Genomic DNA, 63,326 nt, shown 5'->3' with positions numbered 1-63,326 from the left:
TAAACTTCTGTAAAAGACTTCTGGGACAATGTAATCTTAAATTTCAAAATAAAAACTGGGGTTCCTTGACCTTGAATTTTCGTTAGAATACATTGAAATTAACGAAATTACCGTTATATTTTATATGGATTATATAGGGGAAACTTTTTTTTATATTGGAAACATTAAATGATAAAATCGGTTAAAATTTAATGAGAGAATTGCTTTTTCATAAATACTTTCGAAATATTAGATAAAAATAGGGGGTCACGGGCCTTATTTTCTTGCAAAAATCCAAAAACATAAATTGTCCTATCAAATTCAATATAATTGGTACTCTTGTAACATGAATGGTATTTTTGCTTTGATCTTTGAGTGAGTTAACTTCTATTTTTTTAGAGGAGTGCATTAACTGAATGATTATTTAGTCATTTAACTTTCGATTCCCGTTGACCGCTTATCATAGGAAAAGCAAAGAATGGGAGAAGCTTTGCCCAGTGCTCCAACTTTAATCTCAGATGTTGTTATTGCACAGTCTGGCTCCGCCTCCTTGGCCTAGTAAACAATGAAATCAATTATCATAAAATTTCCGAATAAATCTAACTAAAATGCATACGCAACTTATTAACTCAATTTATCTGAACATTATTCCGAGAAGGAGGGAGGGGGTGGCTTACCCTTATACTTGTTATACTTTTAAACCTAACCCTCAATAAATGATTCCATAAACTTAAAGAAAATGAATGCCTGAGGAGAGCTACAAAAAGGAGTATTGTGTTCTATAAACGAAGAGGCGATGTTGATAAATTGGTGGATTCTTGTTTTTATCGTGTCAAAAGAAATATTCCAAAAATATGTCATTGAATGTTTCGTTTCATTTCCTCTAATCTCGAAGGTATATCTCCGTGAATTGAACATGCTTAGAATATGTGTCCCTGAACATTACACAATCAACAAACAATCAATTAGTCGATCTTTTTCTTGTTGTTGGGAAACGAGGAATACCTACACAATAAGTTTTAAAAAACGTTTCCTTCTTATCACAACTTTTAACTCTTCTAAAACTACACGTCTTATTGGTTTTAAAAGCAGGCAACGTGGTATAAATCAAATCAATTAAGATAAAAATCAAATGTCTTTATTCCTAATTAAAGGACCCATATAGAGCATATAAATTAATACAAACCACAAAGTTCATACAATATCCACACAAACAACACATACAATCTCATATACATACTGATGGTTAATAATTAAAAATGATTAAGAACAAATATGGAAACATGATTAAAAACATATATACATGATGGGAGAGAGCCAGTACAAAGAGGGATAACTCCATTTGTTTAACTTAACTTATGTCTCTTTTTTTTCTTGTCTGATCTGGAAAATTTTATTTAGATACAGACTAAAAACTGTATTAAAATCCAAATCGTCATTTGTCATGATACAGATAAAGAGATTTTCTAAATTTATGTTTCTCAGATTAGGAAACTTTTGAAATAAATTTTCTATGAATTCAAATCTTGGTGATCTATATAGAGGGCACTCTAAAACAAATTGCAGTTCATTTTTCTATAAAGTTAAGTGAACAGTGTTGACATAGTCGGTATACATCGAACAGGATTTCGTGTATTAAATACACTAATTCGTAAAAGGCGTGCTATGTATAACTTGATTTTAAAAGGAATTTTATGAAAAATCTAAATACACTTAACGACATTATTTTTTTTATAGTTTACTCCTTAAATTTCAAGTTTTAGGTATTTCTGATGTATATTAAATGATACTTGGTAAACTATTTTTAACCAAAAACGTATTTTTGCAACATGACCAGAAGGGATGCTCAGAAAAAGACATCCGATCCACTTTAAAAGATTTAGGGCAAATGCTAAATGTCTTATTTTTTTCTTATTTCATTGTTTGTAAAAAAATAAAGCAAAATGTTCCTAAGTGCGATGTGTTTGTAAACATAGTCCGCAAATAATTAACGTTAACAAGACAAACATTACAAAGAATCATCAAAATCGGATTTCATCAACTGATGTGTCGTAAAAGTATGTAAGATGATAAAACTGTGGTTTATTAGTTTTCGCTTGATATAATTTTGAAAGAGTTTGTTTGGAGGTAAAGCTATTAGTTTTAGTATCAGGAAGAAAGGATTTGACAAAATTGCATTATGACAGGTATAGCGTCGATAACGTTAGAATCCAACAGTTAAGCCACGTAACGGAATCTTATATCGTAGGAACATTACAAATTTGGATGTGCAATAACCGAATTATGTTTAATTTTTTGTTCATAAGGATACTGGGCTTATCAACGACCGGGTAAAATTAAGGATAGAAAGGCAGATGTTCCGTCTTTCCTCTCTGGTGTCGATCTTAACAACATGTATGAATGTCTGCTAACCGGGAAACAGAAGATAAACTATAAAAAGTAAATGAAAGAGATAATTACCCCGGTGTACACTACTGGACAACTGTTTGTATTCCTGTCTACCAACTGTCCATGGTGGTATTCCTGTGTCTACTGCGGGTCAGAGGTTCAATTTAGGTGTCTACTGCTAGCTATAGATAGTCAATGGATGTGCCCCGGGTGTACACCACTCTTGAATGGTTCGCTCAATTGAATGTTACCAGTCATTTACCTGGTTGATTTCTAATTATCTCGACTTCTCGATCCGCAATAATAAATCTACATGTCATTATTTTGAAAGATTTAACATTACATTTAACCGGTTCACATTTAAGGTATACGTCCACCTATAAAACTGTTTGCTTCATCAATATGGGTGTTATCTTTCCTTGCAAATTGTGCACATATGGTATTTGCAGTAATGAAAAATAGCATGGAGTTCTTCAGTTGTTGCAAACATTTAAGGCCTTTTATGCCATTAATATCATTGAGAATATGTAGATTAAAAAATGGATAACTATTACCAGAAATTACATCAACATTGAATAACATTAAAAAGAAGAGCATCATACTAGTAAATATTACGTATTTCATTTTGGTCTTTTATCGTCTGCATCACGTTAGTTTATTTGACATATATCACGTCGGGCAAGGTCAATTATTGTGATAATTAGAGCAGGTAGATATAGATTTAAATTGTCAATATGGATCAACTGACACGGAACTTAAAATTACCAAAGGATATATAGTCTAATATACTGAATTATTTGTTCGACGCATGATTTCATAAACACTTTTAATCGGTTGTAATGATTATGATGAAATAAGATTTTATGATTATTGATACATGTACGAGTTAAAGGTACTTTACAGACAAGGACTCGCATATCGCTTGGTGCTGATCAGCTGTTTTAACTATCGTTTCTAAAGGTATATGTTAAAGTGAATAAATATGTCAGCTGCACTGAGTAATTCTGAAATTGAAAAGTATGCAAGGATTATACACAAATGTATTGATGAAAATAAACCTTACAAAATCATCACAACATTATGTATGTTGACAATCAATAGTAACTTTTGAAATCGACGGAAAGCCTGCATTATATTTTGCATGTTTAAAGGGTAGCACAGATATTGTGAAATATTTCTTGGACGAATGCGACCCTGACGTTGAACAGAAAGGGTTATTTAAAATCCATAGTTTGAAAAACGATATTGAAGCTCCACCTTTATGGTGCGCTACGGGTCCTGAAAATGGGCTTGATATAATAAAACTTCTGATTGAACATGGTGCAGACATTAACTGGCCTACCAGTGCACAGTCGACGCCATTAATATCGGCCTGTGAATTACTAAATATACCTATAGTCGAATTTCTCGTAGAGCATGGTGCAGACATCAGGAAGATTACAAAAAAGGGATATTCGTGTTTAATGGCAACCATAGCTAGCACGGAACTATGCGCATATCTTATTTCTAAAGGAGCAAGTGTTAACACTTCAAGTATTGATGGATATACGGCCTTACATTACGCTGCACATGCTATTAAGTTAGAAACCGTTATGTTATTATGTCGGAATGGAGGTTCGATGACCGCCAAAACAAACTACCAAGAAACACCCCTTAAAATTGCTGCTATTAGAGGCAGTTCGTCTGTTATGAAGTACTTTCTAGATACTTATAAATTTCCAGTGGAAGAAAAATGCGATGCATTTGATTTATTAGATTGTTCTGTTGGTAGACGATGACGTCACACGATGTGTTTTAATGAAACAGCATTAAAGCTGCGTTTTGAAGTGACTAATAGCATGACCGATCCGGTAATGAACGTGACACCGATATCTTACTTCAGTATGCAGTTGCAATTACTTCTATAGATTCTTTACGTCAACTCACTGACCCAAATGACCTTTACATGCAGGCACTGTTAAAATATTTCCGAATTTATGGCGGGAATCATCCTGTAACAATTGCACAAATCGTTTTCCGTGGTACTTTGTATGGCGATAATGGATACTTTCAGCGATGTGTGGCACTTTGGAAATACGCATACACGCTGAGATATAAAGAAGACGATCCTTTAAACGACGACAGTATCAAATGTGCAATAAGTTTAGTTGATATTTTTTGTAAAATGCAAACTAAATGGATACACAAGAAAATTAAGGAACAGGTAAATTATTTCGTCATTTCAAAGATCAAAGTACCAGGTACAGAATGGGAATGGGAATGAAGCTAATAGAAATGGCATGATACATGTAGATGTGAGTGAAGGTTCGTCGATGGTATAACATATTTGTTAGGATGTTTCCTGCAGAAATTTGAAAACAACCAGTATCTATATGAGGTCTTTTTATCTATATAGACAATATATTACAAATCAAAATTGAGGAAAAAGTAAAGATTATTGAGAGGAATGTCTCAATTCATTTCTGTATTCTTTAATTCATTAGGCAATTGTCTAATAAAAAAAACCCAAATAATCTGGTATCAAAATATGCACACAGTCGCAAGCTTTTATAGCGTAAAAAGAATGCTAGTGATCTTGAAAATGAAGACAATGATTCTACAAAACAGTTTGTAATGGTGTAGTTGATGATATCGATGACTACCTTATAACCACGAGAGAATCCTTTTTTAATGAAAACCCCGACTCATAATTTTTATAGAAAGCTTAAATTTTCATATCTTATCAAATAAGATAGTTATGTAAACGAAATAGGATTCGGAAGAGGGAGATTTTAAGAAAGTATACAACAGGAAAAATAAAATCATACAATTTGTCATACGTATGTAGAAGCAATTTATGAGTCGTTCATATGTGTCTTTATTCTAAAAAGGAATCTAAATATAAAGAAGATCTTGTTAATTATGTTTTTTAGTTTTATATTTTGTTAGATTGCTGTCGTCTTTGCATTCCCTACATACACAACTATCCTATTTTTCTTGTTCACTGTTATGAATGTAAGTTCTCATTGAAATTCGGATTATTTAGTTAAAGAACATCATCGATATATATATATCTGAAAAAGTCTACAAGGGATTTTTATTTTTATTTTTTAACAATAAGGATTTGTGGTATGGTTGTCAACGAGACAACAATCAACCAAAGAAAATTTCAAGTCGCAGAACGGCTATTAACAATGAGTAGAACAAAAACAAAATGCTAGCTATAGTTGTCTTTCATGGTTTTTGTAGTTTGTCTTGCGTCTTTTTTTGTTATTGCCATGACATTGTCAGTCTGTTTTCAACTTATGAGTTTGAATATCTCTTTAGTATCTTTCGTATCTCTTTTATAACAGACCCTTTGATGCCAGATGTGAAACAACAATTATGGCAGACAGTAACCAACAACAAAAACTGGATTATAGGATCATAGCTTGGAACATGCACACAAAGACAGTTACTTTGTTTAACATGTTTGGGGTGCTGAACTTAGGACTATTGTGTAACAGTACAGCAATACAATTTATTAACTGTAGAAATGTGAAAGTCTATATTCTATTTTTTTTTTAAATTTTATAAATAGTTTTTTAATATTCCAGGTGAAGATGACCGATGTTTTTGATGTATTCAATTTGATTGTTAGCCAGATTGATGGTGGTAAAAGTATTCGCACCATAAGCCCAATTGGTATAATTTAACAAGCGAATATTCAGTATCTAATGAAGTTAACATTGCATTTAATCCGACTTTTCCAGTTTCTAGGCGGAAGCGTGAATGATCGATTAGACTTTCTAGAACAAGTTAAATACTTGGTTCAACTTGATCCAAGGGGAATAACTAATCAGACATTATTACACTTAGCAGTAGATCCCAATATATCTAAAGTAGGAGATGTTTCTCTGATGAAATTTCCATCAGTTTATGTTGTTGATATACTGTTGGTTTGTGGAGCAAATACTAATACCCGAAACGATGATGGTTACGACACACTTAGAAATAGCATTTCATTTTCTGACCTTCCTCCTGAAAAGGTTTAAATATAGAGGGAAGTAGCTAATTTAAAACAATGATAAAAGTTGAAAAACATTTATACGAATGCGATTTTTTATTATTTTGTAAAGTATTTCTTTGTTGTTTTATAAGATAAAATCGTGTAAGCGAATTTAAGAATAAGAAATTGGTAGGTTTACTTTTGTCATTTGGAGACGTTTTATTAATTACAACATGGTATGAGTTTTACTCATTGTCGAATGCTGTACTGAGACCTATACCTCAATAGGTGTTTACATACACACCCTAACGTCTCTGGTAGATAGCTTTCTCATTGGTAATCATATCATATCTCCTCACTTTTATATGTTTCTTGTTGTTTTCCTTTCATCAATTTTGAATTTGAATCATCCTTCGTTAATAAAAGTTAGTATTAAAATTCGCATGTAAATTGTTTTGCTTAAACTTGGCATGACCGAGTAGAAACTAGTTTTCGAAATGCGAATTTGGTTCAGGTTCATCAATTTGGCTTTGGTATCTTATAATTTCTAAAATTATTTGTCCACTTTATCAAGACATGGAATTGCTTTTATACGAATGTTGAAGTGTTTTAATTATTCTCTCTTGACGCCTAGATTGACTTGGACATTACAAATTACTAGGATAAAAACTTGGAAATAGGGCAGTTGCAGAACAGTATGTACTGACTCTTCTAGAGCACATGGAATAAATCATAATTTTGTCAGAGTTCGTTTTGTGACATTGGAATGTGGTTTAAACAGACTTATTCGGAAGGGATATAGTTACGATACTGTTGTCAAGTCATTAAGGATTGCATATTTTGGTATTAATATTGATTCACTTATAGGGTCTTTGCATCGGAAATAAACAAATTTATTCTAAAACCAGTTGTTGGCATGATACGGATTATGTTCTTCTCATATATTGTATGATGGTATGATACTAAACCCCTAACGGGAGGGATTGTGTTTGATTTTCATATGATGAAGACATAATCTTTTAATCAGTTTAATTGAGGTCTGGAGCTGGCATGTCAGTAACTGCTAGTAGTCCTTTGTTAATTTATGTATCATTGTCATTTTGCTTAGTTTCTTTTGTTACCTATTCTGACATCGGACTCGGACTTCTTTTAAACTGAGTTTTAATGTGCATATCGCTGTGTGTTTCTTTATTCTACATTGGCTATTGGTATAGGGTTGAGATCTCACAAAACATGTTTAACCCCGCCGCATTTTTGCGCCTGTCCCAAGTCAGGAGCCTCTGGCCTTTGTTAGTCTTGTATGATTTTTTAATTTTAGTTCATTTATATGTTTTGGAGTTTAGTATGACATCCATTTTCTCTGAACTAGTACACATTTTTATTTAGAGGCCAGCTGAGGACCCCCTCCGGGTGCGGGATTTGCTCGCAGCGTTGTAGACCAATTGGTGGCTTTCGGCTGTTATCTGCTCTTTGGCCGGGTTGTTGTCTCTTTGACATATTCCCCATTTCCATTCTCAATTTTAATGTTTTCCAAAACTAAAATGAACATGTTTTAAACAAACATATGTTAGTTCCACGCAAACCAAATGACCTACGTGTATTGTCTAACAAGAATAACAGTTATTGTGGTAGCCATAATAGTAAATATAATTGTATGTGTGCAGGTACAACACACACACATCATACTACCTGCACTTGTGATACTGGTTTCTCAAAGAAAGAAAAAAAAAAGAAACATAACAAAAGAAAATTTTAGAAATAAATTATTTACAAAACAGCTTCTCGAGTGTTCCCTTTTCATCTACAATTCTAGTCGTTTTACCGACATAGATTTTATATACTTGACATCTTCTTACAAAAGTCGTCATATATTTTAATACAAAAGTCAATTGTTTGAAAAGACTTGTTCAAGCATTTAGTTGTTTAAACCACCTACATGATGTTTAACTAGTTAAGTACTTCCTTGTTGACATTGACAGTAAAATGCTTCTCTTGGTGATAAAATGGATTCTGCTTATCGTAAAAGGTATGAAATAAATTAAATTTGTATTCTGCTATAAACACAGATATATATATATCTATATATACAAGTCTAAATTGAAAACAACGTTCAAACCTATGATCGCTTTGGAGGAATCCCATTTTTGTTTTTTAATGGTGCTATTCCTGTCCATTCCAGACCTTTGCTTTTGATATAGGACCAGAATTTCTTGGAGTTTTTCTTGTAGTTGGAGCTGACTTCTTCCATGTATTTCTTATTGGCTTGTCTTACTTCCCATTGTACTTCTTGTCTTAGTCTCTTGTATCTGTCCTGGTCTCTTTTCTTTTTGATTTTCCTAGCGTTCTTGTGCGCTTTTGTTTTTGGTTGATCTTACTTCTTATTGCTGTGTTCATCCATGGGTGAGTGTGTCTACCTTGAGTCATTTTTGTTGGTACTCGCTTCTCAATGGTCTGGCTCAAATGATCTCTTGATTGGATGTATTCAAGAATTTGTTTCATTGTCAGTGCAATGTTTATAATTGATGCATAACTTTCTTTTCTGTGTGATAAATCCTTTCAAGCTGATAAATGTGGTTCGGAGCAGTTGTAACTCATTTATAGAAACTCTTTGTTTTGAACTGTAAATAGACCCATATAATAGGATAATCCCTTACTAAGAACATGATTTACATTCATTCATCATAATTAGGAGACATCAAATCCTACAATTTCATTGGTCGAGAACACTTTGTTATATTCTAATTATACTCTAGGACTACAAATCAAGCAGCATAGGTATATATATTTATACAAGTCTAAATTTAAAACAACGTTCAAACCTATGATTGTGTTGAACAAGAGTGCATACGCTGAAATGTCTCGCCTTCTTTACTAATCATTGATATTATGTTGATAGTCCTAAATATAAAGCTTTATTACAACTGTCACATAAACTTAACATTAACCAAGTAAACTAAACATTGACCAATGAACCATGAAAATAAGGTCAAGGTCAGATGAACCATGCTAGGCAGGCATGTACAGCTAACAATTCTTCCATACAACAAATATAGTTGACCTATTGCTTATAGTTTAAGAAAAACAGACAAAAACACAAAAACTTAACACTGAGCAATGAACCTTGAAAATGAGGTCAAGGTCAAATAAAACCTGCGTGACTGACATATAGATCATAAAATATTTCCATACACCAAATATAGTTGAACTATTGCATATAGTATTAGAAAAAAAGACCAAAACTCAAAAACTTAACTTTGACCACTGAACCATGAAAATGAGGTCAAGGTAAGATGACACCTGCCAGCTAGACATGTACACCTTACAATCATTCCATACACCAAATATAGCTGACCTATTGCATGCAGTATTAGAAAGAAAGACCAAAACTCAAAAACTTAACTTTGACCACTGAACCATGAAAATGAGGTCAAGGTCAGATGACACCTGCCAGCTAGACATGTACACCTTACAATCATTCCATACACCAAATATAGTAGACCTATTGCATACAGTATAAGAAAAACAGACCAAAACACAAAAACTTAACTATAACCACTGAACCATGAAAATGAGGTCAAGGTCAGATGACACCTGCCAGTTGGACATGTACACCTTACAGTCCTTCCATACACCGAATATACTAGACCTATTGCTTATAGTATCTGAGATATGGACTTGACCACGAAAACTTAACCTTGTTCACTGATCCATGAAATGAGGTCGAGGTCAAGTGAAAACTGTCTGACGGGCATGAGGACCTTGCAAGGTACGCACATACCAAATATAGTTATCCTATTACTTATAATAAGAGAGAATTTAACATTACAAAAAATCTGAACTTTTTTTTCAAGTAGTCACTGAACCATGAAAATGAGGTCAAGGACATTGGACATGTAACTGACGGAAACTTCGTAACATGAGGCATCCATATACAAAGTATGAAGCATCCAGGTCTTCCATCTTCTAAAATATAAAGCTTTTAAGAAGTTAGCTTAAGCCGCCGCCGCCGCCGCCGGATCGCTATCCCTATGTCGAGCTTTCTGCGACAAAAGTCGCAGGCTCGAAAAAAAAAAACCGCAATTTTTATACGTGTGCATGCAAAACAAATTTCTTGGTAGAGGGGTCTAAATACAGCACAAACAACATTTTCCAAAAGACCAAAAAAGTGAAAAAAGTCTATTTTAACAAAACGCATGTGACTAGCAGGTCGAACAACGGATGTTCTTAAATCCTGCTGACTGCCATTGGCGATTGCCAAATAAACGGATCACCAGATGTAACAAAATAGATCTTAACTATTAATCTAGTATCAAACAGAAAACAATAAACTTGCGGAAAAGATGGTAAACCGCAAAAAAAAGGTGCAAAAATTAGTACACCATATCCGGATTTCGACAATTAATGTCTCTTCAGTAATGTTAGAAATCGAAACGGTATTTGGAAGACCATATAATTTACCTCAATTTAGGATAGACTCTTGAATTTTGAAGAGTCGAAATAGGGTGAATGAATCATACAAACCCGAAGGCAAATAAAATACAAGCTCAAACCAAAAAATATAAACAAGTCTAAATTAAAAACAACGTTCAAACCTATGATTGCGTTGGACAAAAACCGCATTTTTTATACGTGTACATGCAAAAAAAATTTCTTGGTAGAGGGGTCTAAATACAGCACAAACAACATTTTCCAAAAGACCAAAAAAGTGAAAAAGTATATTTTAACAAAACGCATTTGACTAGCAGGTCGGACAACGGATGTTCTTAAATCCTGCTGACTGCCTTTGGCGATTGCCATATATATATATATATATATATATATATTTTGATTTAGAAGTATTTATATCAAACATTTTATTTTATGCTATTTCTGCAATGACTGCAAATTTCCAGTAACATGTATTTTTAGATACTATAAAGTGTATACATCGAGCAGCTAAAACCCGTTTACACACTGTAATTTACATTATAAAGTATATCATTAAATAAGAACCATTCGCAATTTAAAACGTTTAAACCCGCTGCATTTTTCTGCACCTGTCCTTAGTCAGAGGCCTGTTGTTCAGTGGTTGTGTTCATAAGTGTTTCTCGTTTCTCGTTTTTTATATAGATTAGACCGTTGGTTTTCCTGTTTGAATTGTTTTACACTAGTCATTTTGGGTCCCTTTATGGCATGCTGTTCGGTGTGAGCCAATGCTCTGTGTTGAAGGCCGTACTTTGACCTATAATTGTTAACTTTTTATACATTGTGACTTACATGGAGAGTTGTTTCATCTTCTTATTTATAATTACCTGAACACAACTCCTGCATAGTAAGGATTCTTTTAAAATAGTGGTTATATTACCCGGACCTTGCCATCCAACAGTTAACACCCTCACCGAAAAGGCGTCAGTTTATTTCTCTTGGGATTTGAAAATACGAACCAAAAATTGTCAAAGGCAGAAACCATGATTTTACGATGTGTATTGCAAATGTCCTGCATTTTTCATGTTCATTCTGGGAAAATACGGGTATTAATGTTATGTTATCTAACAGTCTACAAGGTTTATCGTCAAATTGCGCTCAGGTATATTGACAAAGGTGATGCATATTTCAACGTAAAAATATTGTTGAGGTGACTGTTGAATTGTAATGCACTGTCTGTCTATTTATTATAATATACTTTGCATCAATGGCTTTTTTTATGATTTGGTTTTCAACATCAATGATGAAGGTAAACTAAAAAAGCACTTCGGACAAACCAAATTTATAAAATATTATTGATTATGTTTTTCAACTCTTTTTTTTTTGCCTGATTTTTATATGGACATATGCTTAAAAAAATAAGGTAACACTGGGAAAAATAAGTATGCAGCTTGACATTCAAATACATGCTAATGATGGTCGCTAATTAAGTCGTGTTCAAAGGTTTACACACAATACTACACTTATTCGATGTAATATTTCGTTGTGTGTTTGAGAATCGTAAAAGCGTTAATCTTGGTAAAAAAAAGTTCAAAAGTTTAGTACATACGCAAGCATTACTTAGTAAACAGTTGTAATTAAAACATTCGTTTATCATCCTATAGAAAAATAAAAAAACAAAACAAAACAAAAAGAACGATACTTTTACCAGAAAAAATAAAAGATGGAAAATCGAAGTTATATCCTTATACGGAATCAACAATTTTTCCTTTTCCACCAAACAAAAAAAAAAAAAGGGTTTTGAATATAACTTAAACGTTTTTGAAACTGTTTTTAGGACGTGTTTAAATTGAAATCCTATAAATATTTATTCAGTATATTTTAAAATTTAGGTACGCTCCCTCTATTTCTCTAAGTCAGCGTAGGGTATGGGTGTCAGTCTAAGTCATATTTGTTTTTCGTAAATTGTTTTGTTATAAATTAGGCCGTTAGTTTTCTCTATTAAATTGTTTCATATTTTTCATGTCGGAGACTTTTATAGCCGACTATACGGTACACGTTTTTCTCATTGTCAAAGGCCGTACGGTTGCCTATAACTGCTTACATCGACTTCATTTTGGACTTTGGTGGCTAATTGTCTCATTTGCAATCATAACACGTCTTCTTATTTTTATATAAGTGTCCATAACTTTCCGACCATATCTATTAACATTAGCATTAGCGAATACGTGAATTAACAGATAATTACATATACATGTATTAGAAATATAAAGAACTTTGTGGCATTCATCTGTGAGTTATTTACCCTAAACGCAATAAAGCAAAATAGAAGATAAAAAAATGGAAAAAGATACCTTCTCGGCAACAATTGTTTAACTGCTAACAAGTGTTTTGCCATCTATATAAGCTGTGAATTATTTCAGACGAAGTTCCTGACTTTGAGAAAAGACACAAGCTTTTTTTTAGGAACACACCCTTTCGTTTCTATAGCTCACTTAGTCCAATATGTAATGTGAGCTATTGCCATTAATTGTGTTTTTGTCCCACAAACCCACCAGCATGCCCTGCATAGCTAAAGAAAATAAGGTAAATTACAAGAAATCGTCTGATATCCCGAACACTCCAAAAGAGAAAATCTAAAAGAGATAAAACATGCACAGAATGATAATTTACAAAACAGCTATATGAAAATTTCAGATTACTTTTGTATTGACCAACTACTGAAAAGCAAGATATACAAATAAATTGTACGTACCAACTGTTATTGGCTGTTTGACGAAGTTTTTCCCTTAATTGTGATTTTATCTTAAAAACTATATAGATAGAGTAGAAGTGATTGTGGGAGCTGTACAAATTATTTCACTGGTCATTAATATTGTAATGACGTTTTAGTGAAGGCCATTTGATGTAAGGAGGGGTGTGAACAAGGGGATGCTATGGAAACTTTCTTTAAAAATATTCTTTTATCCTAATTCTTTATATTAGGTTAATAACAATGAGATCCTGGTACTGGAGAAAATCACCCACTGACCTTTGATTTAACTTGGATGCACTCAAAAAGTGTATTTTCCTAGGAATAAGTAATTTGTTTCGAAATAGAGGATTTGGATTAAGATAAATAAAAAAATAATATCAATTTGGAATACTTTTGTCAGGCGAGTGATTCAGAAGCCTCTTGTTTATGTCGACATGAAAATAATGGGAAATACTGTTGAAATGAATATTTTCAATAAGAATCGAATTATATAATTAAATGAAATCATGAGTTACATAAAGCTTGGAAGCTAATGAAACTATGGTATTTATTGGTACAGTTTTAGTTATTTATTTGACAGTATAAGGACGATTTGAATGAATATTAAATAATATCTGTATCATAGACAGCCTTTGATGTGTTTATAATCCCATTTTATTTCTTCTAATAAGTTTTGTTTGGTGCACTGTTGTTTGTCTATTCGACTTTCTTCATTTGGCAATGGTGTTTTCATTTTCTTCGACTTATGTTTTTGACCCCCCCCCCCTTTTGGTATTTTTCTCCCCTTTAATTAAATGGAAATAACTCCTTCAAGCAAGGTCGAACCGTGACGAATTTGGCATTTAAATATTTTTTGGCAATGCCAGCATATTCAAACAATGTAAATGACATCTTTGTCAATAGATAAACCATTAAACTTAATTCTGACACTTGTCTTAACCTCAGACTTTACCAAATTTAGAAATAAATGGTTTATGTAAATTTCCAATCCTCATTTACCACATAAGGTGAAATATTGGAACGAAAATAGTTTTCTTGATTTGTATACCTTAATCGTTTTTAGAATATAGCAAAGTGCTCTCGACCAATGAAATTGTAGGATTGGATGCCTCTTAATTGTGAAGAATGAATGTAAATCATGTTCTTAGTAAGGGATTATCCTATTATTTGGGTCTATTTACAGTTCAATACAAAGAGTTTCTATAAATGAGTTACAACTGCCCTGAAGCACATTTATCAGATTGGAAGGATTTATCACACAGTGATTGAAACTGACTAAAAGTTGAATTGTGAAACAAACACAAATCTCAAAATAAGTTGGAAGTTTACTGGTGCAGTAAAATTGGTACCGTGAATGTTATTATGAAAATATTAATAACTTCAAATTACTAGAAAATTAAACAATACCAAAGCAAAGAAAAAAAAAAAGAAAAAAAAACCTTCAGATAAAAAAATAACCTAAATCTATAGCTTTCCAAAACTTTGATTACTTGATCAGTGGTTGGGAAGAATAGTTATTTCCAATATTCTGATAAAAAAAAAACAGGAATTTAATTTTGAACATATTAAAAACTTTTAAAGGCATTATTTTTGAACATTTCCCTGAAATAATGAAATATTATTTGATGTAAAAAGCCGGACCAAAATATTGGCTGTGAAATAAAATTTAGTTGTAACTCAAATGTATTAAATTGATTTAAACTGTAAATAAAAAAAAAGGATAATTCCTCACTAAAATATTACATGATTTACATTCATACTCAAAATCAAGAAACATATCCAATTCCTACCTTCTCTTTCTACTGTTGTGTCACCTAATATCTATAACGCTTTTAAAAAAAAAAATATTTCCCAAATGATATGAAAGTCCTTACATCACTAAAACTAATCCATAAATGACATGCCCAAAAAGGAAGTCATGCATCAAATTATAAACATTGCACTGACAATGAAACTAATTTTTGAATAGATCATTTGAGCCTTGAGCACTTTACAATATTCTAAGTTTGTAAGAGAATGATAATCCCTTACTTCATGATAAGTACTCGCTAACGCTCGTACTTAATCATGAAGAAAGGGATTATCATTCTCTTACATATACGAAGAGTTACGTTTCTGTTGATCACGACTCACTAGTAAGCCACTTAATAAAGTATTATAATAGCGATGTCAATATCCTGAATTTCTGGAACTGACAAGGAGACTACAAAATTAATAATCAGAAAAAATGTAAAGTGAAAAATTAACAACACACACTAATTCATATCCAGGGCTGGTGTTAGGTGCTTCAGATGGATATTAAGGCCGAAACCTTCAACTGATATTAAAATTCTGAGTTCTGAAATATGTCACAGTTTTTTTGTTTAATAAGTAAGCGTCAGGCAAACAGAAAAGGTGAAAAAACACCTTCATTTAAACCTCAAATAATGGCACTAGATATATATTATGTTTTACAAAAAATGCATGCGCTGAACCGCTTTTATATGGGTATTGTGTCCTCTTGCGAAAATTTGGTCAATTCTAAAAATCACGGATTTTAAACTAATCCACTTGAAAGTCTATTGCAATGAGATATCCTTTACAATTTCCATATTCAAAAGAAACTTAATCTACATTGAAAATGAATTTAGTACATAGGAAAGTGAATTTTAGAAGAATTGTATTCTTTTGTTGATGTAGGATCATAATAGTTTTATGTTTTTCTAAGTTTCAGAATGTGTGATTGATACTTGCAACAATAATGACAAAACAACACCTACGAGAGGTAAACTACATGTATATAGAAACAAACAAAAAAACAATTATTGAAACTTGCAGTGAGGTGAGAGTTTTTTTTCTCCGTGATGAAGTCCTCACTGTGACTTTGAGATGAAGAAAAGCAATAAAAGCGCTGTTCCTTCGCTTTTTGTGTGTTTTTTTGTTGTGCATGTACTGATTTTGTATCATAAATGGATACCCCATATCCTTTGATTTTCTATTAAACAAACATATATATATATATATATAGTGAATTAAAGGACTTTTAGAGTTTAGCAGATCAACCTTGGCATGAACAATTTTGATAACGAATAAGCTCCAAAAAACACTTTTTGAAAAGTTTGATTTATTTGTTTGGTTCAAAAGCTGGTGTGGACTATAAACAAAAATATGAATAAGCACGTTACTTCTACAACACAAGGCACATTTTATATTATCATAATGTTTTGATGTTTCTGGCGGTGTTGTTTTAATTGCTTTATCAACTGTAGTTCAATATTAACAACTATAACAACTATAAGATAAAGAAAAATACTTAAAGCAAGATATATATGAAATGTAGCTATTTAATTTTCTGTCATAATTACCTTTCCGCCATCTTGTGGAACACTGTAATCTTAGTTTCATTTAAAAAAAATCTGAAGGTAAAAGAAAATACAAGATAAAAATGGCAGATTTATAAGTGTAGATTTAAATTTTTCTTTATACATACTAGTATGTATATCTAATTGCAGTGGCGAAAATGTGCCAATCAACATCAGTGGTGGAGGAAGATGAAGATGGCAATGCTACCTTTGACGGTGTATTTCTTTCTTTAATAGAGCATGAAAATAATTGTTCTTGTTCTGTCTCGGTAAAGAATACAAACAGCTTTGTAAACCTGTTTATCAAACGACTAAACAACTTCACCGAGCAGTCTTTGTGTGGGGTGGTAATAGATATTTATCACATTAGACCAAACGATAGTATACTACCTGAAAACTTCCCTATTAATTGTAGCAGTACAGAGCAAACACAAGTGTTTTCATTATTAAGAAATGAATATATACAGTTCACATCCAGAGTAGTAGACGTACAATTATCAGTCGGATACTGCATACAGATAACCAGAGGTTCGTTACTTTAGTGATCATTCTGATGCAAGTAATTACAATAATAATCAGAATCAGAATCAGAATAATTTATTATAGTGTCACATACCAATATAAAACACAATAAATACATAATTACATGATATGCAATTACAAATTAAATATAACAATTAAAATATTGGTACCCATCCAAAAATAACATAACTATAAAACAATTTAAACTTATGCATTAAACACATCATAACACAAAATACCTTCTTCGATAAAAAATGTGATGTTTTTGCTACAAATGGTTGAATTGCATCATTTGACATTAAGACAACAAATTTGTCTTGTAAATTTATGAAGATCTTTAAAAGTCTCATAAATATCAATAATAACTGTTACATTGATCAGTTTTTAAACAAAGTGTATAAGCATTGACTACACTAATTTTTTTAAAAGATGCCGAATTCTTGATTTTTCGAAAGATCACGATCTATGTTTAACAATATTGACATATACCGTATAACTTTCCATTTATCAGTAGTGATTAAATAACATTTAGATTACCAAACACTTCATTTATTAAAATTAATTTTCCCAAAACGTACGTATGGCAAATTTCCACTGCATTCCTTTCTCTCACATATTTATTATAGTGAGCAAGTTTTCACCAAACGACAACAGAAGCAGAAATGAATTTAATCAATTCTTTAAAACTGATATTTCACTATATGTATTCACTGGTTGTAGGGTATGAACTTCTTAAAATCTTATTTTTTGACGGATAAAATATAAAATTGGCCAAAACCTATCTCATTTGTCATTTTATATCAAATTAAAAATCTTAACCTGTAATGCCGTATAATATCAGTACAAAAACGGTTATTTGACATTGTGTTATTACAATTTGCTGTTACATTATTTGGGAAATTATTTTGAATTGAGGAATAAATCAGCCCATGCAAAGCTCTGATTCCTTGGTCGGATTTAGTTATACTTGTTGTCCTTTTTGGTTTAAAGTTCTGTGTTTTTTTAATAAGTTTTGCTTTTTCTACGGAAGCCTTTTAGGGCCATGCCAATTTACTTTTTCCAATTTGATATAACAAATTTTTAATTTGATAAAACAGATTATCAATTTGATATAACAAATTATTGATTTGATGAAACCAATTATTAATTTGATATAACAGATTTTCAAATTGATATAACGAATTGTGAATTGATCTACCAATAATATGATTTTTTAATCATAATAGTGATTGATTAAAAGTTTGCGTAACCCAAAAAGGCGCATTTATTGATAGTTTATCTTACGTCAAGTGACAAATATCTAATGCATATTCAAAATTCTGTTAACAGGTTTAATGTTTCTGCAATATCCCCTTTTATCCTTTATTTGAAGCAGTTTTGGGGACTAGATTCTCTATGTTGTACATGCAAGGGACCAGGTGTATTAGAACGAACGAATATAAGTGAGGAAAAGGGGGCATCTTTGATAAATTGATATTAAACATTTTCAGGTCAGACAGAAATGAATAGTTATATTGATATATATATTGGTGTTTCTAGGAACATAGGAACTTGCAACGATAAAAGAAATGCTTCCCTTTCTTAAAATACCCTGGCATGTTCCTTTATAAATTTCAATAAGAAAATGCAAGGATTTATTAAACATCCTTAAATTCATCTATTTTTGATTGGAAATTTTTTATTCTAAATAAAGACTCACGCGCGAGATCTAGTACGATTGTGTCGTCACGTGATGCTCGGATAGATACATCTGGAGTTTTAATTTCTGTTGAACAGATCATACTTGTAAAATCTGAGCAGCTAAATAACTGTTTATTTATAGGTTAAAGATCGCGGAACATAGGAACTTGCAACGATAAAAGAAATGCTTCCCCTTCTTAAAATACCCTGGCATGTTCCTTTATAAATTTCAATAAGAAAATGCAAGGATTTATTAAACATCCTTAAATTCATCCTTGCATTTTTCTTTACCAATTTGTTTCAATATCTATTTTTGATTGGAAAATGTTTATTCAAAATAAAGACCCACGCGCGAGACCAAGAACGATTGTGTCGTCACGTGATGCTCGGATATATACATCTGGAGTTTTAATTTCTGTCATCTGAGCAGCTTAATAGGTTAAAGATCGCGGATCATGAGCGACGCAAAAAAAAAAAATAAAAAAATATTAAGCAGTTTTAGCATTTCACTTATTATATATCCTTTATGTCAAATAGAGAAGGATGAAACCGAATCCATGCAAAGATCTCCTAAATAAAAATAATATAAAATTTATATTTTGTTATATCAAATTAATAAATGCAAAACAATTCAAACGAGAAAACTAACGGCCTAATTTATGTATAAAATGATGAACGGAAAACAAATATGTTACACAGCAGCTAACGGCAACCACTGAAACAGAGGCTCCTGACTTTGGACAGGCACATACATAATGTGGCGGGGTTAAATAGGTTAAAGCATTACCTTGGTGATAATTTGATTTCAACGCGTTGTTTGGAGGAGTTCGTGTGGCTAGGTCCTAAATTTCATATTTATTGTTTAATGAAAATCTTATGAAAGGGAGGCGAAAGATACCAAAGGGATATTCAAAGTCATACCGGTAGTCGAAAGCAGACTGACAAAAAACGAAAAACGACGAAAAGACTAACAACAGTACACAAAGCACAACATGCAAAACTAAAACCTGTAACACTCCGTATATATTTTCGTTAGGACTAGCTTATCCAACCTTAAGCAGGGTCTTCGAAATAGACTGATGCTTTCATTTCAATTTTTTTTTCTATTTATATTTTATGGCAAAAATTTAAAAATTTGAGACACAGGTCATAGTGTCCAGCTGTTTGTTTGTATACAGGGACTATACTGATGATTTTGTCGTCTTATTTGTGATGAAGTTCCTTGTCCTTCATTGATATAGGAATTTTTGCAACCTCTTTATATTTGTTCATTTTTCTTTGCACATCTTAGTTCATAATTAATGTCCAACCTACAGATCACAACGCAGGCCAAGAAGTTAGTTCTCTAGAAATATCGTGCGGTAATCAGGCACTTGCGACTACAATAGATACACCAATACACGCTCAGACAACTTTCAGCGATACATCAACAAACCCTCAGACAACTTTCAGCGATATAACAACTCACCCTCAGGCTAGTCTCAGCGATATACCAACCCAGACTCAGACAACTCACAACGATTTCAAAACTTCGGAACAAATAACATCATTTATGTCATCTCCTACGCCTATGATTAATACATCCAACATAAATGACAAGACTAATTCTGATGGTAAGTAATGACTTAGAGAATATTTCTCAATGTTCGGTTCTTCGTTAAATTCGACGTTACTTCTTTATGATGTTTTAAAAATATGTTTGATTATCTGGCAATATTCTTGTCACAGTTCGACGTCAAACTGTTTAAGCTGGTTTAAGAAACAAAAATATGAATATCATAAAGGAAATAATTTAGAAATAGGGTCAAACGAAAACAAAAAACAATAAAACTAACAATTTCACAATGCCACACATAAAAAAAAATTGATCACACTAACCCCATATAAATCAAGGGTTTGGGTTAAACGATTCATCATAGTTAAAGCATAGTGCCAGTTCCCTTTCTATCGACGTTCTACTGAAGAACGTCTGAATCCATTTTGCTTCATACGAATCAAGAAATAGTTGACAAGAAAGAAGAGGAGAACTGTTCATAATAAATTAAAAAAGATTTCATTTCTGATAAGTTAGGAAGACATACGAAACATATAGCTGTAATCACGATAACCGCGCCGGCATAAACAGATAAATCAATTATCAGTTTTCTTAATTTAATTTGAAATTATTAAGTATCGTTTGCTTGATATGGTATTAAATCAATAGACTGATCAAAGACAAAGTAATACACATAACCATAAAAGTTTGGTAGCATAGCCAATAAGAGAGAAAGACGTGCGTGATAGCTACATTCATCTCAGTTAAACCTTTTGGACTTGCAAACAGATACACTTATATCTAAACTAACGTTTCAAAACGTCATGCATGCAATTAGCAAAAACTCTGGTATTGTAGTACAAAGGGAAAAATTGTACTACTTGCAACCGTATAAACATTTGTGATCTATAAGCAACATTATACATAGGATCTTATAAAGAGTAACCACTTAAAATAAAGAAATACACACATTTTCACCAAATATTGTCAAATTAAATGTGTCCTCAGAACAAAACGTTATGTCGGTGACAATTGGTTGTTTTATATCAATTTTTGTTTGGGGGATGGTGTTTCATTGGAATTACACTTAGCATACTGTATCTTGTATAAACAATTTTCAGCCAGTCTTTTGATATCTTTTATAGGTGACAGTACACTTTATATAGCTATTGGAGCAGGTGGTGGGTTTGTTCTATTTGTAACATTACTAGTTCTGATTGTGTTATGCAAAAGGTACATGTATTAATTGTACTGAATAAGGAAAACATGTTTATTTTATACAATCAAGATATTAAAGTAGAAACTTATATTCTGTGCCGAAATTCATACTTGAGCAAGAGTTGGAATGTGGCCTATACATTCTGTACTTCAACACAAATATCTAAATGGTGAGAAAATTGCTTTTATGATAAAAGTGGCTCTTCCGTTTGTATTTAAGGGCAATATACTCCAGTCCATAATTTGCCCGATAATGCTAGGATTTTTCGTTTTTACATTTCTAAAGACAGATATATTCTTGAAGCATGAAAAGGATTTCTTTCGCTATTCTGCAAATATTTTGTTTTCTTCCCGAATAGGCTTATTTCTTAATGTGATAGTATATTGCAAAAAAAAAAAACAACGTTAATTAGGATTTAAATTGTTCCCAATTTACAATTAGAGGTCCATGCTAACTCCTCCTTTTCACATTATTATAGTTCAAAGGTACATTCTTCATTTCGTTGTTAATATTAGCTCTGTATAGATCAATAGTTTTTTAATTTCAATATGTGTAAACTGTCACAGGCCAGGCTTTTTAAAATTTTCCTGGTTTGTCAGAAATCTGTAACTTGTATTTAGCTTTCCAGTGACTAGGAATATATACAATTCTGATGTTTTCAGTATTTATCAAAAAGTACATTTCTAAGTGAATCTTAGTCTACTTAAGTGCACTGGAAATTAGTTTGATTTTTGCATATTATTTTAGTGTTAGCAGCAAATATTTGATATTGAAATTTAATGACTTTAGGTTGCTTAAGTCCTTTACATATTGTAAAGACACCTATATGTTTTAGGCTACGGGTTTGACAACTCATTGCACGTTTTCCTAGATTACTGTGCTTATACTTGAGAAATAAGACTCAAAAAGAAACTTTAAACTTTCGATTTAATTCTATAAATTTTATTTTCTAGAATTGTAATTTTTAGCAATAAAATAACCAAATTAGTTTTAAAAAACAAAATCTGAAAAATGTTTATTAGAGAAAACTTAGTGATAAAAAAAAAGGAGGCGAAAGAAACTAAAGGGACATTCAAACTCATTAGTAGAAAACAAACTTACAATGTCATGGCAAAAAACTAAAAACGACAAAAAGACAAAAAACAGTATACAAAACACAACATAAAAAAACTAAAGACTGAACAATAAAGTTATATGTCAGTAGTATTATATCACAAAGTTAATGTATTTCATTTTGCTATTGATTTTACATTTAACTAATACTATTGTTTTCTAATTTTATACGAGTTGTGCAAACATTTTCAAAATTAGTTCGTAAAAGGTATGTGTAACCATACTTAACGCGAACTCATGCTATAGATGCGCCAACGACAACACCGCCTGCATTGTATCGCCTCCGACAACTCATTACATTTTTACATTGCTGATGGATTATATTCAAGTCAAAGCAAAAATGATAGCTCTGTTTGATATACAATTGAATTGTTTCATCAAATTAGAAGTATAAAAACCATGTGCGGATCCAGGATTTTAAAAGGGGGCGTAATTCCATAGAACGTAATAGAAACGGCCGAGCGGAGTTAGGTTAAAAATCTTTTGAACGATATTTGCAAAAAAAAAGTATTTGCTATAATCGTGAGAAACATTATTTTTTTTAATTTTAAGCGATCAAAATAAAGGGGGGGGGGGGGCGTATCCTGGATCCGCCACTGAAAACCATTTGACATTGAGAACAAAAATATGAAATAATTGTGATTTCGACTCTGTTATTCAAACGTACACAATATATTATACACTTACAGGAGAAAGTCGCATCATTCTGATAAAGGGGAAAACAGTGCAAACCCCAGAGCTTCCTCTGCCGCCGACAGCGATGACGACGATGGTCTGAAATACAATGTGCTGTATGTCTCGTCCGAACGGCATGCCGATATCGATGTTAATTATTCTACTGCAGATGGAGATATACCTAGACATATAAGTGGTGAAGACGATGGTGATTATAGTACAGTTGACGACAACAAAAACATTCAAGATTCAAGTCTATATACACATCAAGTCACCAATACTGCTGTAGAAGTCAATGAAGATAATGGCGTTGAACATATAAATGCCCCTACAGAAAGTGGTTGTGTGTATGCAGTTGTTGATAAAAGTCATAAAACAAATAGCTCTGTCAAAAATATAGAAACAGCTTCTACAAGTGCAACGTATGCCGTCGTGAACAAAAGGAGAGTGACACCTCCTGATGAAGGGAATAAATAATAAAAACAGAATATAAAGACGCTCTACTTTTAGATTGTTAGTTAAACTTATTATGCTTAACTTTGAATTCCCGAAAATAGACAAAATATGATGTAAAACTATAATATTTAAGGAATGACTGTAATATTGAAAATGTGGTGCACACTGAATAACCCGCGTAGCGGGTTATTTTAAAGTTTGCACCACATTTTTTATGTTATTTCGAATAGACAGAAAAAATATTACAGTCATTTCTTATAATTTAATTCTAAATTCCATTTTAAATCGGAGTAAACCATGAAAAAACGTTGATGACGTCACGGTCACATGACAAAATTATGTTTATGAGCTGATAAACAAAACAACGTCAGCCAATCAGAAGACGCGTTACACCCAAAATTAAATTATTGCTATATGGTAAACAATTACTTAACATCAAAGCAGTAACATTGTTTGCATTGTAGTTATTTCGATATACATGAGTTTATATAATACAGCTTAAACGATTATTATATTTTATTTCATCGTTCGTCCCTCTGTCTGTATCACTCTGCTTAGCTCTTAATAAATATAGATTGTAACATGGCATTGTTCATATCAGACCCCTTATCAGCCCTAGGTCATAATATCAGCCCGAGAGCCGACAGGCTCGAGGGATGATTTTGACCATAGGCTGATAAGGGGTCTGATATGAAAAATGACATGTTATGTTCTTTTTATCATATACTTCAGCAGAAGCCATACAGACAAGAAAAACTTTTTTAAAACTTTATAAAATTCATTTATTGTATAATATTTGTTTTGCATTGTTTAATAATACATTTTCCTGTTTTCTAATATTCGGTCTTTTATTCTACTTAGTTATTTTTTTCACTAAAATGTACCACTGAGGTTTATTTTCCGCAATTTGCAGAATGACGTCGAAATACTTTTTTGCGATAACGTTAAAGAAAGGCATGCGATAATTACCGGAAGCAGTTGATATAAACCGGAAGCAGTTGATATATACCGGAAGCAGTTGATAACGAAAGTCATATCACACGGCTAAGACAATTCTTCAAATTTAATGAATAAATATATGTACAAATAAATTTTATCAAGGGATACAATTATACTATTATTTTCTACAAGTATATGATAAAATTGCATATCACGACTTTTTGACGTCAAATACGTTTACCCGGCCTTAATAACTTAGACCCGGACATATCACCGACGTCATAATGAATGAACCGACGTTGATAAGTTTGACCAGAAATTATCAAGTCATCTTCCGGTTTGCTGGTGAAACAAAAAAAAAAAAAAAACCGACTTGTTTCTATCATGAAAAATACGCAAATACAACCCGATAAAGCGATTATCTGGTTGTCTGCATATTTATATTGTAAAATATCAGCTGCTCGACACAATATGAAGATTTTTAGAACTCAATCGCTGCGCTCAATCGACAAATATTTTACAATTTCAATCTGCAGACAACCTGATAATCGGTACGTATCGCGTTTAAATTGCTCACAAATTTACCCGAAAACACAAGTATATCATAAAATGTTATTCTTAACAATGCATATGTTCATCATTCTTTATACTTGTTTAAACTTTTTTTTTCAGTCTTTTTATAAAACTGCCTTTAGGGGCGCCAAATTTGGCAATACAAAATTGGTTTGTTTTTTCGTTTGATTTATGTACATCTGTTCACATAAAAGATTATGAGGTGCTCTTGTATACAAGATATGCAGGAAAAAAACATCACGTGTACAAGTTTATATAATTTATATGTCCTTTCAATTTTCATTGGTATAATACATTGAAACCGATAAATCTTAGATATTGTGTACTGAAAAGTTAGCTATCTTCTATATTTTATTAAAAAATATTTCAAATTTGTAAAAATTCTGGCGCAATAATCTGCAACCCACCATTTTCTTCGGAAAATGTCTGTACCCAGTCAGGAATATGGCAGTTGTTTTCAATTGTTCCGTTGATTGATAGCGTTTAATTTTATCAGTTTTAATGGAATTCCCCGTTTTAAATTTCCTTGGATTTCGGTATTTTTGTTATACTTTTCTTCAACCTCAAAACTACAGAGAGTTTGTCTGCATGCGAACATGGATCTTAAATATTGTTTCTTTGCCAATCGACAGTAAACTAATATGTGAAGGTAAGTACCAATCGTTGAAGGAAAAGTCTGAATATTTAACTTCTACTACCAACTGATTGAGCGGTTTTCGCGAAATTAATTTCTACACTTTTCCCAATATTGGTCAGATAATTTTACGTAACGAAATAACAATCGACTAGAACTTTGTACCACATAAGAAAACTTTCTGTAATTGTGGTCTTCATCCGGTTGAGTATTTTTGAGATGATTTTGGTTTTCAAATTTATTACATATGAAGCCTAGAAACTCACCAATTTTTGAATCCGCAGTAAACGCACAGAGCTAGTAACTCCTTTCTTTAGATTTATCATCTAACCATCTATGACAAGAACAAATGTGTGGTAAGAAAAATGCAGATTTTCAAATAGTTTCATTTCGCCATTTTGTCTCTCAGTTGATGTATGACTTTAATGCATATATATTTGTGTAAGATCGCTATAAACAATTGGGTATAAAAATATTCCAGAAAGGATTTGAAACAGCTTGATCAAATTAGCGTTTCATTTATAGTTCCGTAAAACATTACAGACAGACAAATAAATGCAGTATTTCTCTCTCAAGTCATTTGGTCTGGGAGAACATGATTTATTCATTAGTTGTTATTGGATGTGAACAAGCTTTCAAAAACTGAGAGTAGTATTAGATCGGTACTTTGTGCCTTTTGTCTTTATAAAAACCTCATCAAAGATATCAGGCAGTCCTAAGTCAGGAGCCTGTTATTTAGTGGTTGACCTTGGTTACTGTCTGTCATATATATGTGCATCATTTTGTCATAAATCACGCCGTCGGTTTTTTGGTTTGAATTGTTTCACATTTTTTCATGTCAAACATTTTGAATTTAAAGGAGAAAGCGATTTTCAACATGCAAATTGTGTACATCAAAATGGCCTCAGTATCTTGTATTTATACAGTCACGTCTTTATCAGCTATGGAATTGGTTTCAGACAAATTATGATGGATCGTAATAAGTTACGTTTTAAATCCACATTTGACTAGGCTTTAACAATCGGAAATAGAACAGTTACAGAGCAGTATATCCCGACTCTTCTAGAACAACATGGCATCAATAATAATTTAGCAGAGTTCGTTTTGTGGTGTTTGTTGATTACGCATGCATGTCTGAATAAAAAATAATTAGTTGGTTTGGTGTAAATAAGGTTGTTTTTTCGTTTAAGAAAATGCACAAAATGAAAAGCGTTAGTTCTAATTGATGCCAAAGGTGAAAGAGTCTTATATAGTAATAGTTTTCAACAAATAATTATATAAGGTATAAATTCTTATGAAGCAAGAATCTTGCAATCATATTGGTTAATATGCGCAGCAATATGAAAAATGAATTTGCATTCTCCATGATTATAAACAATAATATGTGTATATTATTCATTTTAAAATATAACAAGAGGCTCTCAAGAGTCTGAATCGCTCACCTGTAATTTTTTGCTTAAATCTTTCATCAATGATTATTTTTTGCTTTTCAATATATATTAATGAGTGGCTTAAAAATGCCATTTAAATGTTCTTATTTTACCCCTATGTTCCATTTTAGCCATAGTGGCTATGTTTCTTGACGTGCAAGGAAATGAAATACAAATTTATACTAGATACTCTAAAACTCATTCAGCCCAAGTTTGGCTGAAATTGATTCAGCAGTTTCAAAGGAGAAGATTTTTTAAAGTAAGCAAACTAGATGAACAAATTGTGAAAAATTGTCTTTAAAGGGCAATAACTCCTTAAGGGGTCAATTGACAATTTTGGTCCTATAAAACTGATTTTGTAGATCTTACTTTGCTGAACATTTTTGCTGTTTACAGTTTATCTTTATCTATAATAATATTCAAGATAATAACCAAAAACTGCAAAATTTCCTTAAAATTAGCAATTTAGTGGCAGCAAAACAACAATGGATTGTTAGATTCATCTGAAAATTTCAGGGCTGATAGAACTTGACCTAATGAACATTTTAACCCTGTCAGATTTGCTCTAAATGCTTTAGTTTTTGAGATATAAGCCAAGGACAACCACTGTTTATGGTTTGTAGACTGGCACACAAATAATGTGGCTGGGTTAAACATGTTTGTGAGCGTTCCACTATTCCCTAATCTGGGACACCGTAAGAACAAACTGAAAAAATAGTTTGAAAGGGGTTATCCCATCAGATCGGTACTACAACAATATAATAATACCAATAACATACAGTCAGGCTCTTGGAAACAACAATTGTGAAACATTCAAAATAGAAAACTAAGGGTCTAACTTAAACGAAAGACAATTATAGAAGACGACAACCAACGACAACGACTGGACTAAAGGGGCAACCTCTTCTAACTTTGGTCCGCTTCGATGATTTCTTGGTTGCGTGCTCTCATCGAGTGCTCGATGTCGTAGGTTCGAACCCCGCCGGGTCAAACCAATACTTTAAAATGGGCATTTGTTTCTTCTCCGCTAAGCAGGCTGTATTAAGAAGTCAGATAAAAAACTGGTCAACTCGGAGTCAGAATAATGTATAGGGTCGGGTGATATACCTTCCTGTGGACTGTTACCTTGTGAACTCGCACGTTAAAAATCCGACATAGCATTCTTTCTAGTACAGAGTATGGTAAATACTCATATCGAATAAATCCTCCTCCTCCTCCTCCTCCTTCTCCTCCTCCTCCTCCTCCTCCTCCTCCTCCTCCCCCTCCTCCCTTAACTTGGACAGTAGTGTAAAAGAACAATAATAGAATAAACTTTAAAAATGAGTTGAACCATCAGGTTGGTTTTATCCACAACTAAAATAACTTACAAATTGATAAAGAGATTCATAGTACTTTCTAAGACTACACGAAATAACTGGAAGTTCGTTGAACCAAAACATTCGGAAAGAAACTATCTTTAATAAAAAGCGTCACGAGTGTCCCCGTCTCATTTATATTAATATTAATAATATGACTTTTACCTACTTCGAAATTTTTTCAACATGATTGTAATGTTTGATATGCGTAAAGTCATATGTTTAAAACCCATTCAAGCATTTAGTATTTTAAAACACTTAGATTCTGATTTACTAGATCAGGACTTCCTTGTTTACTTTGACAATATTATGAAACGTAATATATATCTTATGGTGATTAAATGGGCTCTGCTTATTATACAAGGTAAGACATAAGTTTACATTAAATCTCATATGAAGGAAGTTATATTTACAGTTAAGTCTGCCTCATATCTTGACTTACATCTAGAAATTGACAATGAGGGTTGGTTGAAAGCAAAACTTCACGACAAAAGAGATGATTTCAGCTTCCCAATTGTGAACTTTCCATTTCTATGTAGTAACATTCCAGCAGCGCCTGCATACGGAGTATATCTCCCAATTGATACGATATTCCCGGGCTTGTATTTCCTATCATGATTTCCTTGATAGAGGATTGCTGTTCACAAGGAAGCTATTAAACCAAGAGTTCCAAATGGTGAAGTTGAAATCATCACTTGGTAAATTTTACAGACGCCATCACAAGTTGGTTGACCGTTATGGAATAACCGTTTCACAGATGATAACGGATATGTTTCTTATGTCGTAACTACAATACCCTTCCCTTTTCTCGAATGTGACCTACCGAATTAGACTATTTACCGGATTAATAATAACATAAGCAACACGACGGGTGTCACATGTGGAGCAGGATCTGCTTACCCTTCCGGAGCATCTCAGATCACCCCCAGTTTTTGGTGGGGTTCTTGTTGCCTAGTATTTAGTTTTCTATGTTGTGTCATCTGTACTATTATTTGTCTGTTTGTCTTTTTATTTTTGGCCATGGCGTTGTCAGTTTGTTTTCGATCTATGAGTTTGACTGTCCCTCTGGTATCTTTCGTCCCTCTTTTATATACAGATGTATTTATACCAAAAATAATTATTCCATTTCACAACTGATTCAGAATCTTTAATGTGAACTTAGCTTTCAGACATAAAGATATCCGTTTTGAGGTACATTTACATCTCTAAACATCATATTTATTTCAACATCTTTCCTTAAAAATATGTAACGTTGTGTAAACAACTTCAATTATTAACAGGATATCATCAAATAACAACAATTTGCAATTGAAAATTGTGCTGAATCTAAACACAACCCAGGGGAACAATAGATGTACCGAAATACAGATACTTTTAGTTTTCACTTGTTCCGTTGATTGATAGCGTTTAATTTTGTCAGTTTTAATGGAATTCCCCGTTTGAAATTTCCTTGGATTTCGGTATTTTTGTTATACTTTTATAATTTAATTTTGGATGTAAGCGTTTTCTGATTGGCTGACGTTGTTTTGTTTATCAGCTCATGGACATAATTTTGGCATGTGACCGTGACGTCATCAACGTCTTTTCATGGTTCACTCCGGTTTAAAATGGAATTTGGAATTAAATTATAAGAAATGACTGTAATATTTTTTCTGTCTATTCGAAATAACATAAAAAATGTGGTGCACACTTTAAAATAACCTGCTACGCGGGTTATTCAGTGTGCACCACATTTTTGATGTTATTTCTTCATAGACAGAAAAAAAATATTACAGTCATTCCTTAACTACAACCTCAAAACTACAGAGAGTTTGTCTGCATGCGAACATGGATCTTAAATATTGTTTCTTTGCCAATCGACAGTAAACTAATATGTGAAGGTAAGTACCAATCGTTGAAGGAAAAGATAGTCTGAATATTTAACTTCTACTACCAACTGATTGAGCGGTTTTCGCGAAATTGGTTTCTACACTTTTCCCAATATTGGTCAGATAATTTTACGTAACGAAATAACAATCGACTAGAACTTTGTACCACATAAGAAAACTTTCTGTAACGTTTGTCTTCATCCGGTTGAGTATTTTTGAGATGATTTTGGTTTTCAAATTTATTACATATGAAGCCTAGAAACTCACCAATTTTTGAATCCGCAGTAAAAGCACAGAGTTAGTAACTCCTTTCTTTAGATTTATCATCTAACCATCTATGACTAGAACAAATGTGTGGTAAGAAAAATGCAGATTTTTAAATAGTTTCATTTCGCCATTCCGTCTCTCAGTTGATGTATGACTTTAATGCATATATATTTGTGAAAGATCGCTATAAAAAATTGGGTATAAAAATATTCCAGAAAGGATTTGAAACAGCTTGATCAAATTAGTGTTTCATTTATAGTTCCGTTAAACATTACAGACAGACAAATAAATGCAGTACTTTTCTCTCAAGCCATTTGGTCTGGGAGATCATGATTTATTCATTAGTAGTTATTGGATTTGAACAAGCTTTCAGAAAGTGAGAGTAGTCTTAGATCGGTACTTTGTGCCTTTTGTCTTTATAAAACCTCATCAAAGATATCAGGCAGTCCTAAGTCAGGAGCCTGTTATTTAGTGGTTGACCTTGGTTACTGTCTGTCATATATATGTGCATCATTTTGTCATAAATCACGCCGTCGGTTTTTTGATTTGAATTGTTTCACATTTTGTCATGTCAAACATTTTGAATTTAAAGGAGAAAGCGATTTTCAACATGCAAATTGTGTACATCAAAATGGCCTCAGTATCTTGTATTTATACAGTCACGTCTTTATCAGCTATGGAATCGGTTTCAGACAAATTATGAAGGGTCGTAATAAGTTTCGTTTTAAAGCCACATTTGACTAGGCTTTTATAAAAGACCAGCAATGACTAATCGGAAATAGTTACAGAGCAGTATTTCCCGACTCTTCTAGAACAACATGGCATCAATAATAATTTAGCAGAGTTCGTTTTGTGGTGTTTGTTGATTACGCATGCATGTCTGAATTGAAAATTGTGCTGAATCTTAACACAACCCAGGGGAACAATAGATGTACCGAAATACAGATACTTTTAGTAGTGGGGTATAAGAATATGTAAATTTACCAATAAATGTGTTCAAGTTTAAATAATCATTGTAAATAATGTCCTAATGATAATTTTCTTAATTCTTATCAATATTCCATAAATGTGGCAGATGTTAACTTGAATCCTTTTTCGGTTTAATGGACCTTTAGTGTATTGCCTTGTTCAAATTACTCATGTAAGCACTGTTCATTCTCCATTTTTGTATCATTCGTTAGTGAGTTAGTGAGTGGCCTGCTGTATGGAATATATCTCTGATCCGTCAATGTTTTGCAATTGTAATCAAATCAAGACTACCACACGAACTTCCAAATCACTAAACTATCAAAATTTACCAAATCAGATTGTTAATTAATCGGTTTGAGTTATAGATATGCCTCATGTATTATCCAGTGGACAATGGAAACCAAATTGTTCTTTTTTTTGTCGCCGTGTTCCTTTACAGATACGCGATCGTAAAATGTGTACTATGAAATAAATTCTTTTACTGCTATTTATACGTGACTTGCCACAATGTATGATGTGTTGCAAAATTCCATAACCTAAAATCAGGGATTTTAAAAATTAGATTCTTTCGTAATAACTCTATATGATTCAGGAGGTTAGTACTAAATTGACTTTTTGGGATGCAGGAATATAATTCTATTTTTTCTTTTAGCTTCAGAATGTATAATGGATACGTGTCCCAGTACTGAAATAACAGCATCAACGAGAGGTAAAAAGTAAAATCACAAAAATACTGAACTCCGAGGAAAATTCAAAACGGAAAGTCATCGTATATAAATCATATATATAAATATAACAAAGCATGTGTAAAGTAAGTGATTTTATGAAATCCTTGACATTTCAGAAGTTTTGTATAATCACTGGATTGATTAGTGGATTTATAAAATACCTGATTTTGACTAGGAATTTGACAAAATAACTGAAATAATGAGAAGATTCGCTTATTTAGTTAGAAGAAAAAAATTAACTAATGGCGATTCATTTATAAATATCTTTTTATCAAACTGTTAAATATTTTTCCATTATTACATGTACCCACACCTAGTAACTGTTTGTAGTTGTTTATATCCAAAACAATAGGATTAAAAAAAATGTTTTTCCATCTAAAATGAAAAAAAAAACATTTAACAGTTTGACAAAAAGATATTAATAAAATGAATCACAATGCTCCCATTAAACTCCTTACTGTTGTTTTTTTCTTTGTTTGCTGAACGACAATGCTTTTACTAGTATCACTTCTTTCAAGTTCAACTGAAAAAGACCGGATCGGATAAATTTATTCATCACCTAAAATCCCTACACTCACTTTTTTTGTGACTTTTATCACAAATTCACTTGCAAGTTCAAGATGGCCCTTAGCACTAGTTTGAGCGGAGGCCTGCCTCAGTGGCCTTATTTACTTAATTTATGAGTCATTCAAATGTTTATAAAATATATGATGTCTTCATCTGATGAATTCCGTTTTGTTTTGTTTTTTATAGTTGCTTTTCACATCACCAAGTTGCGCAAAATCATACTTTCATTATGCGAAAACAAATCCGGGTTACAAACTAAAACCGAGGGAAACACATCAACTATAAGAGGAAAACAACGGAACAACAGAAACACTGAAATACAACAAAAACAAACGCCAACATACATAGAAATGGACTATTTGATAACAACTGCCATATTCCTGACTTGGTACAGGACATTTTAAGAAAAAGATTGGTGTGTTGAACCTGGATTAATGGCTAGCCAAACCCCCCGCTTATATGGCAATGATAAAATGACAACAATACATGACAGGAATACAGTAAAAATAAACGCAAGAACACCCAGAACAGAGAAATACATAAATAAATAATATAATGGTACATTACAACATGTAAACCACAGAATAACCTTCCATGAATTTACGACATTACACCACAAACGAAGTATAAACTGCGCGTCACACGACTGTATCAACGCCACAAAAAGTGGCGTTTATTCCTGTTTTTAACACAAAATTATTACAAGTGTATAACAAATTGAAAGGGAATTAATATCATTTCATTTATGTGTGAAAAATTCGTTATAATACTGGTTCGTTAATATGCACAGAAAGAAAAACAGCGAATATTTGCATATTTGTATTTTGCATTATATTCTTCAGTGGCAAAAATGTGCCAAACAACAACATCGGTGGAGGATGATAAAGATGGCAATGCTAACTTTGACAGTGTATTTCTCTCTCTAACAGAGCGAAGTCATAACTGTTCATGTTTTCTATCAGTAAAGAACCTCAAAACATTTGTAAATCTGTATATCAGGCGACTTAACAACCTTACAGGTCAGTCACTGTGTGGGATGGAAATAGAGATCTATCAACGTAGACGACAAGAATTTATTTTACTTAACCGAACACCTACTAGATGTGACAGTAAAGAGACGACGATAAGTCTTTCACTTATAAGAAATGAATATATACAGTTCACATCCAGAGTAGTAGACGGGAATTTCTCTAGTGGATACTGCATACAGATATCCAGAGGTTCGTTAGAAATGTACACAATTTTTTTCGAGACATAGCTTGATAATTGCATACTGAATAAAGATAAAAAAAATCTATATCTGCATCCAATTGTAAATCACAACAGTGCACGTTTTTTGTTGTTGCCTAGAACGGGAATTTGAAAAAGTTCAAAATGCTTCATAGTGCACTCACTGTCTTAAGGGAAGAAAAGGGTAAATGCTAAATATTTTTAGACACGTATACAAATGGTGTGTTTATAAGGCATGCAATTACAATTTCTACAAAAGACCCATCATTGACGCTCGAATAAAAGATTAAAAAGGATAAATACAGTACAAAGATGATGAGTATTTAGGACCCAAAATTCAAAAAGGTTTTTTTTCAAATACAGCTAAAGTTGTCTATTATTGGGGTAGAAAAACCTTTTAAGGTATAAACAATGAATTTATCATCTTGCTATTATTTACGTCAAAAGATCCAACAAACAAACGTAAAGATGTAATTTGAATGCATACTCTTATGAATGCCTGCATTACAAATACTTTTACAGTCACACTGTCCACATGATAGTGCATTCCCAAAGCATTATATGTAATCAAATTGAATGTTTTATTCGTTGTTTATAAAGATCAAAGAAGAAAATTTTTAATCACCAAAAGTACTAATAAAATTCTTTTTTTTTTTCTGATTACGCCTGTGGTTGGCCAAGTCATCCTTTACCCGTATGCATGATGATAACAGAAATAAATAATTTAAGACAGTCCGATATGTAGTCATTATAATTAAAATGCATCTTAGTATAAGTAAATGTTTATCCCTTAAGGTTAAAAAACATGTTGACCCAGCTAAGAAGCAATTGAATTGTAAACTTCATGCAACATCTGGCTTCTGTTTTTATTGCAGTTGTCATTCTATATATAATTGATCATAATTATAAGGTTAAGAAGAAGCAAAACTTTCAAAATTTGAAAAGTAGGTTGACTTAAGGTTAGAATTACAGTTTGATTTAAGGGAGTTCAAAACACCTAAGGGGGTAAACTAAAAAAAACCAGCTGAATGTTTCTATCATATCCTGTTAGGGAAGAGAAATCAAGCTTCTCAAAGATCACAATTAATAAACTGGAAATTTTGTCAAACTGCTGTGTATCCAATTATAACTGTAAATTGTGTGGTTACATATTCTGAAATTTCTATATTTTTGTCAACAGTTCAAAGTTAATATTTTGTTAAAAATTAAACAAGCCAAATCTATTTTAGCCAAAGTGTTGGGTACCCCCCTAAAGTTTGAAGTACAATTGATAATATATTTCCTGTTCGATATGATATTTCAGACTTTGAGATGAATTACCGGTTAAATTACAATTCGAGTTCCATTTCGAGTTAATTTTCATGTTTGCGTTGAAATCTGAGTAATGAAAAAATGCCTAACCTGTTATCCAAAATAAAATAACCCTAAAATAATGTTTTCATTTTAACAAATATCACAATGAAAAAGTTTTGAGTAATTCTAAATCCTTATGCTTGCATGAAAATATACGTCAATACAACCACGAACAAAAGCAAGGTCAAAGCATCTAAATACAATCAAAGTAGTTTAGCTTGTACAAGATATCGACGCATCGTTCATAATTCAGTTCGAATAGAGCATAGAGTTTTTTTTTTATTGATGTAAATACAAATAATTTAATTTTGGGTGTAACACGTCTTCTGATTGGTTGAAAGTGTTTTGTCTATCAGCTCATAGACATAATTTTGTCATGTGACCGTGACATCATCAACGTTTTTATCAATATTTACTCCTTTATAGAATAAAATGATAAGGAATGACTGTACTATTTTTTCTGTCTATTCGAAATAACCTAGAAAATGTGGTGCACACTTTTAAATAACCCGCTACGCATATGGCAAAATCAAAGGTACTTTATTCAAATGATTTGGACCACGTGACTTTGTCCCTTTTGATCAAATTACCTCCCTTAGCTTAAGATTGAACATATAATTTATTTAAGATTTGCGGATAATCACGTCCTTTTCCGTCATATATCTAAAACTAATGTATCTTTAAAAACTTCCTTTGGCGGATATTTACAAAAAATGCTGTGTAATTCTAAGGGAAAATGCTTAAAATTTGACTTTTTACGAAATGGGAAGGTTGAAATCATCATTTTTTAAAAGAATTTGGCCGAAAACTTTAGAAAGCAGGTAAGTTAAAAGTTATTTAACTTTAAAATTCAACCTACAAGGTGTTTCCCTATATGCGAACAAATCATGAGCAATATCTTCTTGCATATGTATTTCTGTTTTGAATCTTGCTATTTTACGATTTTCCGTCATTTATATGATCTTATATAGCAATTATACTATGACTACGCTTCCGATTTTTAAACTAAAAAGGCCGAAAGATTTCAGAGTAGACAATGTCCATTTGTACACGGACAGAAGCCTAAAAACATGTACAATTCACCTATATGCGAACAAATTGTTCATTCGAGATAGGTATTGGCATATTGGCATTTTTATTTAAGGGGCTTATATAATCCTATTGCAATGGCTGCCGTCATGATAAGGCAAAATGGCCGCTATGCAAATTAGCAAATTACCCCAAATTTTGCCATATGGCGGGTTATTCAGTGTGCACCACATTTTTGATGTTATTTCTTCATAGACAGACAAAAATATTACAGTCATTCCTTAAGTTATGGACGAATATGATTTGTCGGGTTTTAACATAAAATGTACATGCATGGATTACACTTTCCTAAAAATGCTCCCCCTTTTTTTTTAAAATATCCATTGATCTATATAATTAAGGATGTTCGCTACTCTGTTTCAAAATAACAAGCTTTTTGAAAGACTGTTATAAATTGATAGTATATAAATAAAGGAAGTAAAAAAATCAGAAAAAATAAAGGGTCCGTGTGCTTGTTTTGAAGATATAAGCCTTTGAAAATTTTGCGGGAAATGATTCTCTCTAGATTTTTCATACATTTTACGTTAGCAATTTTTTTCTTTCAAAGACTATGAAAAAATAACAAGGATTTTATAAGATTGTAAGATGGCAATTTAAAATATGTAATCATATTATGGAAAGAAAAGTAGGGAATAGCGTGCAAAATTGTTAATGGCTCTACATGGATAAAACCAGAGGATTCCAAATATCTGGCAAAAATTCAAAAGAAAAGGGAGCGAACATCCTTAAACTTTTTAACACATTGTAACTACAATTTTACTTAGAGTATTGCAACACTTCCTGGTATTTGTTTCATTCACAAACCTAGCAAACGAAATTTTGATAATAAAGAGGCTTGATAATATACATCAACATATTTTATAAAAATTAGTACAAATATCAATAATATAAATAAAACGATATTTTGCAATACACAATATTTTGAAAAATGGGATATCGACAATACTGTGAACAGATTAATCCGGTACAAACAAGGCGTTTGAAATAATTCGCGTAAATGTCCTTCGCCCTGAGTTCGACTAGTTTGTTTTGTCTACTTTGTTTTTTTGCCAAGGTGTCTTTATTTCTAATATATGGCTTTTTATTGCAAATTTGGTATATCTTAACTGTGATTTACAGACTACGATTGCCATATCAAATTGAAACTAAGTACACATGTGTTTTATATGTGAACCTTTTAGATTTAACCCAGATTAAACGGTTCACATGAGATTGTGGCAGTGTGTCCTATGGAGACATATTCTTATTTTGATAATGTATAAGGAGACTTGTGAAAATGCCTGTTTAAAAAGAAAGTCATTGAGTGTTTGAAATGTAATGACTTAAAGCATAAATTTTCATAAGAACAAAATGCTTACTCTTCAATCGTGACCGGTTCCCTACTTTTTGTCTCCCCTAGATTCCTTTTCTTTGCAATGAAAAAGATGTATCTATTGTGGCAAAACTAACGAAAATGAAAATAAAGAAAACACTCTTTTTTAGTGTTTATAGAAAGTAAATCTTATTTTTATTTAACTTGCAGAACACAGGGAAGGCGACGAGGACGACAGTTTTCTTGAGATATCATGTGATGGTCCGGCAGTTACGACACCACTAGATACATTGACACAACATCGTACAACTCTTAACGATGTTACAACAACAGTACATGTAACACCGATGTTGTCATCTACTACGACAATGACTGATGAACTACCAATACACGACAAGACAGATTCTGAAGGTAAATAATCTGCTTTTTCGATGCCTGCTTTTTCTATAATATACAATTTCATTGCTTTATGACGACGGTGGACCATAAAAAATTTGACACTTCATTACCATTGACGTCATATCGTTTGAACTTGTTATTAAAAAACAGATAAAAGATAACAAAGGGCAATACAAAATTAACAGAAAACATACTCAAAACGCTGCACACAATTGGAAATTACCATTTAAATTGGGGATGAACTCTTTTGATCCCATTCTTCGTAAAGTTAAGTTCAAAGCAATATCGTTATAAAATAAGGAGATATGGTATGATTGCCAATAAGACAACTTACCACCAAAGTCCAAATGAAGTGGATTCTAGCAACTGTATGTCCTCACATGGACTTCAACAATAAGCCACCATACCGTATAGTCAGCTGTAAAAGGCTCTGACATGACAAAATGTGAAACAATTTAAACGAAAAAAACCGGCTTGATTTATGATAAAAGAATAAACGAAAAACAACCATTGAATTACAGGCTCCTGACTTGGGACAGACTCACATAGAATGTGGCGGGGTTAATCACGATTGTAAGCGCACAACCCCCTCACATGGGAAAGAAGTGTAACAGCACAACATAAGAGCTTTAAAAAACAGTTCAAAATGGTTTGACTCATTAGATCGGCAAATGGCTAAAAAAAAAAAGAAAAACACCAACTGTCATATTTGTTTATCGTTTATTGTTTTTAGCAGAAATCAGGCCGTTGGTTTCCTCTTTGAAGTGTTTCACATTTTGTCATTTCGGAGTTTTCTATGGCATATTATACGGTATGGTTTTTCCCTCAATGTTACAGGCCGTATTGTGACATTTAATGTTTTAAATCTTCGTCCTGTGATCGACACCGCTGGAAAATTGTCTCATTAACAATTATATTACATCTCCTTATTTTTATAATATGTTCAATTCATATTTTGTTTGTATCCAGTGCAAAAACACATATTATATTCATAATTACTAAATATATATATAAGTGTGAAAATTACTTAGACTTGTTTGTATTATATTTGCCTTCGGGTTTATATGATCCGTTTATCCTTTTTCGACTCTTCAAAATTCAAGAGTCTACCCTAAATTGAGGTAAATTTTATGGCCTTCCAAATACCGTTTCGATCCCTAACATCACTGAAGAGACATTAATTGTCGAAATCCGGATATGGTGAACAAGTTTTTGCACCTCATGTTTGCGGTATACCATCTTCTTCGCAAGTTTATTGTTTTCTGTTTGGTATTAAATTAATAATTAAGATCCATGTTACATCTCGTGATCAATTTATTTGGCAATCGTCAATGGCAGTCAGCAGGGTTTAAGAACATCAGTTGTTCGACCTGTTAGTCAAATGCGATTTGTTAAAATATACTTTTCACTTTTTTGGTCTTTTGGAAAATGTTGTTTGTGCTGTATTTAGACCCCTCTACCATTTGTTTTACATGCACACGTATAAAAATTGCGGTTATACACGGATCACAAGGTGTAGTAAATGGATCTTAATTATAAATTTAAAGGACCGACCAGCAAATTTAATATGTACCGGATCGACTAGAATAGACGATGCTGCGCAGAAAAGGAAAAAATTATTTAAGTCTAAAGATTTGCACAACGGTACTAATAAAAGATAGTAATATACGCAGATGATGTTATAAAATCGTATTGACAAATATTTCGGCTTAACAAATAGCCTTCGTTAGTGTCACTAATTTATACAATACCAATAGTTTATACAATAATATCATCTTCGTATATTATCATCGTATATTAGTACCGTTGTACAAATCTTTAGACTTATATATATATATATATATATATATATGAATCCCGGCCTGGGAAGAACAAAAGATTTGCTTCCGCAAATTTACAGATCTAACATTGTTGGGCTGTTATTTAGACGAATTATGTATAAAGAATGTGTTTCAGCCTTGTATCACCATCACTGGTGATCCGATGGATAAAATCTGTCGTAGAGTTTTCACTTGTTCAGACGTACTTATGATATAATTATTTCTGTGACTGCATCCTACATTAATTTGTAAGATCCTCTACGATAGATAATTCAGCAGATCTGTAATATTCCATCTTCATGCCTTATATATCATGTACTTTGTTACGACGCTAGATAAAAACTGACGAGGAAAGGTAACACCCGGCCACCGAAAGCTTGATTTTTGTCGAGCCTAGGTGGTCGAGTGGTCTAGCGCGTCGGGCATAGTGCAAGGCGATTTGGTGCCACGATATCTCAGTAGCATGAGTTCGAATCTCAGCCAGGGAAAAACAAAAAATTTGCTTTCGCAAATTTACAGATCTAACATTGTTGGGCTGTTATTTAGACCAAGGATTTGTAAAGTAAGAAGGATTGGAATCTCGTGGTTTATCGTTTTCTCTAACGCGGCGAGACTTCGCTACTCGCCACTGCTACTTGTCACTTACGATATCGGAACAATTATTCGGTAATTTTTTTGTACACATGTATCGAATTATTTTCTTATTTTTGTAACGTATAGACATTGTTGTGATGGTAAGGGACTTTAATCATTTTTAAATGTAATTATTAATGATTCCCGCTCAAGTTACTTTTGATGACAAATCGTAATTAAAGTGTTTACTTTTGATGAAAAAGCGTAATTCAATGTGTAAGAACAATGTGTTTATTTGTTAACTTCTGTAAATTTTTTATTTCATTCATTTGCCAAAACTTTGAAAACAAATATGTCATTCTTGTAAATGATGACATTATTGCTATATGCAACTCTGCTTCTTCCCGATCTATCAATTTCGGGAAATAGGTGCAAAACCATTTTTGTGGCAAGCTCAACTAATCTTACCACAACAAGTGATTGTGAGCTGCTATTTCGCCAATTACGTAGTTTGAGAACTGACCACACATTTCAAGAAGAATTACTGCATTGTGTATTATATACAAGTAGCCGGTATCATTATAAAGGCAATGAAGAAACGTTACTCAGTGTGTTATAAATTATCTACTGCAAGCAAATGTTTTGAACTGTACTAATAACATTTCATTTGTAAATGCATATGGGAAATGGTTTAACAAACAGGACAGAAGGGGTCTTCGGAAACCAAGTGATACATTTTTCTTTCTTATCAGAGAACTTGAAACAATTGTGCATAAATTAATAGGTCAACCTTATAGGTCAGGTCTCTGTCGAATATAGGACAGAAAGTCACAGACAAAAAGTCACAGGACAAAAAGTCACAATTCAGTTTTGAGATTATTTTTCTTTGAACAAAAAAACACTTATTTAAAAAAAAAAAAAAAATTCTTGAGCTCTTAAATATAAAGCAATTTTGTCATTAAAATTTATTCAATAAATTATCAATAATGATCAAATAATTGTTATGAAAAGAAAATGTCATTTGGGCTTGTATTATATTTGCCTTCGGTTTTATATGATTGGCAAATAAAATGATCACCAGATGTAACAAAATGGATATATATATATTAATGCCTAAGAGTGTAACTTTAACACACGAATGAGTGTATATAAAATAGTTGTTATATATATCGCCAATGGCAGTCAGCAGGGTTTAAGAACATTAGTTGTTCGTATTGCTAGTCAAATTTGTTTTGTTAATATATACTTTGTCACTTTTTTGGTCTTTTGGAAAATGTTGTTTGTGCTGTATTTAGACCCCTCTACCAAGAAATATGTTTTGCATGCACACGTATAAAAATTGCGGTTTTTATCCAACGCAATCATAGGGTTGAACGTTGTTTTCAATTTAGACTTCTATATATTATTTCGTTTGGGCTTGTATTATATTTGCCTTCGGGTTCATATGATCCGTTCATCCTATTTCGACTCTTTCAAAATTCAAGAGTCTATCCTAAATTGAGGTAAATCATATGGCCTTCCAAATACTGTTTCGATTCCTAACATCACTGAAGAGACATTAATAGTCGAAATCCGGATATGGTGTACAGATTTTTGCATCTCATGTTTGCGGTATACCATCTTTTCCGCAAGTTTATTGTTTTCTGTTTGGTAATAGATTAATTATAAGATCCATTTTGTTACATCTCGTGATCCGTTTATTTGACAATCGCCAATGGCAGTCAGCAGGGTTTAAGGTAGCACTACAGTCAGAATTTTCTGACTCCAACCAACAGTCTTTAAAGATTAATTTCTCCAAAACTATTCAATGGATTTTTAAAATCTTTAACTCATTTTAAAGCTGAAATACTACTCTTTCTTAATTTATAGATAAATTTATTTTTGGTATGATAAATCTCAAAATATAGCTCATTAATTGCCAAAAAAGTGGTCTTCCAAATTGGATGGAAATAGCACATTCAGGTCAAATGGTAGTAAAATTTTGTTTTCATCCCTTTAATCAACCATATACAAACTGAAAAACCGTGTCTCAGATTTTTGATATATGCCTCCAGTAAGAAGATACATGTATATTGATTTAACTGCTGGGTGCCAAACCTCATTTCACCTTTCATCTTTGGAGACCTATAAATTCATTTAGAAACAAATTATCCAAAAACTGGGACACGGTATTGTAGAAAATACTCTCTTTAATCACATATATCAAAGTCAAGCCAAAGGGGGTTCCCATAAAGTTTATATTTTCATTTTTTCCTAACAAATCTCATGAAAAATTGTTCTGAGAAATGACCTAAAAACGGAATTTCCCCCTTAGAACCCCTATAAATGCAACATAAATACAAAAATTCCACTGCGAACACCCCAGGAGTATTCTGACACCATTACTTTATCAATAGAACCACACACTTTGTCTCTTTGATGCTCTTATGCTGTAAATTTTGCATTATGTGTGGCACTGTGCAACACTAACTTGGCATTTGGCGGGAGTTTGACGTCACAGATTTGACTAATATCTGTGATGTAGTAATTAAATATAGACAAATCTCCGCCTCTGTCCAGACAGTCTAAGATAAGAGAATAACAGGATTGACCAGCTGCATATAATCAATATTTAACATCATTATTCTCACTATAAAGAATAAATTTCATTTATATTTTAAAAAGAAATATACTATTACTGAAATTTAAGCTAGAACATTAAAATTGTGCATCAAAAGACATGTTAATAAAAAGATCCAAGACCATCCACTTCTTTAAAAAAAGACACTCCCACATGATTTTTGAGTTTTCACATAAACTTAAAATTGGTTAAAATGCCTAAAACTGTATTTAAATGTAGAAGACCAAATAGAAGAAATTTATACAGGCAGTCAGAGGCTTTCAAAGATACTTTCACACTCTTTTCCATATTTTTTTTTTCATTTTTGTAAATTTCTTCCCATTAGATTTTTTCCTTCATATCTTTTTCTTTTTCTCATAAATTACTTTTGTCGCAATACAATGAGATAAGACCACAATATTTATCTTGTGGTCAGGGATTAACAGCTGGACACTGGTATCAACAGATGATTGACATATTAGCCCCTCCCAAATGCCTATATATTTAGATTAATTACCATGTGCTTTTATTTACATAAGTTCATTATCAATTTACTCCCTGTTGTGATATGATAATGACTTTGGGATTTTTACAAACTGTGCAGAATAATACTTAATTCAAAATTATGTGATAAAAAAAATATCTTCAAAAAATCATTGTTAGACTGTAGTGCTACCTTAAGAACATCAGTTGTTCGACCTGCTAGTCAAATGCGTTTTGTTAAAATATACTTTTTCACTTTTTTGGTCTTTTGGAAAATGTTGTTTGTGCGTATTTAGACCCCTCTACCAAGAAATTTATTTTGCATGCACACGTATAAAAATTGCGGTTTTTATCCAACGCAATCATAGGTTTGAACGTTGTTTTCAATTTAGACTTGTTTATATTTTTTCGTTTGGGCTTGTATTATATTTGCCTTCGGGTTTATATGATCCGTTCATCCTATTTCGACTCTTCAAAATTCAAGAGTCTATCCTAAATTGAGGTAAATTATATGGCCTTCCAAATACCGTTTCGATTCCTAACATCACTGAAGAGACATTAATTGTCGAAATCCGGATATGGTGTACTAAAAAAATTTGCACCTTTTGTTTGCGGTATACCATCTTTTCCGCAAGTTTATTGTTTTCTGTTTGGTATTAAATTATTATAAAGATCCATTTGTTACATCTTGTGATCCGTTTATTTGGCAATCGCCAATGGCAGTCAGCAGGGTCTAAGAACATTTGTTTTCCGACCTGTTAGTCAAATGCGTTTTGTTAAAATATACTTTTTCACTTTTTTGGTCTTTTGGAAAATGTTGTTTGTGCTGTATTTAGACCCCTCTACCAAGAAATTTATTTAGCATGTACACGTATAAAAACTGCGGTTTTTATCCAACGCAGTCATAGGTTTGAACGTTGTTTTCAATTTAGACTTGTTTATATATATATATATTCGATTTTCAACGAATGTTGAATGTTGAAAACGAATGTTGAATGTTGAAAACGAATGTTGAATATTGAAAATCGAATGTTGAAAACGAATGTTGAATGTTGAAAACGAATGTTGAATGTTGAAAACGAATGTTGAATGTTGAAAACGAATGTTGAAAGTTGAAAATCGAATGTTGAAAACGAATGTTGAATGTTGAAAATGAATAAAACAACCCCCCCCCCCTAAAAAAAAAAAAAAAAAAAAATTTGAATGTTGAATGTTGAATATTGAACCAACTTGACATCCGTTCTCATTATCTACATTTCGTTTTTCTTAAATGATATATCGAACTAAAAAGATATACCCGCAGAGCATTTTATTCTTTTTTTTTGTATGTAAAAATTCTGTGGGTTCTTTGATATGCTGAATCTAACTGTGCATTTAGATTTTGGATATTGGACCATAATAGGTAAAAGTCCAATTTCAAATTTTTCGGTTATTTGACCATATTCATTCTGTTTCAGAAACCTATGATATATCAAATATTTAATCACAATCCGAATTCAGAGCTGTACCATGCTTGAATGTAGTGTCCATACTTGCCCCAACTGTTCAGGGTTCGAACCCTGTGGTCGTATCAAGCTGCGCCCCGTGGAGCATTTTATCGTCAATGCAATGAATATATGAATTTTTGATAGGTAAATATGAGCATGTATGAATAATATTAAAAAAAAATTGCATTATAGTTAAACAATCTAGTATTTTTTAGTCTCTTGATACTTTTCAGGTGACAGTACACTTTACATAGCTCTGGGAACGGCTGGTGGGTTTATCATTTGTGTATCAATATTAGTTGTAATTTTATGCAAAAGGTATGTGTATTTTTAACACTGGATTAAGTAATCTTTTTAGGTAATACTTTCATCAGGAAATTGAAGTATTACATACCGTATTCACAGTTATATATTTCATTTGCAAGTCATACGATGTGTCGGAAACGTTCTATACTTTAACAAGTATCACATTTTTAAATGGTGTCTCGTTGGCAATCATACCAAATCTGCTTATTTTAATCACGGAAAACATTCAGGAACAGATAAGCTTTGTTTTTATTTCAAGGGTGTGGTACTTAATCTGCATGACAATGATAATGTATAGATATTATTGTTAGACAGAGATAATCTACATGTTCTTTAGGTTACATACAAACATATACTCCTAAACTCAATCAATCAAAATGCAATGACAATTAATGTTTCTGCACAGTGGAGCCACACACACAAAATGTTGGTGCAGATATGGAGCATGACAGAGGTAAAAAAACACTATTGAGTGCTTAGTTAAATTGTTTCAGCTCGACGCATGTTGGGTGTTTGATTAATGCCTCATGAATGGTTGTCTTAATACGGGTTTTATATTTTTTGTTGAATTTGTGTTGATTGACGCTTTTTGTACGACTCTTTCAAATGCTTTGGGCGATTTAGACTTGTATGTTGTTTAATAGAGGTTCCTTAGCTGCAAATCCTCCCTCCAAAAAAAAAAAAGAATTGTACTCCGTCTTGCCGTCCGTCTTTCTTCAGTCCGTACCTCCATCCGATATTATCCATTTGGTTTTGAATGCATATATCTATCCATTAGATATTCGGTATCAAGTTATATCATTAGAAATTACAGATGTAGTTTGAGTTTCGTGTCAGCGATGATTTTTATTCTGAAGTGATAGTTTATGGAAATAAAAAACTGACCAAAATACCAGTTTTCTGTAACGCCCAAATCAATTGGTTAGATAGTCAGTTAACAGTCCTAAAAACAAGTTAAAGATACCTCGTAATGATTTTTTCTTATAATTTCAGACAACTATCTATAAAAGAGGCTGATCAAGGCGATAACAGAAACATGCAGTACGACAGCCTTTCTGAGTCAAGAAATACATTAAATTACACTACTTTAAACAGAACATCACCAGATATGGATGACCAGCAGTATGAAATAGTAAATTCAAATTTTATTTGAATTGAAATAATGGATTTGTTTTTGTGTCACGAGTAATTGACCTATTAGTGATTTTTACGAAGAAAAAGCTGTGAATATTTAATCTGGATAAATACTGTCCTACTATCGTTTACCTTTTTTTTTTTTTTATTATATCACCTTTGATGGGAAATGATTTAATCTTTATCGAATAAACAGCAATGTTGCCTTATTCAGTATTCTAAAAGCGACCACACTATTCCTCAACCTGTACAAATGACATAATGAGCAGATAAATACAATTCCATAGTCAGAGTAAATACTGCATGATTGGCAGCAGTTTTACAACGCTGAATGTTTTATAAATAGTATCGAATAACATAAACTGCAGTCAAACACACAAACATAAAAAGTGTATTTTTTCAAAGGGCAACGAAAAAGATAACGAAACACTTACAAACAGAATAGGAAGCTGACTATTAGTTTTGAGTGTCTAAACTAGAAAAAAAGTTGCAAGAAATAACAGAGACGATGAACAATGACACGTGCTTCATATAAAAGAGTAAATAAGTTTCGAAAAATCAAAGATATCAAATCATCCTGAATTTAATTCTAAAAATGTTACAAATTATATCCAGGATGATTTGATATCTTTAATTTTTTGAAACTTATTTACTCTTTTATATGATGCACGTTCAAGTTACTCGGTCTTTAATTTTCCATGTTGTGTTTTGTAGACTGGTGGCTGTCTTTCCGTCGATGTTTTGTTTTTGTTGCTTTGTCTTTGGCATATGAGTTTCAATATTCCTTTAGTATATTTTCTATAAATACAAGTGTGGATACAGATCAGTGTGGACAGTATGATTGGATGTTTGACAGTGTTTTATATGACAAAAGGAGTTCTATGTTTTATGTTTTCTATGTATTAACTGTGTTGCACAATGACAACCAACATGAGCATTAGGGGTGTTGTTTATGTAATATTTAGTTTTTTATGTTCAACAGATACTAATTGCATTAATTACCAAATGATTATGATAGAATATATATGTTCCACATCTTTGATTTTGGATACATTTTGTAGCTAGGAGAGGAACACATAATAGGTTCATTTTTTTCTTAATGTGATTTTTTTTTATATGGGAGATGGTATCTGAGAACATGTATTTGCTTACTATTTGTATGGTTCTATTTATGTTACTTTGTGGGGGATTGTCAGTATCATAAGTAAAAGATTTCAGTTAAATGTGGAAATTGTTTCTCAGTTTAGAAGACATTTAATGTTTTTTAGTAATGACAATGCCTGACATGATGATTGGGGCTAAATGAGCTAGAAAGTGAATTTCTGTGTTATTTTTTATTAATTGTTTGAAAATGTCTCCTCCAAAGCTGGTCAAAGCAAAAAAAAAGTTTTGACCAGTATGAAAATGATATCAACAAAAAAACCTTTGTGAGCATGCTTCAAAGACTCATAACTAACTACAGAAGTCATATGATAAAATGTCAAGTGGATATTATGAACATCTACTTAATATGTCTAAATATCTAAAAAGTTTTAGTATTCAATATGAAAAAGCTATTGCAAAAGTATTCTCTTTTCAGTTTTTTTGTTATATGGATACAAATATAAGTGATACCAATACAGTAAGGCAGTTTTGTTATGGTATGAAAGTGTAGTAACTAACATTTACTGTTAATTCACACAAATTAAGAAATAAACAAATGAATGATAAATGTTGAACATGTACAATGAAATATATTTTAGAAATCAATTAGGCCAGATAGGCCTTATAAATTCTGATCTTTTTCTTAACATACTGAATGACCATTTACACTCAGAACTGAGTCACCAGTAGGCAGTACAGATGTAAAAAAAAAAAAATGTGGATAGTGTTCACATGTGGACACAGATGATGCCCCCACTTGTATATCATATAGTTATAAAGGGACATAACTGAAGTGGTAAAAGTGACGCTACCCAAATTTGAACTTGATCCTAGTTTTGTGGTAATAAGCATTGTGTGCAAGTCTCATAACATTAGGTTGAGGCTAACTTAAGTAGAGAACAGAAACTAAAAATTCAGCAATTTCTATTTGTAAACACGCAATAAATAATTATAACTCTAGAACGGTTGTGTATAAGTTTTATAACATTTGGAAGTTAGAGAACGGAAACGAAAAATTCAGCAATTTTTATGTTTATAAAGGGACATAACTCAAGAATGGTAAAAGTGTTGCCACCAAATTTCAAACTTAATCTGTATTATGTAGTAATAAAAAAATTGTACTTGATCTTAGTTTTGTGGTAATGAATATTGTGTATAGGTTTCATAATGTTTGGTTGGGGCAAACTTAAGTTACAGAATGGAAACTATTTGCAATCTTTCAATTTATAAAGGGGCATAACTCAATAATGACTAAAGTGACACTACCCAAATTCAACTTGATTTGTGTTTTATCAGTGGAAGTCAAAATTAAACATTGCATTGTATAAAGCATTGATTGTAGCTGATTCAACTATAATCATGGACAAAGGAAGATAACTCCAATTAAAAAATTACTTGATATTTAGAAGAAAATAAATATTCAGAAATTTTTCCATTTCTTAAGGGGCATAACTCTAGAAAGTGAAGCCACCAAAATTCAAACTTGATCTGTGTTTTGTGGTAATAAGCATTGTGTATAAGTTTCATAACATTTGGTTGAGGCAAACTAAAGTTAGAGAACGGAAACCAATTTTGGGACGTACGTACGTACAGACGGACAAGGGTAAAACTTAATGCCCCCTCCGATATGGCTGGGGCATAATAAAGTGTAACAAAAGAACCTAGCATCATATTGCTAGTAGCGCCAGTAGCATTGTTTGGTGAATTTGTGCTTCTTTTTTTTAGTTTGGCTAATGGACAAAAAATGTTTGGTTCAAATCTAAATAAAATGCTTTTATCTCCCTATTACTTACATTGTTCATAGAATGGATACTACTTTGACAATTCCTTGTACATGAGAGTTGTCTGTCAAATCTTTATTTCACAAAGAATGAATTGCATAACAATGAACTGAGCTCAAAGCAAAGCACTTTAATAATACACATAGACAATGAGCTCAATCCAGTGATATACTTTGTACTACAGGTCCTTCATGAACATCCTACTGGCCAAAACCATATCTCACAAACATGCCATACTACATGGTTGGATCAGAAGTCCTGAAAAAGACATGAACTTTATTAACATATTTTAAGTATATACACCGGTTAAAACTTTCACAAATTTGTGGTAAAATTATTCAGTATCTAGCAACTATCAATCGCTTCATGCACAAATTGATATAGGTTGAGTACCCCTCTGTCAGAAATAAGAACATACCTCCACCTAATTTTAGTTAACTGATGAAGAAACATTCAAAACTATAAAATGTTATCTAATAGACTAGCTGCAATGAAATCCCAGTTTTCTAAAATGGTAGGTGGAACCTAAAACTCAAAAGATTTTAAACTATGCATTTTAAATATTGCAAATATACATGCAATAATAATTCTCAAAAATTCGCTATATTTTTCCTCATTTTGTCTTTTGTTCGAGACTGTATATTGACCTCTAGATGTCTTTCAATAACATCCAGCTTGGCGTGGGTTGATGTTTGATTGTTGTACATGTTATATATCGACGTGGGATTTGTTTATATAAATTAGGCGTGAAATAATTTTGGTTAACTGAAATCCTTTAACTTACTTCCAAATTAATGTTAATACTGAGGTCAAAAATTACATTGCTAAATAACAACTTTAAAACACATGCAAACTTTTTGAGAGGAAGGCATAATGCATGTTACATCTATTAGATCTTTTTTTAAACCATTCTAAACTACTGATAAGTGATAAAGTTTGTTAACTGTTACTTACCTTCAAAAAGGGGGTTGCATTCACTTTACTACATATACATATAAATATAATCAACAATACTGAGTGCAACACCTAGGATAAATAGTGGATTGTTTTGTAAGAATAGTTGCTGAAATAAGCAGGCAATATTCAAAGTAGAATAAAAAATATTACAGGACTGTGTTTTAAAGTAATAAGCATTGTGCAGGGCTCATGTTACCATGCTACTGGGGCAACAAAGTCGCTTTCCCCGGTCGCCACTTCGCTTTGACCGACCTTCAAAAGCGAAATCTAGTCGCCCTGTTTTTTACGATACTCGCTTTCAGTCACTTTCGTCATCGGCAATATTCAACATTTACCAAGTCGATGAAACAGCAATTTTTCATTTGAAAGTAAAGGAATTCAAAGACGTAAACAATTTATTTTTTTTAGGAGGTGAAAGCATTGATTTTAAAGTTGGTTGCATGTTATTTTCATAAAGACAATTTTTTTATCACTTCTGGTACTTGTTACTCAATTGTAGATCAAATCATTCTAACTTTCGGCAAAATAAGCTTGTTACTTCATTAGAACGTGATGAAATTAAAGATTTCTTGCTGTTGTGCAATACACTGTGCTGTTGCGCAATACTTAGTAAATCTGTCGTCAGACTATAAACAAATAAAGTTCAATTAATTCCCAGTCATATTAGAAATTTATGAAACTGTAAAGGGAGCTTGCATCAATAGATATAAACAATTCACTTAAGTTTCATGAGAATTGCTGACAGCATTTTTGAGCTTTTGTCCGAAAACTGGAAAATCACCCCTTTTTTAATGAATAAAACCCCATAACTCAGAAATGTAAAATGTAAAATTTATAAAATTTTAAATGGAGCTTACATCAATATAGATATAAACAATTCACCAAAGTTTCATACGAACTGCTGAAAGCATTTTTGATTTTTGTCCGAAACTGGAAAATGCCCCCTTTTTTCATGAATAAAACCCTGCAACTCAGAAATGTAAAATCTAAAATATATAAAAATCGAAAGGGAACTCATGTCAATAGATATAAACAATTCACCACAATTTCTTGCAAGTTGGTGAAAGCTTTTATTGTCTGAAAACTGGAAAATCCCCCTTTTTTTAATGAATAAAACCCCATAACTCAGAAACGTAAAATCTAAAATTTATAAAAAACGAAAGGGAGCTCATGTCAATAGATATAAACAATTCACCAAAGTTTTATGCAAATTGGTGAAAGCGGTTTTGAGTTAGTGTCCGACATGACGACGGACAGACAGACAACGGTATACCATAGTACGTCCCGTAAACGGGCATATAAAAATGACAGGGTGTCATACCACACCAAAACCTTCTGAAAGAAACACTAAAGTTGGCAAACAAATTTTTTTTTTTTTTCATTGACAACACTGTATAACCTTGCAGTAGTATCGAGTCTACATGCATTACCTTGTATATTTCATGTACATTGAACTTAAAAAATATGTGGTCATTGTCAAAGTTAGTTATGTCAGTTATAATTTACACATTTACTGAAACATGCCAGAGAAGTGCACGTACAAACTTTTGAATTTAATCTGCAAACTGGGAAAGCCATCCTTTTTTACGAATAAAATCCCACAATTTATTAAATTGAAAGGGAGCTTGCATCAATAGATATATATAAACAATTAACTAAAGTTTCATGACAAATAACAACTGCTTAAAGCATTTACGAGTTGATGTCCGAAAACATGGAAATCGCCCTTTTTGAATGAATAAAACCCCTTACATTGTAACTGGATAATGTAAATTCTAAAATTCCAAAACAATCTAAAGGGAGCTCACATCAATACATAAATACAATCCCTGGCATATAACTCTGAAATGGGAAACCTAAAATTTATAAAATAATCAATTCACAACAGTTTCATGCAAATTGGTGAAAGCGTTGAAGAGTTGGTGAACAAAGCATTTTTAGAGTTAATGGGCGTTAACATGAAAATCCCCCTTTTTTAATGAATAAAACCTCACATTTTGAAAATGTATATTATTAAATTCCTAAAAATCTTAAAGGGAGCTCACATCAGTAGATATAATCAATTCACCAGAGTTTCATGCAAATTGGTGAAAATATTACTGAGTTAGTGAACAACATGCTAGAAACAGACAGATCAGGGCAGACAGACGGACAAAGCCATACCATAATAATTCTCATGAACAGGCGTATGAAAACTGCAGGGTACCATTCCAGGCCAACACCCTCTGAAGGAAACACTATAAGGGAGCTTCCTTTCCATTTTTATGGGGGAAAAAGGGGGGGAGGGGTGGGGGCTAGGATGAAAAAAATTTTTCCTGCATTTTTTTTAGTTCCAGATGTTATCTGTCCTGCCTTTTTATTTTTCACTCTTTTTTGTCCTGCCTTTTTTTCTATTACATAGTTTATCCCACATTACATAAATTGTCATCCTGCCTTTTTTTTCATTTTGTCTCATCCTGCCTTATTTTCAAATCTCATCCTAAGACACCCCCCCCCCCCCCCCCCCCCCCCCCCCCCCCCATAAAATTAAATGGTAGTTCCCTAAGTTAGCAAACAAATTATTTTATTTTTACATCGACAAACCTGTATAACCTTGAAGCAGTATTAAGTTCATGTATTATCCCGCATATTATTACATGTACATTGAACTAAAACAAATTGTGGTCATTGTCAAAATTATAGTTTACAGTTTACTTTTCCAATGCTTTCAATTTAAGATTAGGGCATTTTTGTCATTGGAATTGAGTTTTGTAGTCGGAGATTACTCTAACCTCCAACGACTGTTTTGCGACACCAGCTAGGGCAGTGGGACTTCAGCTGGTCCCATATCAGATAGATGATATTTGCCTGTCCGAAGTGGAGGCGACTGGATTCATATAAATCAAGCCTCAATTTATTCATTTTTCTCTTCATTTAAGTAAGTTTGATCAACCTGCCACCCGTTATCTTCTCATATTTGGACAGTTTTCACATTGACCCATCAATACTGGCATTTTAGAGGGTATGAATGATCTTTACCGTCAGGCGTCAAACAGTCATTTTTGGTTACCGTTAGCATCAAATTGGTAAACATTTTACCGTGATTCGTCAACATATCCTTATCGTGATTCGTCAGAGGTCTCAAATAATTATCGTTACCATTATTTTTGGGGAAAAATTAACGTGATTCGTCAAAATCTGTCTATTTTTTTATCGTCTTGAAGAAAGTATTTTATCGTCATGCACCAAAAATTACCGTTCACGTCATTTGGCAGGATTTTTTACCGTTATTCGTCATGAAGGTACCCCCATTACCACCCTCATTTTAACTTTCACTTTATAAGAATGTCACATGACCAACATTATGGGAACTGATTTATGCAAATGACCCATATTCCATAGGAAAACATAATCTATATAAATCGAGCCTCAATTAGTTCATTTTTCTCTTCATTAAAGTAAGTTTAATCGACCTGCCACCCGCTATTTTCTCATATTTGGACAGTTTTCACATCGACACATCAATACTGGCATTTTTACTTTAACTTTAAAAGATTGTGACATGACCAACAGAAAAAGTAATTTACAATGCATTACATGTATGAGAGCTGATTTATGAAAATGACCCTTATTCAATAGGAAAACATAATCTAACACCTCGTTCATTTATGATGCAAATAAGCTGAATGGCCGAGTGTGTTCAATTTGAAAATAAAGAGTTAAAATGCCGGAATCGCAAAAACAGATGTTGGACACCAGAGTAATCTCGGACTATGAGTACGAGTTTTGGGCAATTTGTAAGGGGGGAGAGTTCAAGGGAAGCAAATGCTCTTTAAATTATGCATGTTTCAAAAATTGGGGAAAAATTACACACAGAGTTGAGTCATTTTTTTTCAGACTTAATTCAAATAATGACTAATGTAGAATTACCTTCTAATTCTATAAAAAAAAATCACAACTACTGAACAGGAACAATCATGGTACTTTTTTACCTATGAAACTACACTATGACATTTGTCGATGATCTGATCTGCAAAACCTACAAACAGACACAGAAATATCATCAAATAGTGAAATAAAAGATTGATTGCACCTTGTATGAATAGTTCCGACACGTGTTACATGGGGAGCTGTATCTTCATATATTCTGCCAATATAGGCACACCTTCAGTACGAAGTAATAAGCCCGTTTGTTTACAAATAATAATGTCACGTGATCACGCACTGACCGTCACAAATTTTTTATCACACAATATTACTGTACTTACACAATTCACAAATGCATAACCCATTTATCTTGCGGATATGCAATGGGAATGTGCACGGTTATCAAAAACTACAAAAATATTGCATGTACAGTTAATGAAGAAGTTATTTCATCAAATAGATAAGATTTTCACTCATGACACAAATCGACTGGGTGTCATCGCCATCGGGGATAATTGATAAATGGGATGAAATTGACCGCCAAGAAGGTGTAGAGAACCACCTCTGGAGAACCTTAACATTAATAAGTAATACTCACCAAAATTTCTCTATAATTAACGCTATTTTCTGTTAGCACATACTTCCAACTTCTCGTCCAATCAAATTGCTTATATTTGCCTTCTAATTTTCATAGTACATACTTTTCCCGTGTACTAAGTAACTACGCATGAATGACCACAAGGGTAAGATTTCATTGTATCGTAATCAAGATATTTAAAACAAAAATGTTTAAATAAAGGGTAATACATATGGTTCTTTATACCTTGATTAGAGTACAACGATATCTTAAAATTATGATAATGTATCATCCATGCAATTACTTTGTACACAAAAAAGTGTGTACTACCATGGAAGTAATATTCAATATTACTTCCATGGTACTACTAAACCTTGTGAAGGGAAATTAAAGCAACTTGGTGATAATTTTTTTAAACCTTCTTAAGGAAGGTGATCTATTTCGTCATGAATTGATTGATTTATTGATTATCGGTTGCTTAATTTCCAGTGGCAAATACTTCATGCATGTTCAGGACGATGTCATGAATTGAAAAACTGTGATTATGTCTGAAGATAATGTGCCAATTATATATATAAACATATTCTGATAAATCTTTTAGTTTTTACTTTGAAATAATAAAAAAAAAACAAAAAAAAAAACACAAAACCTATAATCTCTGATCTATTGGTAGTTGCTTTTTAAAGCCTATCTGCTAGGACTATATCTATGGGGACAAACTATCTATATGTTTCAAATTTATTATATTAGCTTTAGTTTTACTGTGAAATTAAATTTTTTTTCAAAACATGTAAAGCTTCCACTGCAATTTAATTATTGCCTGCTTTTGGTCAATTTATTTGGTCATCTTACCATGTAAGAAGAACATGTATAGTAAAACACCGCTTTATATCAATATACATACTTACACCAGCAGCTACCATCTTTTCAATCTGGAGTCAAGGGCCTTTTGAAATCACATATTTTACAATGATACTAGTGAGTAGATTTACAAAACTTCGTTAATGAGCTCCGTTTTACAAACACATGTGATACAAGTAGTCAGCCAAAATAAACTATCAATAGACCAATTAAAAGATTACTCGAGTTGTAAATATGTGCTAAATTGGATAGTCTATGAAAAGGTATATACTATGAAATTAAGAGCTCGGGGCAAGCCCCTCGCTCTAAATTTCATAGTATATACCTTTTTATAGACTAACCTAGACTTGGAAAATTTCAGAAAGATGCTGATAAACTTATTTGGTGACACAGATTATTTCCTTGTTTTGGCGCGAAATATATTCTTACACTTAATGCTTGACGTAACAAAATTTGTATAGAATTATATTTAACTAAAGCTCAGCGTAAATATGCAGAAGCATGACAATACATTAATAATAAAATGTGTAAATATTTCTGTAAAAGAACATAATTTTACTTTACCAGTATACTTCACTTAGAATTACATTTGAGCGCAAGAAAATCTCTATGTGAATCGGCTCGGGGTCGAAGTTCAACATTTCAACGGAAATTTTTGCGTGTGCTTGCGTTGCTTTAGATCGAGGCCACAGCTTTTCAACCAATCGGGGAATGTTTACTTGGGGCATACATCTATTTTTACTGCAGGTTTCGACATGTTTAAATCGGGATTATAGAAAAATGGAATGTTGTTGGTAGATACAGAACAGAAAATGATGAACACTTTTAGCAAAAGATAAATTGGATCGGGGGTCTGTGAATTCACATTATTTGTACAACTCTCCTTACTCTTGGGAAGCGTGTGCTTTACATCGAGGCTTGCGTTGCTTTACATCGAGGCTTTCGTTGCTTTACATCGACGCCATAGTAGTTCAACCAATCGGGGAATGTTTATTTGGGGCATACATCTATTTTTACTGCAGGTTTTGGCATATTTTAATCGAAATTAGAGAAAAATGGAATGATTTTAGGAGATATAAAACAGAAAATGATAAATATTTTTAGCAAAAGATGAATTGGATCGGGGTTCTGTGTATTCACATTATTTGTACAACTCTCCTTACTGATGGCAAAAAATGGAATTTCCGTGACCTAAATGGTTCGCGAAAATTAATATTTTTATATATATATAGTAAATATTTGTTATAATTTCTGTAGAATCACAATTTCGAGAGTGCTTCCATCAAAGGATGTAATTACTTGAATAAAACAGAAAAACTGAAAAGAGTAAGATACATCACTACAAACCAGTAAAAGTCTGAAATGGCCTATATCTGTACTCGACTGTACTGATTTTTACTCGACCAGTCTGAATTGGTCTGAATTTTACTTAATATTACTCGACCCAGTCTTAACCATACTCGACTGTACTGATTTGTACTTAACCCTTATCTTTGCTATTGAAAATAGTCTAAACTATTACTCGACCAGTCTGAAACAGTCTTAACCCAGTCTGGACCAGTACTCGACCAGCTCTCGACCTATTTTTTCAGTCTGAACCATACTCGACCAAAGGTCTGAACAATACTCGACCAGTCTGAACCATACTTGACCAAATAACCTCTTCTTTATAATTTTGATTGTTTAAATAACTTTCTATTTAACTTACATGACAACAGCCACAATTAAATAAAGATATATATAAAAAGATTTTTTACATTCTTTAATAATACATGATTCTCTTAGATTTGGCAAATCGAGATAGTTAAATTATCTAATTTTAAAGTCTGAGTCTTGTTAAATAAAAGACTTTTTTTACCTGAAAACCACACCTATACTGAGGGTAATAAAACCTTATTAAAAATAAGGTGCTTTTTGTTTGGCATGTGTTTTTTTTTTAAACAAAACTTGATTTTCCTAAATTCCTAAATAAAAACGAATGTAGGACAGAAAGTCACAGGACAAAAAGTCACAATTCAGTTTTGAGGTTATTTTTCTTTGAACAATAGAACACTTATTTTAAAAAAAACATTTTTGTATTTTTCTTGAAACAATTTCAATAATGATCAAATAATTGTTAAGAAAACAAAATGTTACAATGTCTTGGTACTTAAATGGCTTCATGGTGCCAAGAAATATATCCTTTGCATGATTAAAATTTTATAAATCTTTATTTATCAAATTAAGTCTTATGAACAATTTCCTAAACTGTAAAATGAATATGTGGCATAAAATGTAAACATTTCAAGATCTTTCTCATAAATATTCAATCAATTGTATACAAATTATTTGTGACTTTTTGTCCTATCAAATTTGTGACTTTCTGTCCTGTGACTTTTTGTCCTGTGACTTTCTGTACTTAGGTTTCATTGTTATATACAATAGTTATATAACTATCTTTTTAATGAGGTAACAACAGCCAACAAAATCACTGACATTGTTTAACCTTATATCAGAAATATATCTATTCCTATTCATAATTTGGGATATATATATATTTTAAAAGGGATAAAAAATTCAAGAAATGAATAAAATTTTTCTTCTGATTAGGGGTAAACTATAAAGTAATACATCCTGCTTGACGCACACTGATTAAAAAGATCACACCTGGTCAGAGAGTAATAAATTTTAAATAACATCCATTGAAAATTACAACATCCTGTAAAACTTAAATAACAAGGCCTTTGAATTCACTAGATAAGTAATACACGAGTTTAAGAAAAATATGGTTTTCTTTTTACCTGTAAAACACCTGTACTGAGGTAATTAAACCATTAAACCTTATTTAACTGCTTCTTGTATGCCATGTCTTTAATTTTGACAAAACGTATTTAAATTTAATTAAAATAAATTTCTACTGCAACTTTGGAATACATTTCCTTTTTTAAAAGGTTATCAAGGATAAAAAGATGAAAGTTTTATTATTATTATTATATTAAATTTTTGATTTTACAAAACAAAGGTGTCAATTCTAACATTTATTAAGTTGCTTTATATACTATTTTATATATATTTTGATAAAAAAAAAATTGAATAACATTTAAGATATTTGAATAATGGTTGAAAGTTATAGTATTTTTGATGCATAAATCAATGTGAACATGATATCATGTATATGAAAATTCATTTAACGAACTTAATTTATTACATGATATTTTTTTAATCCAACCAGAAATTTGATCACAATGTTTTATTTTAATTTTAAATGTGATATACATTTTATATATATATATATATGAATAACAGTTCCTAAATTAATGAAAAAATAATATAGATAGATACAAAAAATAGGTCTAGGTTGGTTAAGACTTGGTCGAGTATGGTTCAGACTAGGTCGAGTATGGTTCAGACTAGGTCGAGCATGGTTCAGACTTGGTCGAGAATGGTTAAGACTATGTCGAGTATGGTTCAGACTCGTATAAAATGGTTAAGTACTGGTCGAGTAAAGGTCGAGTACAAGTTCAGACTGTTTAGTATGGTTCAGACTACAGTCGAGTAATATCAAGTAAATTTCAGACCAATTCAGACTGGTCGAGTAAAAATCAGTTCAGTCGAGTACAAATATAGGCCATTTCAGACTTTTACTGGTTTGTAGTGCATGTATTAACATTTTCTACAAAACACAACATAGAAATTAAAGATTGAGTAACTTGAACCATACAAAAGTCTGAGGTGATATCAGGTGCTCTAGAAGGGTGAGCAGATCCTATTCCATATCTGGTTCCCGTCGTGTAGCTCATGTAAGTAACCATTTGGTGGTAAGTCTAATTTGGTGATGTCGCATTATAGGAAAATAGGACGGGATTCTGCTTACAACAATTGGAACATATCCGTCGTCATCTCTGAAACAGATATTCTATTAATCTGTCAACCAACTCAAGTTGGTGGTCGTAAATTATTCGAAGGGATGTATCCTTCATTTCAAGTTCGATTGGATAGATGCATTTAACATAGTCACAAAACATTAGAATATTTAGCGAGAGGACTTCATCTAAATAGTGGATTGTAGAGATGAAAGGTAAGTCAAGCTTCTTTTTATTCTTCTTGCAAAGTTCCTGTTGAAAGTCTAGTTTATTTATATATAAAAAAAGAAACAAGTCGGCCAGAAGGGTGTCTAATTCCGATTGTTTGTTGAAAAACACATCCTCCAAACGTAACAAACAAGATATCAAGCATCTTGCATGACTTATCACGCACTAACAAGTATTTTTTTTCTTCTTGATTTCCGATAGTGTGGCACATTTCGACTATTGTGAATGTTAAAATTCTATACCATTTTGCAAAAGACAAACTCTGTACATAAAATGCCTTTGTCGAGATGTCAAAAACTCTCGCAATAAGCGGTTAATCAAAAGAGAATGAACATGAAATTAGTACAACGACTCTCTTAACCTTTATAGTAATGTTGTCACATCTGTTGAGATTCCTACTCCCTCAAGCAATGTTGACCTTTGCTAAATTTTGCTATCCCTTTGAGGTCCACTTTTGGCTTTAGTTCTTTAAAGTCTTGAGCTAGGTAAAACAAATTTCTTCAAAGGGATACACTATAGGTTCCAAAGTCATAAAATTTTGGATATATATATATATACTAGTTGTCAAAATACGATGATTTTGAACACTTTTCGGACTGAAAGCGTAAGGAAATTTAGGCTGCCACCTACGATCTAAAACATTTTGTAACGTAATGTGCCAAATATCAAATCCCTACTCCCCAAAATTTTTCTGTTTATTTAATTAAAAGCCCAAATATATGAAACAAAAATAATTGTCTGTCAAAATTGTTCAACATCATGATAAATATCTGAGAGAAATTATTGTTAAAGCATTCATCTATTTTACAAAAGCAGATGGTTCATTAACATTTCAATGACAAACAAAATGAGACAAATATTCATTTTTTTCGTAATGATTGACATTATTATCTTTTTTCTGAACAATGCCATTTCTTGTTAATGATTCTACAGTTTTGATTGCAGCCCGAATATATGACAATCCAAGGGGGCCTCGGTGGTCGAGTGGTCTCAGTAGTCCAACTACTGTATCACTAACCTGTCAACACTGAGGTTGTTAGTTCGAATCCCAAACGTGGCAGGTGCACTCGACTCCTATCTTAGTTGACTAGGATTGTCAGTTTTCCTACCGAATGTCGGTGGTTCTCTCCGGCTTTCCACCAATAAAAACTGTCGGCCACGAAATAATATAATAACGGATATATTTAAAAAAAAAAGTGAATATGTTCAAGGATATCAATTGTGTCGCTCGGAAACAGTTATACACGTTTATATAAATAGTTAAATTTTTCACAAATAAGCTGTATGTGTACAAAGTATAAAACATACCATAAATGTACAATATATAATAGACAAATGAATGCATCCTTATGTTATTCGTAACGTCAAATGATTCAACAAACAAAGGTATACAGTTCTACTATGCATATTGCATGTCAAAAGCAACATTTGTAATCAAATCGAAGGGCAGACGATTTTTTTTTCGCTTTAATATCGAGGAAGAAAACTTTCAATCCCCAAATTAAAGTAATATTAAAATTCCGTGTTTCTGATAACAATTGAGATTGCCCAAGTTATTATTATCCCTTTAGGTTAAAAACATATGTTGCCAGGAAGAAACTGGATAATCAACTTAATGTAACATTTGGGTTCTGTTTTTATTGCAGTAATCATTCAATAAAAGGTTAAGAAAATGCATTAGTTTTTTAACTTTGATAGTGTTTAATATTTTGAAATTTTGATACATGCAATCAATATTCAAAAAGTTAAAAATCGTAATTTTTATTGAGATGGAACTAAATTAGAGGCTTAAGTTCGAGATATAGATATGTTCAATTCAAGTTTATTCCTGGTTTTACTTAAAATAAGGCGGAATATACCTAAAGAGACCAAAAGACAAATAGTCTACAAAACACAACATCAACCCAACAAAAAACCGAGGGTGATATCAGGTGCTTCGAAAGATCCTACTCCATATGTGGCATCCGTTGTGTTGCACATGTAAGAACACATTAAGTCTAATGTCATACGGAATAACGATCAACCAACTCATGATGGCGTCCGTAAAATTTCCAACTTCACCACTTGGAACCATTGGTTTAAAAGCTTCCTTGTAGACAGCAACACTCTATCAAGGAAATCATGATTGGATATCAAGCTCAGGAATATCTTGTCAATCTTGATATATATACTCCATATGCAGGCGCTGCTGGAATGTTAACACATAGAAATAGAAAGTTCAAATCGGGTAGCTAAAATCATCTATTTCGTCGTACAGTTTTGTTCTACGCAGACCATCATTGTCCATTTGTAAATGCAAGTGAAGATATTAGGCAGACTTTACTGTATATGTAGTATCCTTCATGTCAAGTTCGATGGGATAGATGTGTTCAACGTAATCGACAAACGTTGATTTTTTTAATGAGAAGACATCATCCTTATAGCCGAAAATGACGTTAAAGGGAAAGGCTTGTTTATTTTCATTTTTCATACGAAGCTCCTATATGAGGTCTGCCTGTTATGTAGAAAGGAACATGTCGGCAAAAAGTGGAACACAATTGGTTCCCCTTGAAAATGCCGAATGGTTTTCGAAAAAACACGTCCTTCAACTGTGACCAATATGTTGTTGATCAAGTCTTAGACATCAAGCATCTGGATGCAATGAAATAAGGAGACATGACATTATTACCAATGAGACAACTATCCACTCGAGACAAAATGGTATAAATATTAGCAAATGTTAGTTTCAGAGTGTTTTTAAATATCAATGTACACATCAAGCACTGCATGCAATATTTCTCTATTGACTTAAGTACCGAAATTTTATATTGAGGTTGCAGTATGAAACACAGGATATAAAAATAAATGTATTGTAACAACGAAGTAGTACATTACAGATAATTG

General features: G+C 32.2%; 2 protein-coding genes across 3 annotated transcripts; both read left to right on the top strand.

Annotated features, from left to right (window-relative positions):
* Positions 1-8,262: 8,262 nt before the first annotated feature.
* On the top strand, positions 8,263-24,210 carry LOC127725337 (uncharacterized). Its single transcript, XM_052232268.1, has 6 exons — positions 8,263-8,360; positions 16,201-16,257; positions 16,985-17,362; positions 20,353-20,649; positions 21,716-21,803; positions 23,592-24,210. Exons 1-6 carry the CDS (start codon positions 8,318-8,320, stop codon positions 24,052-24,054), a joined length of 1,326 nt encoding a protein of 441 aa, XP_052088228.1. The 5' UTR covers positions 8,263-8,317; the 3' UTR covers positions 24,055-24,210.
* Positions 24,211-29,232: 5,022 nt separating this feature from the next.
* On the top strand, positions 29,233-47,443 carry LOC127725339 (uncharacterized). 2 transcript variants are annotated; one of them, XM_052232272.1, is made up of 6 exons: positions 29,233-29,328; positions 32,721-32,879; positions 34,206-34,583; positions 38,558-38,758; positions 45,942-46,026; positions 47,008-47,443. In XM_052232272.1, coding segments are annotated over exons 2-6 (825 nt in total). In that variant the 5' UTR covers positions 29,233-29,328; positions 32,721-32,878; the 3' UTR covers positions 47,168-47,443. The 2 variants fall into 2 exon arrangements, with proteins under 2 accessions (XP_052088232.1, XP_052088230.1); XM_052232270.1 differs by having other exon boundaries at positions 29,239-29,328; positions 32,721-32,777.
* Positions 47,444-63,326: the final 15,883 nt, after the last annotated feature.

The sequence above is a fragment of the Mytilus californianus genome, unplaced genomic scaffold, assembly GCF_021869535.1.
Source record: "Mytilus californianus isolate M0D057914Y unplaced genomic scaffold, xbMytCali1.0.p SCAF_15, whole genome shotgun sequence".
Lineage (NCBI taxonomy): Eukaryota > Metazoa > Mollusca > Bivalvia > Mytilida > Mytilidae > Mytilus > Mytilus californianus.
The sequence above is the reverse complement of the archived record's forward strand: the minus strand, read 5'-3'. Positions and strand labels throughout refer to the sequence as shown.

Coding starts and splice junctions, on each gene's coding strand:
- LOC127725337 (XM_052232268.1), top strand. CDS start 8,318: ATGCTTCTCTTGGTGATAAAATGGATTCTGCTTATCGTAAAAG. Junction 8,361..16,200: donor GATTCTGCTTATCGTAAAAG/GTATGAAATAAA, acceptor TGTTTTTCTAAG/TTTCAGAATGTGTGATTGAT. Junction 17,363..20,352: donor CTGCATACAGATAACCAGAG/GTTCGTTACTTT, acceptor TCCAACCTACAG/ATCACAACGCAGGCCAAGAA.
- LOC127725339 (XM_052232270.1), top strand. CDS start 29,274: ATGAAACGTAATATATATCTTATGGTGATTAAATGGGCTCTGCTTATT. Junction 29,329..32,720: donor GGCTCTGCTTATTATACAAG/GTAAGACATAAG, acceptor TTTTTCTTTTAG/CTTCAGAATGTATAATGGAT. Junction 46,027..47,007: donor GTTGTAATTTTATGCAAAAG/GTATGTGTATTT, acceptor TTATAATTTCAG/ACAACTATCTATAAAAGAGG.